The following is a 71,887-nucleotide window of genomic DNA, read 5'->3' on the forward strand; positions in this document are numbered from 1 at the left end:
GACCCATTCTTTGCACCGATCGGGACAATGCGCAGCAACACTTGGCACATGTTTTTCTTTTTCCCTAAGTGTCCTCGGGCGAGCTCGATCGTGATTGATGTCATCCAAATTTCTTGAAAATTGTGTAAATCCTTGATAATTATGACCGAGCACGCGACCATACCTTTTTAATTAAGCTCATTAAATGCTACTTGGTGATCGAAGGACACGTGTCCTTCACTGTCGTCGCACGCTCGACGTGACAGACAGATATTCTCTTGTAACTGTTAGAACCCTCAAGGTTGTTTCGATGTGATCAACAAGTTAAGTTAGGTTCTGTCGTGTTTTTAACCTTGTATCTAAGTGTGCAGGAGTTTAGGAGCACAGAGAGTTGAGCAAAAGACGCAGCTAGCGAGAAGGACGACACGGGAGGGAGCTGACGGGCTTGGTGCGTCTGAGGTACGAGGCGCTGCGGAAGAGTACGCGGGCGGATGAGACGGAGGCGTATGACGTTTTCCAGGGGCGAGAAGCTGGAGCGGAAGATTGTTCGAGAAGGCCGAAATTGGGTTCGGGTGAGCCTTATTTCGGTTGGTTGAAATCACCCAAGCGAGCGGAGCCGGAGCGGAAGACCCGGATCGAGGCGAGTAGCACCGGAGTAGAGGGCCTGGACCAAAAGTCAACTTGGTTGACTTAGTTGTCAGGGCGCCCGGAGTTGGATTTTGACCAAGATCGCGCCAAACGCGATCCGGTACGAAGGGAATAAAATTGTCTCCCCTCCCAGGCACCTGGAACCCTTCCAGGCACCCCAACCAAGGCTATAAATACAGCCTTGGTTCAGAAGCTTCAAATCATCTCAAGCAATTAGCATTCCAACACTTACACGCTTTCATTTGTAGTTGAGCTTCTATTTTTCTGTGCGTTATTGTTGTAAGAGGTTTCTCCGCCTGAAGGAGATATTAGTACGACACTTTCTTTGGATTAACAACCTCCCCCGTTATAACCAAGTAAACATCTTGTGCCTCTTCTTTTTTGTTTTAAGTTATTGCTTTTATAATTCATGCAAGTGTTCTGTTGAAAGTTCGAGAATGATTGTTTTATTTTTTACAGGGCTATTCAACCTCCCTTCTAGCCGACCACCGTGATCCAATAGTAACGAGGTATGCAACTTTTCAAAATCAACGATGGGATCTGCTTCTAGGTTTCCATGGCTTTGGATTGGACGGCTGAGGTCAATCGACCGCGAGGTTTATAAACCTCGCATGTGTCGTCATCTTCCTCACTTTGTGTTTTCGTCTCCCTCAATCTGCGTCTTCGTCTTCGAACTTTCTGGTGACACTTCATTCTTCTTCTTTTCCGGTAGCCGTAGCGATCTCTCTAGTAAGCTTTCTGTACCCTTTAATCGGCTCTGTTCGTTGTTCTTAGCGTCCTATCAATCAAAATTCTTCGTTGTTTCTTGTCGACGTTTATTTTCGATGGCAAGCTCCTCTCAACCTCCTATCTCCGTCCTTGGGCTCTGGTACACGTCCATCGAATCCAGGTTCGACGGAGGTGATGTTGAGAGCTTGAGAGCTGCCTTTGAAATTCCCTTCGATTATCAAATCGGTCTTCCATCGGCTTTTGACCGCCCGAATGAGCCGCCTCCGGGATTTGTATGCTTCTTTAGGGACCAATTTACCGCCGGTCTGCGGTTCCCGATCCACCCTTTCTTCTCTGTCGTTTGTAAATATTTTCGTATTTCTCTCTATCAACTAGTGTCGAACTCTTTTCGGTTGTTGTAATGGATCGTCGTTTTGTTCCGCTTGCACGACATTCCCCTTACTCCTCGGCTCTTCTACTATTTCTATTATCCCAAATTGTCTGAGTCGAGGACTTTTCTCTTCCAAGCCCAAGTGGGCCTAGTCTTTTTTTACAAGATGTCGTCCTTCAACAAGCATTGGAAGGACTACTATTTCTTTGTTCGCTTTCTCGAGCGGCCGGACTTCCCGACCAGGTGGCAATTAGAGGTGCTGAATCCTCCCGAGCTCAAGAAATACAAGAGTTGCTCGGACTACCTTCATGTAGCTTCCAACTTGGCCGGTCAAAAATACCATATACACAAGATGTTGCGGGAGGGTGTTCTCTACGTGTTCGGCCTGAGCCCGATCTTCACAAGGCTTCCATCTAGCCTAGGTATGCTCTTTCATAGTCTAACTTTTGAAGCTAACTGATTTTTCTCTTTTTGCTATAGCTCGAGTCATGTTGCACGCATGTCTGGCCGGCATGTCTAAACTCGTGGACACAGAGATCAATGTTGCGGCTGTGGTTGAGTTGGAGACCTGCGGCTTGCAGCCGATCGGCTCTCATGAGGATCCGCTCGGAGAGAGCACAGGAGCCCAACTCAAGGGAGTGAAAAAGTAGATAGTCGTATGGTTGGTGGTGAAGCAGTTGGCTCAACGAATCCTCCGCCTGAATGGCTTCCGATGATTCCGGTCGAGAGGCCTCGGAGTCGGCTTCTTCCGGGGAGCCGTTGATAAGCCGAAAGAGGCGTTATGCGGAGATCGCCGCCCGATCCACCACCTCCGCTACACAGACTCTAACTAGGGCTAGCTCGTGTCTTCCATCAGAGAAGGGTGAAACCTCCACACCTGCGCCTGAGCGATCGATGGTCGTCTAACATACTTCGTTTTCATCCGATTGGACGTCGTCTTTGTTTGGATTGCCCCAAGGAACCATCTGTGTGCCACCGGTTGCTTTCATACTACCTCCACCACCGAAGACTCAAAAATCTCGCATCCAGCCGACGTCAACCTCTTAATCGGCTGGCAGAGCAACTTCAGCCCTGTCCGCTCCGAGTGGTTAGTTCCACGTAACATTGATCATCCATCTACCTTCAGACGAGTGGCACGACTCTGATAGTGCTGAATCCTGAGCCTCGGAGCACTAGATAATTATCCAGGGGCCGCTCGCTCAGATATGAACCAACACCATGCGTTGGTTATGCCTCTAGGGGCGCTCGTCGATAGTCATACCCAGATGTCCACTAGGGTAAGTATTTTACATGTTACTATTTGTCGCCGCTTGGACCTAAAATTTTTTTACTTCCTTATAGTATTGGGTAGAAAACTTGGCTATGTGCCAAAGGCTTGCTTTTTTAGAGTAAGAAGTCAAACAGTCGCACCCCGAGCGGCCAAGCAACGGCTTCTCAGGTGTGGCTGGAGTAAATGAGCACCGAGATGGCTCAATTAAGGGTCAATTTGAGTAAGAGCTCTAAGCAACTAGAGGAAGAGAAGAGATAAGGTGCCGAGCTGGCTGTTCAATTGGCTCAGCTTGATAAGTACGTCAGCTCCTTTGAGTCCAAGTTCAATTTGGCCAACACCAGGAAGCTCCTGGCCATCGAGAACTTGGAGATAAAAAATAAGTTGTCTTGAGTGTTGGCCCAAAACCTAAAGGAGGTTGAGGTCATATTAAAGGTTGAGCGGGATGGATGATCGGTCGAGCATACCGCATCGCAGACTCAGCTTGACACCAAAGATGAAGAGCTGGCCAAGTTGAAGGAAGAACTGAAGGCCTCTTGTGCAACCTTAAAGACTTATCAGGGAGCTGAGTCGAGCAGACTCGATCTCATGAAGCAGGCCTACATCCGCTCGGACGCTTTTAACAACAAAGTCACCGATCAGGCACTCCATCAACTTGCTATCGACTGGACGCTCGCTCAACTGAAGGAAGGCGGCTACCTCCCCTCTTTGCTGACGAGCAAGGTCATCAGTTGGGGCAAGCTGACTGAGTCGCTGCCCGACGATGTTTTAGAGTTTTTTGGAGTGAGCCTGTTCGTATGAATTTTTGCTTCTGTAATTTTTTGAAGTATTAATAAATGCTCGTTCATCTGGCGAACCCTTATATCCCTTCTCGTCGTTCAGTATTTTTGGTTTTCGACTTGCATTTAGTTCACGCGTTATCACGCAGACTCGATCGAAACTGAGTTTCTTATTCCCCAAAGTGTGGCCTTGTGCTCTTCTGATCGACAATGGGCTATCTATTTTCTGGGTTTAAGGTCGCCGTTCAACCATTTAATGATTTAGACATGGATTTAAGATCGCTGCTCGACTGTTGACGAAGACAAGAGTTTAAGGTCACCGCTCGACTGTTGACGGAGACAAGGGTTTAAGGTCGTCGTTTGATCTTTTATGGAGGTTGGGGCTTAAGATCGTCTCTCGACCATTGATGGAGACTGGGGTTTAAGATCACTGCTCAACCGTTAACGGAGACAAGGGTTTAAGGTCACCGCTCGACCGTTGATGGAGACAAGGGTTTAAAGTCGCCGCTCGACGGTTGACGGAGACTGGGGTTTAAGGTCGCCACTCGACCATTGATAGAGACAAGGGTTTAAGGTCGTCGCTCGACCATTGATGGAGGCTAGGGCTTAAGGTCGCCCACTACAACAAAATCGCTCATAGACATCGGTTTTCCACCGGTGTCTATTTGATTTTCGACCGATGTCTATGAAGCCGATGTTAAAAGTCTGTCATTTTAGACATCGGGTTAAAACCGGTGTAGTATCACTTAACGACACCGGTCTTCGAATCGGTTATTAACCGGTGTAGTATCACTTAACGACACCGTTTCATCAACGGTGTAAAACCGATGTAATATTACTTTATAACACCGGTTTTACATCGGTGGAAAACCGATGTAATATGTATATATTTTAACAGCACAGATTTGATTTTAAAACCGACAATAACAAAAAAAAATACACAAATATTCACAAATTGTACAAATATTCTTCATTCAATAATATCCATAAAATACACAAATATTCACAAATTATATAAATAATCTTCTTACAACAATATCCATAAAATACTCAAACATTCTTTTTACATCAAAAGCGATACATGTGACAACACAAAGGACACCATTGACACAATACCTGAAGAACAAGTGATACACTGCATGCAAAATAGCCGAATAGCATAAGAGCAGAGCCTTTAAGCCAGGCATCGCCTTTCTCAGGACTTTCGAAATGAAGTTGGATCATAGGTGAAGTAACAAAGGCCCCCAACAAAATGACCTTTCCAAAATGTGAAGATTAGGGAACCAGTGATGCAGAAGATGACCCCTGCAAGCTTGGCCCTCCCTCTTACAGTCTTCAAGTTGAGCATTTCCATCCTGAGCAAAAAAAGACCAAATATAGAATGATATTTGAATGAACTAAATTCACTGTAAAATTACTTGGAATTAATATCTGAATCAACCTCAGTACAATTGCCAATAAGAAAGTAAAAGCAGGAATGACATTGCCCAAGGCACTGGCAACAGTTGGAGAAATGAGATGGAGTCCAACGTAGTATACATTTTGCTGAATTGTTATACCCAACATAGCAAGAATGAATATTTTTAGCATGACACCAAATGAGAAGCTGGGTCTTCGATTCCTACAACCATGAGATGAGTTTAAAAACATTCAATTTGTAGTCATATATCTTATTCTCAACAATTCTAATGAGACATGCTCCTTGAACCTTTCGAGCACATAAGCAAGAGGAGCCAAGATGAGCATGGCAATAAGGTGCCTGTACACTACGAAGACAAGTGCACTTAGTCCTTGTCCTAATGCAAGCTTGCCGAGGATGCTGGATCCAGCATACACGAACTGGGACACAATCATATAGAAGTATGGAGCACATGCTTTCACAGAGGCCATGATCTCCTCACCAAATTGTTTGTGACAATTTTTATTGTCCTTGGTTCTTTATAAAGGAAGAAAATCATATTGATTCTGTCAAACAAACAAGTCTAAGATAGACAAATGCTTTGAAAGCTAGGAATAGAAAAAAGATGAGAGAAAAGCAGGCAAACAAGTGCCAACAAGCTACATCAGACTCCTCTAACTGTTGTATCATTTTCTCCAGCAAACAGACAAATAAATCATCTTGTCGACAAGATGAAGACGACTAGGGAGAAAAGCAGGCAAACAAGTGCACTTTATTCTCGTCGACTAGGGTTTCTGGAATTGAACAAGAAGAAGAAACCAGGCATACCTTTGCTATCAATCTCGTCGACATGGCTCTCCTGACCTTTGATTTTGATGCTGAACCATTTTTTGATGAAGGCCTTAGACCATGATGAGATTATACTATGTATAGCCAGCCGTGGTTATATTTCTTCAAATTTATTAACATATAAAGCAGTGGTATTCAAATTGTTCACACATGATATCTTCTATCCAGCCCTGCTAGACACGCAAGTCATATATAAAAATTCAAAGAAGATAAAAATTGTTCACACACGCAAGTCATATCTCCTCATGAAGCTCTAATCTGGAAAGGTCTGGCTCCCTGGATTCAACTACCATTTTCCAGATTTTTCCACTTCGTGAAACCAGAGGGAACTTGGACAACAATATGCAAAAATTGAAAAGGAAGTTATGAAAAACAATATCAAGATATGTCTGCAGAGCCAGTTTAAGAATGTATACCTTGTGCAATAGGAACGATTGGCCATCCACATAAATAGTTACATCCCCAGCAACGTCCGAGAATATTGGCCACATAAATAGTTCCGATTAGGCATGGAATGCGGGCTGGCCACATCTCGCTCAGCCCATGCCCATTGCCACTTCTAGGGATTGGCACTTAAAACAATAATGACATTGAAGGTAATTTCTACCAATTAAAAGATTTATGCTAGTGGATTAATAAAAAAGTATGACAACAATCTCTACCCGTTATTTCAACAGAAATTTGTCATAATATTGGATGGATAAATGACTGCCTTCTACTACAAGTTGGCAAGCTAATGTTATGTTCACGTACGGAAGACATAGCATGTGGAAGAGTTTTTTTCAAAGTTGCCTCAACTACAGCTTGTTGAATGTTCTGTCTACCAATGTAGTTTAGAAGAATATTTTCTGGAACTTTCTTTCCCTGCCGAAAGCCAGGAACCTGTATGAATAAGGTTTTTTATCAGGAATTGCATGGCATCACAACATACTACTTCAATAATGAGTATTCAAGAAGAAAAGGTAGATAAAGGAATTAGAATCTAGTACTAGAGACAGAAGGTAGAAAAAGAGAAGAAGCTTCCAGTGACATTTAAAAGGCCATTTTTACTTAGCATGGTCTTCCCTCAACTTTAGTTCAGCATAGAAATGACTAAACCCCAGTACAAGCAATTCCAATCATGCTTTAAGTGGAAATAAGTAAATAACAGGTGCTGGAAAACATAACTGTCAACAAACTTGGATCGGATGAAAAGATAAAAGGGGAGAACAATATTGAATTCCTTGAGATTCCAAAGAAAGAAAGAAGAAATATAGATTAGTATATGTCAGAGCCCAGAGGGCTTAGTAAAAGTTAGGTAGCATATTCAAATTTTTCTGATTACTATAGAGTGATAATGATCAAAACAGAAAATGGAAAATAATTTAAGTACAAAATTATCCTACAGATGAATTCCTATTCATCCTGTAATAGTAATAGACCCCTTAAATGACTGCATACTGAAAATAATACCTTTGCCTTCTTAGAAAATTCATCTAAGACTTCTCTGTAACATTCTTGGCTTATTGTTGGAGGAACTTCTACATTTAACCTAATCTGCAAATAAGATGAGCTATCAGGGAATTGACATAACCATACTTCCTGGACAAATTGATTCTCGTGAACTTGTAGGACTAACAATCGATTGAATGCACTCAGGCAAGGGGAAGAGAGATAGCAAGAAAGCTATAGCCTTGAAGCAAGATTGCCTCTTCATTTCAATTGCCAGATGAACAAACAAACATATTTCCAAATTATACAAGAAGATAGGTAGAAAGTAAGAAAATTATAGCCTTGAAGCAAGACTACCACTTCCACTTGACTATCAGATCAATTAGAAGTAAAAACGATTTGGAAGGTAGAAAAAGGAAAGGTACAGACAGTGGAGTGAGGCCCTTTGGTCTCCGTCACAATGAGGTTGGCTGGCAACCTATCTTTCGTCTTCTGAGCAGCGGAGACACTAACTTGGGCACGGAAAGGCCCCGGGTTTCGCGAGGGAGGTGAGTGAAGGCGCGGGAGGGAAGAGGTGGCGAAAGACAAAGGTTTGGGGAGGGAGATGGGGATAGCAAAGGACAGATTGCAGGAGCGCGAGGAAGAGAGGATGGGCGGGGCGAAGATGCCAACTATCTCCATCTCCAGATGCTCCAGATCCTTCCACCGCCGCACCAGCTCCGGGATTCGAAGGTCGTCCTCCAGCATCAGGTTGTCCGGCAAAGCCAGCGCCTTCAATCTCAGGCATCTGCGCTAATAATCGATGAGCAAATTCGTCGAACAGGTAGTGAGCGATGAGGGCGACGAAACCAGAAGGAGGCGTAGACTCACTTGACAGAGGCATAGGCGAGGTCGTGGATGGAGACGGCAGAGGAAAGGGGGAAGGCGAGTTGGTCGACGACGCCGCGGGAGCAGTGGAGGGCGAAACGGAGGAAGGCGGAGAAGGAGAGGGGGGAGTGGAGGCAGTAGCGGAGCGCAAAGGCGCGGGAGAAAGGGCTCCAGGGCGTGAAATCGAGGGAGCGGAAGTTGAGGCGGCGCCAGCAGCTAGGGTCGAGGGAGGCGTGGTACCAGGACTTGTAGACGAAGGGGACGGCGACGGCGAGATCTCCGAGGGCGAGGCGGCGGAAGGGGAAGAGGGAGATGAGGCTGAGGTTTAGGTTTAGGCTGAGAGAAGGGGCACGATATTGGTTTAGGTTTGGAGGGAATTTTGTGAAGTGTTGTAAATTTTGGCCGGTGAAAAAATTAAATTATTTTTTTTGTTCATTAACACCGGGTTTTAAAAACCGCTGTTAAAACCGGTGTCTATTAACAAAAAAAAGGCGCTCATAGACACCAGCTAAAAAACCGATGTCTATGAGCGAAAATCTGCGCTCATAGACATCAGTTTTTAGAAAAATCGGTGTAAAATACTCAAAGACATCAGTTTTTGCTTAAAACCGTTGTTGTTCCACCGATGTCTATGAGGGTTTTTCTTGTAGTGGCCATTCGACCGTTGATGGAGATAAAGATTTAAAGTCGCCACTCGACCATTAACGGAGATAAGGGTTTAAGGTCGTCGCTCAACCGTTGATAGAGACTATGGTTTAAGGTTATCGCTTGACCATTGACGAAGACTGTGATTTAAGGTCACCGCTCAACCGTTGACGAAGACAAGGGTTTGAGGTCACCGCTCAACCGTTGATGGAGACTAGGGTTTAATGGCGTCGCTCGACTGTTGACGAAAACAAGGGTTTATGTTGGAACCCCAAGGTTGTTTTGAAGTGATTAAACAATTTAAGTTAGGTCATGTTTGGTTTAACCCCTATGTCTAAGTGTGCAGGAGCTTAGGAGCTTAGGAGCATAAGAAGAGAGAATGATGACACGGAAGAGAGCCGACGGGCTCAGTGCGTCCGAGAGACGAGGTGTCATGGAAGAGTACACTGGTGGACGAGAAGAACGTAAGCGGCGTTCGAGGGATGAGAAGCCGGGGAGGAAGGCTACTCGAGGAGAAGGCCAAAAATTGGGTTCGGGTGAGCCCTATTCTAGATGGCCGAGATCACCCAAGCGAGCGGAACTGGAGTGGAAGACCTGGACCGAGGCGAGCAAAATCGGTGCAGAGGGCCCGAACCGAAAAAGTTAACTTTGTTGACTTTTATGGGTCTGAGTGCTCGGAACCTCAATCTTATCAGATTCGACGTGTCCATTGATCAATGTGTCGGGGATAGAATTCCATCCCACTCCAGGCGCTCGAAACCCCTCCAGGCGCCTAGAATAGTGTTATAAATATAGCTCTGATTTCAGTAGTTTAGACAATTTGTAATTCCTTTATTTCTATTCTACTATTGTGTGTGAGCTGTTAACGTTGTAAGAGGCTACTCCTCCCGAAGGAGATCTTCATAAAGTGCGCTTCAATTTCCTTGGATTAGAAATATTCTAATTGCAAACCAAGTAATTCTCCTTGTGTCTTTGTCTTTCTAATTAGTCTCTTAGTTTTTTTATTACAGTTGTTCTTATATGCTATAAGTCGAGAAAGGGTTGAGTTTATTTTTGCAGGACAATTCATCCCTCCCATTTTGTCGACCACCAAGGGACTAACAAGTGGTATCAGAGCAATGAAGCTTTAGAATGACTAACCGCCGACCGAAGCAAAGGAGCCAATGGCCTGACCAAGCATCGTTCCACCAAAATTCGAGGGAGACTTGGCACATTGGAAACGTCGAATGGAGGTATTTCTAAAAATTAACTTTGAGATTCGTTTAATAATCGAATATGGCTTTGTAGCTCATACGAATCAAAACGGAGAGGAGAAGGAAGAGAGTCTTTGGACGAAGAAAGAACAAAATGATTCCGTAGCAAATAACTGAGTGGAATATCACTTGTTGAGCGTGCTACCGCCTCAAGAAGGCAACTGCATCGGGAGTTACTCGTCGGCCAAAGAACTCTAGGAAAAATTCCTGGAATTCCACGAAGGCACATCCGAAGCCAAGCTCACAAGACGAGACATACTTCGGAATAAGCTGACGAATATCCGTCTGGAAAGAGGTGAGAAGGTAGCCGATCTACACACGAAGGTCAAAGAACTAATCACCAGACTCAAAAATCTCGAGAAACGGTAACCAATCGAGACTTGATACACTATGCACTCAATGCCTTTCCCAGGACTCCAGAATGGTTCTCGATAATCGACGCCTACTACATCTCAAAAGACCTGGAGGTAAGTACCCTAGAGGAACTCTTTTCTACTCTAGAATTACATGAAACCATATGTGCAGGTACAACAAAAGAAACAAGCTAGATTATGACACTAAAAGTAACCAAGAAGGATGAACTCGAGTTAGACTCAGAAGAAGATCAAGAAGGTTACATGGTAAGGAATTTCAGAAAATTCTTTGGATCTAACAAATTTAAAGAAATGCATAACAGGAAAAATCAAAGAAATAGAAGAAGAGTTCGATGCTATCAGTGTCAAAAGGAAGGACACTTAAAAGAGAACTGCCTAGAACTCAAAAAGGAAAAAGGCAAGATGCCCAAGCAAACAAGCACAAGACTTTAACTGCTACTTGGGGTGACACCTCATCATCAGAATTAGAAATAAAAGAATATGTCGGACTAGCACTGATGGCAAACCATGAAGAGCAAAGCACCTCAAAAGGCAGTATGCCTCTTACCTCTTGATCAACTCTATTTTGGTATTAAGTGTATGACAAAATCTATGTATAAGTTAAAAAATAAAAATGATAAATTAAAAAATAAAAACATAGAAATAAAAAGAATTTTAGGAAAATCATGTCTGATAGAAAATTTTGAAAAAGTAAAACTTGAAAATGTTAAATTAAAAGAAGAAATAGAAAACTTGAAAAATTCTACATGTTCAATGTTTCTATTTTTAGAAACTATAGAGGATTAAACTGGTACTATAGATTTCACAAAGGTCATATCAGAAAAGTAACAAAATCATATATCCCTAGAAAATACCTGATTAACCCTGTAGGAAGGAACCTATATTGGGTTCCAAAAACTTGTTTAAATTAAAAAGTAAAATTAGACTTAGGGCTTTTAGGTAGAAAATTAAATATTTGAATTCATTAAAAGGCTTTGTCTAGAAGTGGTTGATGATCCAATAATCAAGAAGGTCTAGTGCCTTGCCACAGCCTGGAAGCTAATTTCTGAATTGAATATTTAATTGACAAACTGATAAGCATGAAATAGTTAATTAAATTAAATGATTTCAATATTTGTCAAAGGTTTAATATTTGTTAAAATTGCAAACTTCACTTAAAAACTTTTTCAAATTTCACTTAGAAATTTATCTTTAAATTGCAAAATTCATTTAAATTATTTTTGTTAAAATATTTTTTAATGTGTTTAACTTAAATTTTTTAAGTTATTAAACCTAAAAAAAATTTACTAAGAAATTTTTTCATATTTACTTTACCAAAATTTCTACAAAAAATTAATTCTTGAATGTTTTTTTGGAAATTTTTTTTTTACTTAGAAAATGTTTCTGAAATTATTACATTGGTAGTACTATCAAAATTATTTTCAATATTTCCAAAATCAGAGTTCACTTAGAATTTTTTTTACTTGAAAAAATCTTTCTAAAAATTCAGAATTTTATAAAAGTTACCCTTAGATTTTTATTATACCCTATTTTTTATGTGATCAAAGGGGGAGAAGAAAAAGATTAAGTCTAGGGGGAAGAAGCTTAAAATTAAATTTTCCTACTTTTTGTGTTTGATTGCAAAATTTATTTTTGCTTTAACTTTATTTGTTTACCCTATCTTAACTTGGATTGCTCACATCAAAAAGGAAGAGATTGTTGGAACCCCAAGGTTATTTTGATGTGATCAAACAAGTTAAGTTAGGTCATGTTTGGTTTAACCTCTGTGTCTAAGTGTGCAGGAGCTTAGGAGCACAGGAAGTCGAGCGGAAGACACGGTTAGCGAGAAGGACGACACGGAAGAGAGCCGACAAGCTCGGTCCGTTCGAGGGGTGAGGTGCCGCGGAAGAGTACACCGATGGACAAGAAGAATGTACGCTACATTCGAGGGACGAGAAGTCGGGGAGCAAGGCTACTCGAGGAGAAGGTTGGAAATTGGGTTCGGGTGAGCCCTATTCCGGATGGTCGAGATCACTCAAGTGAGCGAAACCGGAGTAGAAAACCAGTATCGGGACGAGCAGAACCAGAGCAGAGGGCCCAGATCGGAAAAATCAATCGTGTTGACTTTTATGGGTCCGGGTGCCCGGAACCATTCCGGGCGCCCTGAGTCCAGGCGTCCAGAACCTCAATCTTATCATATTCGACATGTCCGTTGACTGATGCGTTGGGGATAGAATTCTATCCCACTCTAGGCACCCGGAACCCTTCCAGGCGCATGGAACAGTGCTATAAATATAGCTCTGATTTCAGTAGTTCAGACAACAACTTGTAATTCCTTTCTTTCTGTTCTACTATTATGTGTGAGCTATTAACGTTGTAAGTGGCTACTCCGCCCAAAGGAGATTTTCATAAAGTGTGCTTCAATTTCCTTGGATTAACAATTTTCTGATTGCAAACCAAGTAACTCTCCTTGTGTCTTTGTCTTTCTAATTAGTCTCTTAGTTTTTTAATTACAGTTGTTCTTATAAGTTATAAGTCGAGAAAGGGTTGAGTTTATTTTTGCAAGGCAATTCATCCCTCCCCTCTTGCCGGCCACCAAGGGGCCAACAGTTTAAGGTTATCGCTCGACCGTTGATGGAGACAAGGGTTTAAGGTCGCCGCTCGATCGTTGACGGAGACTGGGTTTTAACGTCACTGGTCGACCGTTGACGGAGACAAAGGTTTAAGGTTACTGCTCGACCATTGACGGAGACAAGGGTTTATAGTCACCGCTCGATTTTTAACTTGGCTAATCAGCTCAAGAGTCTAGAAAACTTGTTTTTTTATTCATATATATCCTGCATCCAGAAGGCGTATGCACAAATACATCTATATTTACTTACGCACCTCTTATCCGACCCTATAGGGTTGGAAATGATTCGCGCTCCATGGTCACTCGAGCCGCCTTCCATCTTCGTCCTCTAAGTAGTAGACCCCTGAGTGTAGTTTCTGTACGACCTTGTAAGGTCCTCCCCATGACACCTCGAGTTTGGTGACATCGCCGACCGACTTGATTTTCTTCCACACTAGATCTCCGACCTAAAAAGACCTCGGGATCATCCTTCGGTTATAGTTCTGCCTCATCCACTGTCTGTATGCCATTAGTCAGACGACAGCTTTATCCCACGATTCATCCACCAAGTCAAGCTCAATTAACCTCCGCTCGGTATTTCCCTTATCTTATAGTTGCACCCGGTAGGATTCTACTCCAACTTCCACGGGGGCCACTACTTCCTCTCCATACACCAGCTGGAATGGTGTTACACCGGTCGCTTCTTTTGGAGTCGTGTGAAGTGCCCATAAGACACTTGGGAGCTCATCGACCCAGCTACCTCCTGCGTGGTCGAGCCGAGTTCATAAGCCTCTGAGGATCTCCCGGTTTGTTAGTTCCTCCTGGTCGTTGCTCTGGGGGTAGGCTACTGAGGTGAAGGTCTGCTGGATGCCATAGCCTGCACACCACTCCCTGAGCCTCGGACCCGCGAATTGCTTCCCGTTATCCAAGATGAGCCAGTGGGGGATACCGAACCGACACAAGATGTTTTGCCAGATGAATTTGATGACCATTTGCTCACTTATCCTTGCTAGTGGCTCGACCTCTACCCACTTTGAGAAGTAGTCCACCGCGACGAATAGGAACCTCCACTGACCGGTCACCATGGGAAATGGTCCTATAATGTTCATGCTCCATTAGTCGAACAGGCAAGACACTGTAGATGTCTTCATCTTCTCGGTTGGTCGATGCAAGATGTTGTGATACCTTTGGCAAGATAGGCAGGTGGCTGCTGTCCGAGCGACATCCTCTTGGAGAGTTGGCCAAAAGTATCCGGCTAAGAGAATCTTTCGAGTTAGGAAACGGCCGCCCGAATGGTTTCCACAGGAGCCTTGGTGCACTTCCTGTAAGATGTACTCTGAGTCCTCTGATCCAACGCACTTGAGCAAGGGCCTAGAGAAGGCTCTCTTATACAGCTGATCTCTGACCAATGTGAACCGTTCGACCCTCTTTCTTAGTAGTCGCGCTACCTCCTGGTCGGTCGGTGTGCTACCCGATCAGAGGAACTCAATCAAACCGTGTTCTCTAGTCGATCGAAAAGACCACTCCCTCTATCCAGTCAATGTGTGCCACCAATGAGACTTATTCGTTCAGCTGGCTGATAACAACTGGTGATAATGAACTAGCTAACTTAGTTAGTTCATCCGCTGCTTGATTGTCCGATCGGGGGATCTTCTGTATGGTGACCTCATGAAAATTTGCCTTCAGTTTCTCGGAGGCTTTTGCATATAACTTGAGTCGGGAGCTGCTAATCTCGAACATCCCTGATAGCTGTTGGGCGGCCAGCTAAGAGTCCAAGTGAATGAGGACTTTTGTTGTTCTGACATGTCGCGCTGCTTATAAGTCAGTTATCAAGGTTTCATACTCGGCTTCGTTGTTGGTGGCCCGATAATCCAACCGAAAGAAAAGTTACATCCGATCTTTCCATGGTGAAATTGTTGGAACTCCAGGTTGTTTTGATGTGATCAAACAAGTTAAGTTAGGTCCTATGGTGTTTTGACCTTGTGTCTAATTGTGCAGGAACTTAGGAGCACAGGAAGTCGAGCGGAAGATGCAGCTAGCGAGAAGGACAACACGGGAGAGAGTCGACGGGCTCGATGCGTCTGAGGGACGAGGCACTGCGGAAGAGTACACTGGCGGATGAGAAGGAAGCGTGCGATATTTCTGAGGGACGAGAAGCCGGAGCGGAAGATTGCTCGGGAGCAAGAGACGCAGCCAGCAAGAAGGTCGGCATGGGAGAGAGCCGACGGGCTTGGTGTGTACGAGGGACGAAGAGCTGCAGATGAGTACGCTGGCAGACGAGAAGGAAGCACGCGATGATTCCGAGGGATGAGAAGCCAGAGTGGAAGCCTGCTTGAGAAGGCCGGAAGTTGGGTTCGGGTGAGCCCTATTCCGGATGGCCGAGATCACCCAAGAAAACGGAGCCGAAGTGGAAGACCTGGACCGAGGCGAGCTAAACTGGAGCAGAGGGCCCGAACTGAAAAAGTCAACGATGTTGACTTTAAGGGTCCGAGCGCTCGGCGTGGATGTTGATCGTTGCGTCGGGGATAAGTTTTTATCCCACTCCAGGCGCCTAGAACCCTTCTAGGCGCCTCGACCAAGGCTATAAATATAACCTTGGTCCAAGAAACTAAACAGAGCAAGCAATTAGCATTTTAACACTTGTACACTTCTCTTGTTTAGTTTAGCTTCTCATTTTCTGTGCTTGAACGCTGTAAGAGGCTGCTCCGCCTGAAGGAGATCTTTATTGCGCTTCAACTTCCTTGGATTAACAACCTCCCTGGTTGTAACCAAGTCAAATCCGTGAGCCTCATCTTTTTAGTTTCTTTCTTTATTTAATTTACGCAAGTGTTCTTTTAAAAATCTAAGAAGGGTATTTTTGTTTAATTTGTGCAGGGTCATTCAACCCTCCGAAAGCCGGCCACCAACGGTCTCAACAAGTGGTATCAGAGCCAGAATGCCTCAGAAGGACTAACCGCTGACTGAAGTAACGAGATGGTCGAAGCTAACATCTATATATCCACCAACGTTCGAGGGGGAGTTCGCGTTTTGGAAGTGACGAATGGAGGTATTTCTTAAAATAGATTTTGGTATTTTACTAATAATGAAATATGGTATGAAGCACCAAAGAATGCGAACAGAGAAGAAATTGAAAAACACCTCTGGACCAAAAAGCAGCGCGACAATTTCATGTCAAACGGTAAGGCTGAATATCATCTCATAAGTGTACTACCGGTGGAGGATCTCGACAGAATCGACAACTACCAAAGTGAAAAAGAACTCTGGGAAAAGTTCTTGAAGCTCCATGAAGAACCGATTGAAGCTGAATCTGACTCCTCGATGGATACCGAGTCGTCATCAGAAGAATCTGAGACCGAAGAAATTACCGGGACAACCCTTATAGCTGAATTCCTTCCCGAGGACACAGAAAGCTCATCCCATATGAGCATCGATGAAGGAGGAGAGTCTTCGGAGGAAAGCAGCTCTATAGGGGGAGGATCAGAGATCGATAAGGTAAGTTAGGTACAGTCTCTATCACCTGACCAAATATTTAAATTATTAACTAAATATTGTTGTCTGCTAGAAAAAAAATAAAAAATTAACTTTAGATAAATCTTGTCTATCGGAAGATCTTAAAAGATTAGAAGCAAAAAATGATAAATTAAAATTAGAAAATGATAATTTGAAAATGCAAGTAGATATTTTGAAAAACCATGCATGTTCAAATGATCAATATATTAGAAAATTTTAGGGATTAAATTGGTACCTTAGATACCATAAGTGACAAATTAGAAATATTTCAAAGAAATATGTCCCTAAGAAATATCTAATTAATCCAGTTGGCTGGAACCTATATTGGGTTCCTGAGTCTTGTATTACTTGAACCTTAATTTAGACTTAGCGCTTTCAGCGAGAAAATTAAATATTTAATTTCCTTATGAGGCTTTGTTTAGAAGTGGTTGATGGTCCAATAATCAAAAGGTCTAGTGCCTCGCCACAGTCTGGAAGCCAAATATTGAAATAAAGTTTTAATTGACTAACTGATAAAGCATTAAATTGAAATTAGATAATGCTTTAAAGGGTTAATCAATTTTCTTTGAAAATTCTCAAAAATATTTTTGCTTGTAATTTTTTTTTTTGCAAAGTTCTCTAAACTTAGAAATTTCTTTTGCAAAGTTTTTAACTTATAAATTCTCTTTAAAATTTTTTACAAAAATATTTCTTGCTTTAAATAATTATTCAAACATTTTTTGAAAATTCTCAAATGTTTTCCAAAGTTGTCTAACTTAGAATTTTTTTGTTGCTTAAAATTCTTTTTAAAAAATGATTGCAATTTTTTAGTGATATCAAAAATAATCTTCGAATGTTTCAAAGTTTTCAAAGTTATTACCCTTAGACTTGTTGTGATACCCCAATTTTTATGTGATCAAAGGGGGAGAAGGGAAATATTAAGTCTAGGGGGTGGTAGATTAAATTTTTGCACTTTCATGCAAAATTTATTACTCTTGATTTATGTTAGTTTACCCTATCTTAACTTGGGTTGCTCATATCAAAAAGGGGGAGATTGTTGGAATCCCCAGTTGTTTTGATTTGATCAAACAAGTTAAGTTAGGTCATGTGGTGTTTTGACCCTGTGTCTAAGTGTGTAGGAACTTAGGAGCACAGGAAGTTGAGCGGAAGACACAGCTAGCGAGAAGGACGTCACGAGAGATAGCCGACAGGCTCAGTGCATCTGAGGGACGAGGCGTTGCGAAAGAGTACACTGGCGAACGAGAAGGAAGCGTGCGATGTTTTCCAGGGACGAGAACCCGAAGCGGAAGATTGCTCGGGGAGCAAGAAACACATCCAGTAAGAAGGTCGACATGGGAGAGAGCTAACGGGCTCGGTATGCCCAAGGGACAAAGAGCTGCGGATGAGTACACTGGCGGACGAGAAGGAAGCACGTGACGATTCCGAGGGACGAGAAGCCGGAGCGGAAGCCTACTCGAGAAGGCCGGAAGTTGGGTTCGGGTGAGCCTTATTCCGGATGGCTGAGATCACCCAAGCAAGCGGAGCCGAAGCGGAAGAGTCAGACCGAGGCGAGCTGAATCAAAGCAGAGGATCCGGACCGAAAAAGTCAATGAGGTTGACTGTTGGATCGTGAAACGTCGATAGAGGGGGGGGTGAATATCGATTCGAAAAATAACGAGTATAAACTCAACGGAATAAAAATTGGACACAATGAATTTTACTTCGTTCGGAGCCTGTGACGACTCCTACTCCAAGGCCCGTACTCCGTGAGTACTTTCGTTGGGCAATTACTAGCAGTTCGAAAATGATTACAATTTAAAGTACAGTAATGCTAGCAAAATAACGAAAATACCGACAAGAATTAAGAACAGAAAAGGAGTATATCGTCGGATCTTCATTAGCGTCGCAGGAGCGCAGAGCAGTAGAGCAGGCAGTCTGAGAGTTCTGAGTTGATTCTGATCTCTGCCTCTGCCCCATCTTTTATGTGAAGCTCGGGGCGCCCTGGATCCCTTCCAGGCGCCATGGTGAGACGTGACAAGTCCAACCAGTGAGCTCCAAGTGGTGACGCGCGGTCAGGATATTTTTTGCCTCCAGGGCGCCCGGATCCCCTCCGAGCGCCCGGACCACCTTTTTCCAGCGAACAACTTTCCTACAAAACAAGGTTAGTCCGAGACAAAATAGATCCTGCAAAACAAAGTGTTAGCATAATTAAAGTTCAACAAAGTAATAACAAAGAGTATGACTTAGATTTCGTCTTTCCGAGACCGGAATCTAGTAAGGATCTCGACTTAGATATCCGAAATGGATCTAAGCCGGATCGACGCCTAATGTTCCCTTCCCGGGAACGCGTCCTCGCAGTCACTCCCCTCCAGTGACTTACCTCACTTACCTGCCAGACGTCCGGTCAGCCCTTCGACCCGTCTGGACTTCTCGCCAGCTATCCGGTCAGCCCATCGACCTAGCTGGACTTCTCGCCAAGCGTCCGGTCAGCCCGTCGACCCGCTTGGACTTCTCGCCAGCTATTCGGTCAGCCCGTCGACCTAGCTGGGCTTCGTGCCAAATATCCGGTCAGTCCGTCGACCTGTCTGGACTTCTCCTGCACACTCGATCAGAGTGTTAGACAACAATATACTAACTTAACCTGATTTATCATTCATCAAAACCTGGGTTAAATCGTTAGTGCTAACCGCACCAACAATCTCCCCCTTTTTGATGGAATGACAACCTGGTTAAGTTAGTGAAAACATATATATTTATGTGATTTTTAAAGTTAGTTTGTATTTTCAGTTTGGTTTAGCTAACTTAACCACCTAACCCTCCCCCTTTGGCATTCATCAAAAAATAAGATGGATTAAGTAAACATAGACTTCAGACAAAGTAAGAAATAATGTCAAGTTAATCTGGGGGAGTTTAAACTTTTGAAAAACTTGTTTAAAGCATTAGCTTTTAGATTTTAGAAAAATAGCTAAGTCTAAATAGACAAAATCTCAAACACAAGAGTATAAGTTCTAAATTTCAAGATCAAATTTTAAATTTTCAAAACTATTTTCAATTTTGAAATGCTTTTCAAATAAGTTTTTGAAACTCAATTTTGAAACTTAATTTGAAATGCTAAGAAATTTATTTTTCAACACTAAGTTTGTAAAAGATTCAATTAAGAAAAATAATTTTGAGAAACTTAGGTTTTGAAAAACTCTAATTTCCATAATTTTCAAAGCAATTTTGAAAACTAAAATTTAACTTTCAAATTATCAAAATTAAGTAAAATCAAATTTTGAGAACTAGATTTTTGAATTTATTTTTCAAAACTAAGTTAAATCTAATATTCAAAATCAATTTTCAATAAAAAGTGAAACCCAAAACAACTTGATTGTATAAGAGTTAGTTTGCAAATATAGTTTTAAAATATTCAAAGTAGACAAAGGAGTTTTCAAAATAATTTTGTAAAATTCTTTTTCAGAATCAACTTTTCAAAAAAAATTGCACATTTTTAATCAAGTTGAGTCAAAAATAATTTTAAAGTTTAATTTGAAAAACTGAAGTAGTTTTATTTCTCCCCCTGAACCTTACATTAAATGTTGAAAATATTTGCTAAAAATATTCAAACTAGAATTTTTTTTTTTAAATGAGGTAGAATTTTCTAGAGAGATTTTAAAGAGAAGATTAAACAATAACACTTAAGGAGATAATTAAAAAATAAACCTCCCCCTGAATTTGATACTCCTTTAATTTATTAATCCTCCTTATTTATTACTCCCCCTTAATATAAAATTTTACAACCGTAACATATTTTCGTACCTAAGTGTTTTAGGCGATTGTATAGTTATCTTTATAAAATTGTTCATTTAAATTTGACTAACCGTAATTAATGTTAGATTCAGTTGAAATAAATTAATCTTTAGTGTAATGTTAAGTAAGATAAGTTGTTATTAATTCAATAATTGATCAATATTAATCATTTATTGATTAAATTTTGCTATAATCTAAATTTTGTATTAATTGATGAAGGTGTTAGTTATAATTTAACTTTTCATTTACTTCCTTTTAAGTTAGATTAACTTAGTTTAAAGTTGGTGGTAATTTGAAGTTAAACTCGTTATTAAACAAGGTTAAGTAAGGTTCAATTTAAATCAAACTTTAATTATGTTTTAATAAAAATAATTAATATTTTAAAGGTTGATTAAAAAAAAATGACTTAGAGTAATTTTAATATTTTTAATAAGGTTAAACTTAGGTTCTAATAAAATCAAGCTTAGTTCTCAAATAATGTTAGATTTAAAGAATTAGTTATTTACTTATTAATTACTTGATTAAGTTTAAAGTCAAAATTTTTAGTTTTAAGTTTTATCTTAGGTATGAATTTAAAGTTTTAATTCTAAGTTATATTAAGTCTTAAATTTAAGTTTTAAATTTAAGTTTTAAGTAATTTAAGTGCGTTAGTAGTAAAATAATTTTTACCTAGATTTTTTTTAAAAATAATTTAGAAATAATTTTTAAAATAATTTTTAAAAGAATTTTTAAAATAGTTTTAAAAAAATAGTTTTTAAAGGATTTTTAAAATAGCTTTGAAAGAATTTTGAAAATAATTTTTAAGTTTAGAATAAAATTTTTAAAGTTAAATTTTTAAGTTAAATATAAAATTTTTAAAATAGTTTTAAGTTTAAAGTAAAATTTTTAAAGTTAATTTAATTTTAAAATAATTTTTTTTAAAAAAAATAATTTAATTTTAAAAAATAATTTAGTTTTAATTCGAAATTTAATTTTTAATTAATTCAAAATTTAATTTGAAATTCAAAATTTAATTTTAATTAATTTTACTTTAATTTGAAAATTAATTAATTTAATCCTTATTCATCTCACCCGATCTTAGATTATCAATCAGGGAATCCTATAATTTTGTGAGATGAATTAGATTTAATTACAGAGTTTGGTTTAACTTGTGTTAGATTCAGGTTTAGCTTTGGTGTCAACAAATAGGCATTCTTCGGATAAACTTCTAAGCTTGGTGAGTCACCTGGACATCATTAGAAGTAATCAACCTTTCGAGGTTTTCCGAATAGTCCTATCCACGGAGCTTAGTACTAAACCTTGGTCTAACTAGTTAGGATCCGTAAGGGGTAGCTTCGGTCAGTTCCACTTGGCCAAATGCACCAGATCGAAGTCATATCTTTCTAGACATGCGATGCCCAAGCTTCCCCAACGTACTATCATCCAAAACTTCACCAGTACTACTTTGTCAAGTTAAACTTTTGTCCCTATTTATTCTATTCCTAACTACCCTGCCAGGTAGTCTACTCTTATTTTACCCTTGTCGGGTAGATTAATTTTGGAGGTGCCAGCTACTCTGGAGCCTCCCCTGAATTATTGGTCTTTACTTTAAGTTTTTTGTATAATTAGAGTTGGTTTTAGTTAAGTTTTAATGTTTAATTTGTAATTTAAATTTAAGTTTTTAATTTTGAATAATTAAATTGGTCAAATGATCTTTCTTTAAGAGAGTGTATTTAATATTTGAGTGTTCTTTCAATTTCAATTTTATTGGGTTAATTGAATTATCTTTCTTTAATAGCTTTTTATTAATTGTTAATTTTGAAATTTCTAGATTATTTTTGTTTAATATGTTATCTTTAACATTTAATTTTAAGTTTGTTAAATTTTGTTTTGATTTTATCAAAGTGTTTGATTTTATCCTTACATTATCTTTGCCTTTTAAATTGATATGGTTAATTGAATTTATTAGATTGGTTTTATCTTTAAAGTTTAATTTTTTTATTAATTAAATTATCTTGGTTTTGGATAGCATTTCCTAGACTGATTTTATCTTGATTACTAAATATTTTATCAAGGTATTTATTGATTTTATCCATTTTCTCATTTTTAGCATTTAAATTCAAATTTATTTTAATGTTTGACTTATTTATGTCTAAATGCTCACCTAGTTTTAAATTTTCTGAATTGATTAAATTATTTGAATTGATTTGGTCATTGTTCTGTTTGACCAAGTCAAGACTGATGCCAAATTGATCAGAGTCTTGATTGACTTGATCAGAGTCTAGATTATTTTGTGATTTTGAATCTAAATCATTTAAATCTAGATTATCATGCACCATACTTGGACTAATTTCATACCTATCATCATGCTGATTATTTAAACTACTATTAGCAGGGGTATTTTGGTAAATATTACTAACCTTGAGCGTAACCCCTAATTCAGTAGGTTTCTCCGTTGGATTTGACTCGAGTCCATATTTGACTTTAACTTGATCTTCTAGCTCCATCGGCGTCTCGTGAAGCTTGATCAACTGGGTCCACAGCTCATATGCATTCTTGTACTTTTCTAATCTGCATAAAATATTGATAGGTAAAACATTACAAATAATGTTACTTACCTTTTTGTTCAGTTTCGAGTTTTGAGAAGGTTTCCTCAAAATTAGCATATAATCGATGTCTACGCTTCCTAAGAAGCATTCCATTAATCGCTTCCAGTAGTTGAAGTCTTCATGATCGTATAGTGGAGGTTCGTGAGGGTTCCGTCCTTCTAGAAGAGTCATTATTCTTGCACACAGAGAAACAAACAAAAAAAATCCTAAGACTTGGTCTTGGATTAGCAGTGCTGGAAAAAAAATAATATTTCACTATTTTCAAAAAAAGTAATAAAATATTATTAAAATATTAATAAAAAATATTATTTTGAATTTTTGAAAGTGTAATATTTTGTTAATACTAAGCAATGGTGAAGAGATGGCGATGTATTTTTCAAAAATAGTTTTGGAAGGAAAAACGAAAGGCGTAAGGTTTTATTTTAAAGACAAACGATATCTAATTTTTCTTTCAAAAAGGTCCCCCCTTTGCCTGATTGGTGGTTGCACCAAATCAGAGCGGTACCTGCTCTGATACCACTTGTTGGATCGTGAAACGTCGATAGAGGGAGGGGGGTGAATATCGATTCGAAAAATAAAGAGTATAAACACAGCGGAATAAAAATTGGACATAATGAATTTTACTTCGTTCGGAGCCTGTGACGACTCCTACTCGAAGGCCCGTACTCCGTGAGTACTTTCGTTGGGCAATTACTAGCAGTTCGAAAATGATTACAATTTAAGGTACAGTAATGCTAGCAAAATAACGAAAATACCGACAAGAATTAAGAACAGAAAAGGAGTATATCGTCGGATCTTCGTTAGCGTCGCAGGAGCGCAGAGCAGTAGAGCAGGCAGTCTGAGAGTTCTGAGTTGATTCTGATCTCTGCCTCCGCCCCATCTTTTATGTGAAGCTCGGGGCGCCCTGGATCCCTTTCAGGCGCCATGGTGAGACGTGGCAAGTCCAACCAGTGAGCTCCAAGTGGTGACGCGCGGTCAGGATATTTTTTGCCTCCAGGGCGCCCGGATCCCCTCCGAGCGCCCGGACTACCTTTTTCCAGCGAACAACTTTCCTACAAAACAAGGTTAGTCCGAGACAAAATAGATCCTGCAAAACAAAGTGTTAGCATAATTAAAGTTCAACAAAGTAATAACAAAGAGTATGACTTAGATTCCGTCTTTCCGAGACCGGAATCTAGTCACGATCTCGACTTAGATATCCGAAATGGATCTAAGCCGGATCGACGCCTAATGTTCCCTTCCCGGGAACGCGTCCTCGCAGTCACTCCCCTCCAGTGACTTACCTCACTTACCTGCCAGACGTCCGGTCAGCCCTTCGACCCGTCTGGACTTCTCGCCAGCTATCCGGTCAGTCCATCGACCTAGCTGGACTTCTCGCCAAGCGTCCGGTCAGCCCGTCGACCCGCTTGGACTTCTCGCCAGCTATCCGGTCAGCCCGTCGACCTAGCTGAGCTTCGTGCCAGACATCCGGTCAGCCCGTCGACCTGTCTGGACTTCTCCTGCACACTCGATCAGAGTGTTAGACAACAACATACTAACTTAACCTAATTTGTCATTCATCAAAACCTGGGTTAAATCGTTAGTGCTAACCGCACCAACATTGACTTTAAGGGTCCGGGCGCCCAGACGCATTCCGAGCGCCTAGAGTCCTGGTGCCCGGAACCGAGTTTCTATCCACTCGACGTGGATGTTGACCATTGCGTCGGGGATAAGTTTTTATCCCGCTCCAGGCACCTGGAACTCTTCCAGGTGCCCCGACCAAGGCTATAATTATAGCCTTGGTCCAAGAAGCTAAATAGAACAAGCAATTAGCATTTTAACACTTGTACGCTTCTCTTGTTTAGTTTAGCTTCTCATTTTCAATGCTTGAATGATGTAAGAGGCTTCTCTGCCTGAAGGAGATCTTTATTGTGCTTCAACTTCCTTGAATTAACAACCTCTCTGGTTGTAACCAAGCCAAATCTGTGAGCCTCATCTTTTTAGTTTCTTTCTTTATTTAATTTACGCAAGTGTTCTTTTAAAAGTCCGAAAAGGGTATTTTGGCTTAATTTGTGCAGGGTCATTCAACCCTCCGATAGCCGGCCACCAACGGTCCCAACAGAAATGAGCAGAATGCCAATCCTGCTACATTGTTGAGTGGATGAACTATTGACATATATTTCCAAGTTGCTACTGGCTCGACGTTCTGGACCTCTGTGACGAAATCGGCCAAAGGCTGAGCTTTGATCTAGATGCTTCTGGGTTGAGGAGGACTCTTCCCAGGGTATTGATGGTCATGACGATGATCGGATGAGCTAGGAAGTATGGGTGGAGTCTCCGAGCAATAAGCACCAAAGTATAGGCTAATTTTCCAAGACCAGTGTAGCAGGATTCAACGTCTTTCAATATATGGCTTAAAAACTACATGGGTTGTTGCTTATAGTCGTTCTTCTTGACTAATGCCGAGCCGACCGCATAGTTGGTGGACGACAAATAGATCCAAAGTGGCTCCCCGGTACTCGCCTTAGCTAACACTGGTAAGCAGCACCTTGTAGAATGGTAGACTCCGATCGGATGATCTGGATATGAATCTAGACAATGCTGTGATCTGTCCGGTCAGCCATTGAGCATCCTTCAAGCTACGAGGCGGGGGCATGTCTTGCAATACTTTTACCTTGCTCAGATTCTCCTCGATACCCCATTCAGTAACGATATATCTGCAGAAGCATCCACTCTTAGCTTGGGTTAAGCTTCATCCCATATGTCCTCAAGGTTCGGCATGTTTCTTCAATATCTGCACACAGATCAGTAGCTCAGGCTGACTTTATTAATATGTCATCAACGTATACCTCCAAGTTATGGTCGGTCTGTTTCTGAAACACCTTGTTCATGAGCCTTTGATAGGCAGCGTTGGCGTTCTTCAGTCCTAACGACATGACGTTGTAGCAGAACGTTCCATTGTCTGTGATAAAGCTAACCTTCTCATAATCTTCTTTGGCGAACAGCACTTGGTGGTAACCTTGATACGCATCAAGCATGTAGATCAGCTCGCAGCCCACCGTAGAGTCTACCATATGGTATATCAGGGGAAACGGATAGAAGTCCTTTGGGCACGCCTTATTTAAGTCGCAGAAGTCAATACATACTCACCATTTGTTGCTCGACTTCGAGACCAGTACAACATTAGCGAGCCAGCTTGGGAATTAGACTTCCTAGAAATGGTCGGCCTCCAGTAATTTCTCTATTTCCACCCGGATGATCCAGTTCTACTTCGCGCTGAAGTCCCTTTTCCTCTACTTTACAGGCCGAGCATCCAGTCAGATATGAAGTGTTGGACCTCGTGGTTGTTTTGATGTGATCAACCAAACTAGGTTAGGTCCTGTTTGGTTTTGATCCCTGTGTCTAAGTGTGCAGGAACTTAGGAGTATAGGAAGTCGAGCGGAAGACACAGCTAGCGAGAAGGACGGCACGGGAAGGGAGCTGACGGGCTCGGTGCGTCTGAAGGACAAAAGAGCTGCGGAAGAGTACTCCGGTGGATGAGAAGAACGTGTGCGACGTTCGAGGGACAAGAAGCCGGGACGGAAGCCTGCTCGAGGAGAAGGTCAGAAATTGGGTTCGAGTGAGTCCTATTTCGGTTGGCCGCAATCACCCAAGTAATTGAAACTTCGGAAGCTGAAAAGAAGAAGAAAGAAGCTGGAAAGATAGCTGGAGGCACCCTCAACAGTCGTTGGAGGCGCCTCCAACATCAAGCTGATGAAGGCGCCCTCAATGGTAGTTTGTAATCGGATAAAGTTTTATCAACATATCCTCTTGGAGGCTCCCTCAACCTCATTAGAGGCGCCTTTAAGATTCGAGATAGAATTTTCAGGAGCTATATAAAGGCCCCTGGAGCTAAGAATTATTCATTCAACTCTGTAATCAATTCCTAGCAACTCTTGAGCTCTCTATGTGTATAAAAGGCTTCTACGTCTTCATAAAAGGAGACTTTTAGTGCGTCGTTCAACCGCCTTGGATTAACAATCTTCTTGGTTGTAACCAAGTCAATTGTTGAGTTCCTTTTCCTTCTTTTCTATTATTTTTTATTTTATTGTTGCTAATTTTTGATTTGAAAGTACGAGGAAGGTAGTTATTATTTTGCAGGCAATTTACCCCTCCCCTCTTGCTAGTCCCCACTGCACCAACATGAAGCTCGTGTTGGGTGATGCTCGGCGAGATTCCGAGGAGCTCGTGAGTCGACCAGGAGAACACGTCATGATTCTGCTTGAGGCAAGCGAACAACTCCACCTTTTTCTCCCCTTGAGCATCATTACTCCGGTTCTCTTCCTCCCGTGCCGACGATTCATTCCGCTCGGCGAAGCCTCGAGCGGGACTTGGATTGTTCCCACGCTGAGGCCGATGGTGGTGTGGTTCGGGCGTTGTCCTTTCTCCCTCCCTTTGGACAGTTGATCAATGCCTTTGTCGCTCGATCAGGTGACCATGATTGACAGCAATATCCCCGTTGGGTTGGCCTGCTAGCTGCCAGGTTATGACAGTCTCGAGTGTTGTACGTTGTCTACTGGTGGAAGGAGCAAAATATCGGTGTCCACACTTTGCCTTTTACAACCTTTGGACGAGAGACCGCCACATGTTGTACGACATGTGTCCTGGGCTGGTGTGGCGGGGCTCCTCCTGATCGAGGTCCCTTGGGAGGTTGATGGTTGCTCGACTACAGCCATTTAGATACTCTGTGGGCTCGGCATGCATCTCCTTCTTCCTTGCCACCTGAGCTTCTTCTACGTTGATGTATTCGTTGGCCTTTTTCTGTAGGTGGTCAAAGTCCTTCGACGGTCTCTAGATGAGCGAATGGAAGAATTCTCCTTCGGCGAGCCCTTGGGTGAAAGTGTTTACCAACACGTCCAAGGAGACTGTCGGGATGCCCATCACCGTCTGATTGAAGCGTTGGATATGGGCCCTTAATGGTTCTCGGGGCCCCTGCTTCAACGAGAATAGATTCACACTCGTCTTTTGGTGGCGGCAACGGCTAGCGAAGTGGTGCAAGAAGACCGCTTGGAAATCCTTGAAGCTGTGGATCGAGTTGCTCGACAACCGCTTGAACTAGCGTTGTGCCGATCCAGATAACGTGGTGAGGAAGACTCGGCATTTCACCCCATTCGTATACTGGTGAAGTGTGGCCGCATTATCAAACTTGGCCAAGTGGTCATCGGGGTCGGCCGCTGAATTATATTTCCCGATCGTCAGTGGGGTTTAATGTTTCGGCAGAGAGTCATTTAGAATGTCCTCCAAAAACTGTTGATTGACCCGCTCAGGCAAATTATCTTCTTTGGGTGCCTTCCTTTTCCTTGTATCTCGAGCAGGTACCTCATCCGAGGAAGATTCCTAGTCTCTGTCCGGTTGGGCACTCTCTTCTGTTGGAATCCATAACGGCGCTCAGTGTAAGGGGACTGACGCATGAGGTGCTTCCCCATAGGTGTCGATCGACCTCTTGTTTGGGTCCCGAATGGAAAGCTATTTCGTTCGGTCCCCTCGCTCAGTCCGGCGACCTGTCGCAGAAGCTGCAGGCTCCTGCGCTTGTCGATCGGCCAGCGCCTGTTATTACTGTTGCTCCAATATCTTCGTCACTTGAACATGTATTAGTACGTCGAGATCCTCTTGTGTCAGCATCACTGTTGTGAGTCGTCCAACGTCTTCTATTTTCTCGTTCGAAGGCAGGCTACGTTCCCACAGACGGTACCAAATGATTCTGTTCGAAGGGTGTGAAACTGGAAAGCTGGGGAGGTGGCAGTTCCACTGACTAGATGAAGACCTCGCTCCTCTTTGCAAATACAAAACCAAAACCAGAGAAGGAGTTCCTGACGTTGGCCCTCCGACGCTCAAGCTAGAAATAGAAGAAGAAGAGAGTGAAAGTACTAGAGATCGAGATTCATCTTGCCTTTCTTCATACCTGACATACTCTTTTATACTTTTCTCAGTGATCCTCCATCTTCCCCTGTTTACTGATGATATTAATTACCGACGAAAGATATCTTTATTTTGACTTCTTCTCATTTAATGATAGATGGAGCACTCTCTTTTGTTTTCTCTTTCTCATATTAATTATATGTTTCCTCTTTTATTATTTTATCAGTTCATTATGTGTACAATGTCAACACCATACCTTGAGCCGGACGGGTGACCCGCTTGGCTCTGGCTCCTAGCCCGCTCAGTTTGATCTTCTGTTGACCGGGTTGATCAGTCATTAGTTTACTCAGATGATCGACCGAATAATGATCTATCCAATCAACCGATGAACCGCTTCTCACTTGGGTACGATCGAACCTTACTTAAGTCCTAATATTGACCATCTTAATTTTAACTTACACCGTCACAATTGATTCTTGCCAGATTTCTTCTTATCACCACATCAGTGACTAATATAGGAGAAATTTATTGTACGATTTTTTCGTTTACAAATTCATCTTTCAACTAAGATATCACTATATTATACATAATTCAATTAATATATTTTGAAAAATATGATTAAGTGAAATAATTACCTTATTTTTAAAAATAAAGTCAATATATAAATCTGTTTAAATATTTACACATTTTATAAAAATATTTATTCACGTCAATTCTTCTCATAGATAAAAATCTCTCACTATTCTATTAATAATATGGACCCTTTATTAACTAAATTTAGTCAAATCCAAAATAAAATTACTTTAATATTATTTTTTCATATTAAAAATAATTTTAAAATTTATTACTAATTATTTATTTATTTTTATATAGAAAGTATATATTATTATAATTTTTTTTAATCCTATATTTTAAAATTGGTAACACGGGAGAGTCCATTACTATGATACTATCTGACGGACCTTATCCAGCCCAATTTATATAGGTCCCATTCAGACTACTTCGAGGATTGATTCTCGAGGATTGATTCAAGATTAATTGAATGGTACTAAGACCAACTTCAATCGATGTCCTTTTACATTAAAATTGTGTAAAAAGGACACCAAACTTATTCCAACGGAGACCCCAAATCTTACATCAAAATGGTGCAAGTGCAGATTTTTTTTAAATATAATATATTATATTATTAAAATTATATTTAAAATATTTTTAAATATTATAAATTAATATTATTTAATTTAATTAAATTTATTAGGTAAATTTTATATATTATAAATTTATATTAGTTATTAACTTAAATAATTAATATTTAAAATATTTGTTATATTACTAAGATTATAAATATATTAAAATTTATAATATTAGTAATTGCATAACAAACACACAATTAAATATTTAAAATTTCAAAATACATAACATATAGTACATTATACAATTTAAAGATGCCACAAACACTAAAGTAAACATACATTTAAATAACCACAATAACATTGCAATACTAAACAAATCAATGTTTAATATTCTGGAAAATCACCTCCTAATAAACCACGGAAATAATCATAAAATTTACCGGAACCATTCAAAGGATCTTGAGATCCTTGTCCTTCTTCTTGAGACGAATTTATCCTAGATCCTTCTCCTTGATGTGGAATTGATTGAGATTTTTGATTTTCAGTCATCTTTTACATAATTCTGACTTGTTCACAGCGAATAAATTCACGCATTATCGGATCAGCAATGGTATTCAGGTCTTTGAATAAAATTTTATTCTCTTCCTTGAACATAGCAACATTGGTACTTCGATCTAACGCTGCAACAAGTTCGTCATTCTGTGAAACCATTTTACTGAATTGTTATTCATTCATTCTCTTCAGTTTTGCTTTCTTCACCCCAATAGGTCGTTTAGTTGAAGTACCACCACTGTCTGAATCAGTGATGTTAAGATTAAACGAAGAGACATGTGGAGATGAAGGTGAAGAAATATCTTTCTCGAGATTATATGATGGAGAATAATCAGCTTGAGCAATTTGTCATTGCACTCTTGTAGATGGAGTTTTGACGTTGTCACTGTTGAATTTCTCAATACCTTGAACAATGCTCCACACATGTCCAAATTTGAAACCCTTTGAGTAATTAGGGTCTTGTACTAATAACATTTGAGCACAATTTATCTGTAAAAAAAATAATACAATTATGAAATAAAATTAATAACTAAATTAGATATTGAAAACAACTTGGATAATCTACAAAAGAAATAATGAAAACAACTTACAATATCTTCCTCTGATGCTCCACTTGGATTCAATTCTTCGATTTGTCGTATGCAACCCTTCAATTTGGAAACAGCAGCAATGATAATATTCATTCTTTTTTGTAATGATCTTCTCAGTCGCTCTAAATTTTTGAAATTTGGATCTTGATTATACTCTATCTCAACTCTTGCCCAAAATTGATCCTTTTTTTGGTTGATTCCTATGATTGGATTTTGAGAAATATGAAGATAAACATGACATAAATGTTTATCTTCTTCAACTAAGTAGGATGATGAACGAGAATTCGAACTCATTTTTTTCAAGAGTAAAGGTGAATTGTGATGGCCATGTCTAGTATGCCATTATATAGGAAAAAATTATGTGTAATGTATAAGATTTGTGTGTGCATTGTGATGTCCCGTCACCTGTAAAAATAATAGTGTTGTGTGTGCATTGTGATGTCCCGTCACCTGCAAAAATAATAGTGTTGTGTGTGCATTGTGATGTCCCATCTTTTGAAATAATTATAATAGTGTGTGCATTGTGATGTCCCGTCACCTGTAAAAATAATAGTGTTGTGTGTTCATTGTAATGTCTCATCTCCTAAAATAATTATCATGGTGTGTGCATTGTGATGTCCCGTCGCCTGCAAAAATAATAATGTTGTATGTGCATTGTGATGTCCCATCTCCTGAAATAATAATAATGGTGTGTGCATTGTGATGTTCCTTCATCTACAAAAAATAATAATGTTGTGTGTGCATTGTGATGTCTCATCACCTGCAAAAAAAAGTGTTGTGTGTTCATTGTAATGTCCCATCTCCTGAAATAATTATCATGGTGTATGCATTGTCAAGTCCCGTCACCTGCAAAAATAATAATGTTATGTGTGCATTGTAATGTCCCATCACCTGTAAAAATAATAGTGTTGTGTGTTCATTGTAGTGTCCCATCTCCTGAAATAGTTATCATGGTGTATGAATTGTCATGTCCTGTTGCCTGCAAAAATAATAATGTTGTGTGTGCATTGTGATGTCCCATCTCTTAAAATAATAATAATGATATGTGCATTGTGATGTCCCTTCATCTGCAAAAATAATAATGTTGTGTGTGTATTGTGATGTCCCATCTCCTAAAATAATAATAATGGTGTGTGCATTGTGATGTCTCTTCATTTGCAGAAATAATAATGTGTGTGCATGGTGATGTCCCGTCACCTGCAAAAATAATAGTGTTGTGTATATATTATAAATACACACCATAACTGAAAACAATTCAATCAAATTCTTCATCTCCAAAAATGAGTGCTAGATATGAAGGTACATCAAATTTATCATCCTCAAGCTCTGAAAATGATGATATATTTGAAGCACACAGAAGGCTTATCACTCAAGCGATCTACCAAAACAATTAGGTCATTTTGAAACATCTGAGTGAAGAAAGCAACAAAGACAAACATCAAGGATCTATTCCTGGTCACATAGTGATCAATCGTAATAGAGAAGCTGCTGATCGTAATCTATTCAATGATTACTTTGCTGAAAATCCTACATATAATGCTGCAATGTTTCGAAGAAGATTCCGAATGGGAAGAAACTTATATATGCGTATTTTTAACGAGGTTAGTAATCATGATAATTATTTTGTGCAGAAAAGAGACGGAGTTGGAAAACTTGGTTTGTCAGGTTTACAAAAAATGACAGCTGCATTTCGAATATTGGCATATGGTGTACCAGCAGACGCTACTGATGAGTACATCAAAATAGGAGAATCAACTGCCATAGAAAGTGTGAAAAAATTTGGCCGTGCTGTTGTTGAAGTATTTGGAGGGCAGTACCTGCGATCGCCCAATGCTAATGATGTTGCCAGACTTCTTCATATTGGTGAGCAGCGTGGTTTTCCTGGTATGTTGGGTAGTCTAGATTGCATGCATTGGAGGTGGAAAAATTGCCCAACAGCATGGGCTGGGCAATATTCTGGTCGTAGTGGAAAGCCAACAATTATTCTAGAAGTTGTAGCTGATTATGATCTTTGGATATGACATGCATATTTTGGTTTACCTGAATCTAACAATGACATTAATGTATTGGAGTCTTCTCATCTTTTTTCTAACCTTGCTCAAGGTATTGCTCCCCCTGCTCGTTATGTCATTCAAGGAAAAGAGTACAACATGAGTTACTATTTAGCTGATGGTATATACCCAAAATGGTCTACACTTGTTCAAACAATTCAAGATCCACGAGGTACAAAGAATAAGTTGTTTGCAATGAAACAAGAGGCATGTAGAAAAGATGTTGAGCGAGCATTTGGAGTGCTCCAATCACGCTTTGCAATTGTTGCAGGACCTTCACGTTTTTGGCAGAAAAATATCTTACATGATATAATTACTTCATGTATTATTATGCATAATATGATAATTGAAGATGAACGTGATATGAATGCCTCAATTGTTGATCAAGGTGAAGTCTCGTCGACTGCAGATGTTGATACAGCAGTAGATGACAATACCCGATTTCAAGAGTTTCTTGCTAGATACGAAGGAATCAAAAATAAAAATGCTCACTTTGCTCTTAGAAATGCATTAATTGAGCATTTGTGGGAACAATTTGGTAATTCTGATAATTAATGTGCATTGTGATGTATTATTAATGAAGTGTTATTTGTTTTGTGAAAATATTTAAAAAAATTATCTAAATTGTTTATGATTGTGTATTATCTTTAAATATTAAATATTAGTATGTTTATTAAATTATTTCTAACAAAATTATAAAATACTAATTTTAATTTTCTTATAACCAAAAACATAATATCATAAAAATTAGTTATCATGTATAATAAAATTTTTAATTTTAATAGTAATTATTATCATAATAAAAATATTTAATAAATTAATATGTATGTTAAATAATAAATTATAAGATGGAAAAATAGAATATTCTAAAGAATATTCTCTTTGGTGTAGGAAATGGTGTGTATTGATTGGAGTTGGAAAAATTTTTGGTGCTCCAATGACATTAAATTGATGTTAAAAATGCACCAAAATGATGTTTGTGGTTGGAGTTGGTCTAAGAGCTGATACGGGATTAAAAACATAATAAATAAATAAAATTAATATATAATTCTATTTAAATATTTACATAAATATGTATATATTTATTTAATTTCTTCTGAGTTACGCTACCTCGCTGCTTAGACCCTCTCCGGAGACCGCCTCGCAGTTTCTCGACCCATCGGCACCTTCGCCGGACACGAGCCATGAGGTTAGCGCCGTCGGTGATCGTTCTAATACCGGACGTCGACGGCTTCGGTCATGCCATCGCCGATGGCTTCCGTTCCGATCCGAAATCCAACCTCTCGAGGTCTTCCCTTTCCTTCCAAAGCGAAAACCCTAAGGTTGCAATTTTCTTGTCGAGTAACGATCTTTCGTAAGAAATGTCAATTTTTACAGGGAAAGCTCCTCCTTTGAACTCTCGTTGGAGAAATATGGCTTTAAGGACCGTAAAGCCTCCGGCGATCTTATCCAGTTTGTCGACCCGCTTGGATCCCCTAAGGCGAGTCGACTTGTATTGAAAATTGCAAACTTCATTCTTGTGTTGGGTCTTTGAAATATATATAGTAATGTTCTTTGTATGACTTACATGTATAACATTGACGAAAACATATGCTGCACTCTCATACGATTTGCTTCTATTCTCCCTACGCATGCATTTTGATGAAATATCAGAAATCTAGTGCTACTTTTTTTTTTTTTTTTTGCATTTCTTTTAATGGCTGAAGACAATACCTGCATTGTGGTTATTCTGAGCTTTCACATAATACTTTTTACATCCCATTGACAACTTATTCAATAGATCATGAATCTACTTTAGAGAAAATAGTTTTAGATTCATTATTATGCCACCTAAATATTCTTTGAATGTGAATTTTTTTACTTTTAGAGAGTTTATTTTAATGGAGATTGATTCTCATTATCAGAAACTTCAGCTATCCTTATTCTATATCATGCTTCTAAATTTGCTCCATAACATTCCTAACTAAGCTACCGATGAACGTTGAACACTAGTTGAACGTTGAACACTAGTGTATTCAACATCAGAAGTGGGAGGTTAATAGTGCTAGCTCAAGGTAGCTCTATTGGATTTACTACTAATAGCTTATCCTTAAATATGTTTGATGCAATTGGAAGCTTATCAACTCAATAGGTACTCTTTTCACAATTGAAAAATCACTTAGTGATGATGATGATGGATAGGATTCATATAGCCAAAATCAATTAGTTGGAACGAACATGACTTAGTGATGATGATGGCTACAATGTTGTCACATGATATTATGCATGATTATGGTCTACAAAAGATATGTAATCACATTGGTCCATCATTAGTTCATGCCTAACATGCCCTTGATTTGGGAATATGAATTGCATGGAATCAAAAGGAAATAAAAGAAATTAAAATATTTTAGTTCCACTTTATTCCATTTTTTTGTTTACTTGGATGCAATCAGAAGGAAAGAATTAATTCATTATTTGCGTTTGTTAAATGCTAAAATTTCATTTCCCTTCCATTATACTTGATTCAAGTATAAACTAAATATTTCCTGCCTCCCTATTATTTCCTTTCAAGTAAATAAGAGAAATTGACAGTTTTACTTATTTTTCTATCTTTTATTTTTTTATGCCATCCAAGTAAGACAACATGGATAAAATTACTTATTTGGTAATGTTATTTTAAATATATGGAGGAACTCCATGACTAAATGTACCTTCTATCCACATTCATTAGTTTAATGTGGGTGAAATTATCCACTGATAGAGTGAACGTTGGATGTGCTAGACTTATGCACGACAAGGCTCAACTAGTGTCAACATTAGGCAATCTATGAAAGCTAAGTTAGTCTATGCAGGAGCTAGCATGTGTCCACTGTGGTGATAAATAGTGTTAGAATTATCAATGTGTGCCCGATGTGCAAATAATTGCACACTCATCTTGAGACCGATATAAGATGGCCATGGGCAAAGTTAGAGTACGCAGGGTGGGGTTAGCTATAGTGTCCCCATTGTGATAGAGACTTCGAAGTGAATCTCAAGGCAACAATTAATCACCTTCCATGAATTTGGATCTAAATTGTTGCGTAGCTTATTCTTCTCTCACTTTGCCCCTTTACCAATAGTTATCCACCTCTTCCCTTTACCAGGAGTTATCCACTTCGTCCTTTTACCAGGAGTTATCCACCTCTTCCCTTTACTAGCAATTATCCACTTTCTCTTATTATCAAGAGTTATTTGCGTCTTCCTTTACTAGGAGTTATTCACTACCTCTTTCCTATTAGGAATCCTTTACTTCCTCAAACACTGAGTAGTTTTATTTATTTAATTTACACAAAAGACTTTAGTGACTTGGTAAGGTCTCTCTTTCTTATCCAACAAGCAATCTGACCTTACCTCAAACACCAGTGTGTGGTTATTTTAATTTACAATAGAGAATATTGCCTTCTGAACAGTGATGCTATTATAAACACTTCCTATGCTTCTAACTTGGGAGGGAATCTAACATCATCCCTATTATGTCAATATCATCATCTATTTGATGCTGTTTCTTAACTGCTACTTCCTTTCCTAGTCACCTGTAGCTTTGTGAATGCAATTATTCACCCAGGGAGATTACAATTCAACTATTCGAGAATAAAATGATCTACAGAAATATGGGCAATTTCTTTTCAGTGTTTCCATCGCTTACAATTAAATATTTGCATGGACCACCATACCAGCATTCTAGTGTTTTCCCTCCCCCCATTGGTACGATAGACAATTGAACTGAATATCTGTGATTCATTCAGGTGTCAATCTTCCTTCTGCAAAATTACAGTCCACCTGTTGTTGCATATGCTATCAAGGAACTATTAGCATCACTTCCTAGTCAGACTACATTGGTACTTCCTTTTGTGATGAAAGCCCTCAAGGTTAACAGGGGAGCAATGAACAAACCATCCGCTAATGAGGACTTTGTGATCTACACAACTGAAATTGGTGGTACATCTGAACTCACTAAGGCCATGATTGATGACACAATCAGTGTGCCTCCATCCTTGCAAATTCATTGCGAATCTCTGGCTTGCTTGTTGCTGATGGCGCGAATTCTAAATCTGCCAACAGTTCTCCTCCTTGCATCTGGTCCTAGGCACCGTAATGGACAATCTAGCTATCCTGGGCTCGAGGTATGCAAAAATTTTCCTCTGATTTTGAAACTTCTTTAAATTATTTGTGTTTTATTAGACATTTATGGCGATTTGGATGGAAAACAACCAAACGGTCTTGCTGCTAAATTAGGCTAAACTTTAACAGCTAAAGGAAGTGAGGTATCTGCAGTGGTTGGCTTTTGTTTCAATGGTCCAGATTTATTTTGTCATGTCAAGAGTCAAGTTTGGAGGACTAATCTACAATTAAGCGGTCAGACTATGTTTCTGGCAGGAAAACTCTAGCAAGAGTGCAAGATATGATTGCAAGTCCTAGTAAATGACTCTGTATCTTTATTATTCTTTCATAAATAAGCCTTTTTCTATAGGCATACTGTTATAGAACTAAATTCCTTCCAAGAGATGATAAATGAATATGTAAAAATACCGAATGGTGTAGAGGAAGGATGATAAGAAGATTATCGTTTGAGCAGTCTCCATGTAACAAGTAACAAATGTTAGTTTTCGGTCCGATTTTGAGCCAATAAGTGATAAAGGTTAAATTTATCTCTTTAAATATTATGTTTTCCTTGTTTATTGACAGACGAAATAAAAGGGAAGAGGATTCATCCTCGACTAACCTGTTCAAACAATATGTCTAAACTATTAGTTTTAATTTCAGGTTCTGGAGAAGTTGGGAGGAACAGTAGCCAGGCATTTGGGTCTTGTCTTCTCCAAGGACTTGATTCCACAGAAGAACATTGAGAAGTCAACTAGCGTTGGAGAGCCATGGCGTGCATTGTATGGATGAACGCTTGGCTAGTAGTGTTCCCTTAAAACCAGACGCTGTTCTTGTTGTATGTTGAAAGATCTTGAGGCAGTTCAGAAGATCTATTACTTTTGCCACACGTATTTTTATTTTGCACGGAAATTGATATTCGATCTGGAAGGTTATCGATTTGGATTCAGTTGTAATATCGAATTTTATACTTTATACGAATTCAATTCATGTTTAGTTTAAGTAATTTTGATAAAGGGTAGACTCATCGATTTTTCTTATTAGGTATATTCGACGCCCTCTTATTTTATATTTTATAAGATATCACTTTACAATAAATTTTTATCATGTTAATAATATTTTTTAATATAAAAATACTCATATACTATTTTGATTAAATTGAATTAAAAAAAATATTTTTTTAACACCTTGTTAAGAATTAGAAGTCTTAAAAAAAACTCTGTGATCTAGTTTAGGGCGGTAAATGAATTGAGTTTTAGGATGTTTAAATTTGTTTAATAAGATAGTTGAGTTGAGCTTAACATGAACTAAACTTTTAAAATTATTGTTCAAGTTTGACTTAGTTTATTTTTTATGGGCTTGAGTTTGTTTGAAATTTGATTTAAGTTTGGTTTGTTTAGATATTATCGAGTTCTCAATTCAAAAAATATGGAATCGCCATATCAGCGACTTCCCTAGAGCCGGTCCCACGGATATGGAGAGAGGTAAATATAGGTACACAGCTAAAAGCGCATAGCCGGGACGCTAACCCCAGGCAATGACACCCCGAGGATCAAACCCTGAACCTTTTGGCCATGAAACCATGCACCCAGCTGTGCTACGCCCTGGGGACTATCGAGTTTTCAATTAAAAAAAAAAAAAAAAAAGATAGATCCGCTACTTTAGCGGCCCCCCTAGTGTCGACCCCACGGATATGGAGGGAGGTTCATGCAGGTACATAGGCTATAGGCGCATGGCGGGGTAAACCCCAGGTCGTCAGTTCCTGAGAATCGACCCCTGACCATTACGCCAGAGATACCATGCGCCCACCGTCTGCGCTACGCCCTGAGGGCCGTGGTAGTTTTGATGTGATCAACCAAGTTGGTTAGGTCCTGCTGTGTTTGATCCCTGTGTCTGAGTGTGCAGGAGCTTAGGAGCACAGGAAGTCGAGCGGAAGACACAGCTAGTGAGAAGGACGGCACGGGAAGGGAGCCGACGGGCTCGGTGCGTCCGAAGGACGAGAGAGCTGCGGAAGAGTACTCCGGTGGGCGTGAAGAGCGTGCGCGACGTTCGAGGGACGTTAAGCCGGACGGAAGGCTGCTCGAGGAGTAGGCCGGGAATTGGGTTCGGGTGAGCCCTATTCCGGTTGGCCGCAATCACCCAAAAGAACGGAGCTTCGGAAGCCAAAGCGAAAAAGAAAAGGAGTCAAAAGAGGCTGAAGATATCAAGCTGAAAAGTAGGTTGCCAGCTTGAAGGCGCCTTAAACAAGCTTGAAGGCGCCTTCAAGCCTGTTGAAGGCGCCTTCAACAGGTCTGTTTTGACCGTTTGCGCTGCGGATAAAGTTTTATCCGCTGACCGAGCTGGAGGCGCCTTGGACCCTCGAGATAGACTTTCCAGGAGCTATAAAAAGGCCCCTGGAGCTAGGAATTAAACAACAACTCAAGCAATCAATCTGTAATCAATTCCTAGCAACTAAGTGAGCGTTCTAAGTGTAAAAAGTTTCTCCGCCTACAGTAAAGGAGATTCTGATAGTAGAGCTTTTCATCGCCCTAAATTAACAACCTCCTTGGTTGTAACCAGGTTAAATCCCTGAGTCTTTTCTGTTCCTATTTCTTTTTCTGTTTCATTAATTTAGTTGCTATTATTTTATTGCTGATTTAAATTCTGAGTTGAAATCCAAAGAGGGTATAGTTTGTTTTTGTTTTCAGCAATTCACCCCCCTCTTGCCGGTCTCCGCTGCACCAACAAGTGGTATCAGAGCCTGATCGGCTCAGAAGGACTAACCGCCAACTGAAGCACTACGATCAAGACGATGGCCGGAGCGAACATCCATCCCCCAAAGTTCGACGGAGATTTCGCTACATGGAAGCGAAAAATGGAGGTATTCTTCAAAATCGAGTTCGATATCTTACTAACAATGAAATACAATTTTACAGCTCCTAAAGACAAAGAAGAGTTCCAATGGACGAAGAAGGAGCAGGCGGATTTCATGGCGAACGGAAAAGCTGAGTTTCACTTGCTCAGCGTTCTTCCGCCTCAAGAGGTAAGTCGGATCGGAAGCTACGACTCCGCAAAAGACCTCTGGGAGAAATTCCTAGAGCTCCACGAAGGCACCTCGGAAGTAAAGCTAGCGAGGCGCGACATTCTTCGAACACAACTAATGAATCTCCGAATGAACACCGACGAGAAGGTAGCGCAACTCCAAGCACGGATCAAGGAGCTGATAACGCAACTGACGAATCTCGGCGAAACAGTAACGAACCGAGACTCCATCCGATACGCGCTCAACGCCTTCCCGAGGACTCCGAAATGGGCGTCCTTAGTAGATGCTTACTATATCTCTAAGGACCTTGAGGTAAGTATCTTAGAAAGTTTGTTTTCTACCTTTGAACTTCACGAGTCTCGGATTGCAGAGCCTAAAGAAGTAGTGAAGTCAAACCTCGACATTGCCCTACAAGCAAGGAGGGACGATCCCGATTCCGAAGCTTCGATCGACGAATCCGAGGCGGCACTACTGGTAAGACGGTTTAATAAATTTTTAAATTCTAACAAATTTAGATTACAGTCGAAAAAGCTCCAGCGAAAGAAAAGGGTGGTTTGTTGCTACAATTGCAACGAAGAAGGACATATCAAAGATGACTGTCCAAAACTGAAAAGCAAAAGCAAGGAAAGGAGCAAGAAGCCCACTCGACCCAAACACAATCTAAAGGCCACGTGGGATGATTCGTCGTTCTCCGACTCCGAAGTCGAAGAATTCTCGGGACTAGCACTGATGGCCAACCATCAGAAAGAAGAAACGTCTAGCTCAGAAATGAGTATAGATGAAGGGGGAGGAACATCAGAAGGAGAAAGCAATGATAAAGGGGGAGCATCGCAAGATGAGGTAAGTAAGGTACGTTCCCTAAACTCTAAACAGTCTTTTGAGTTTATTAAAGCTCTGTCTAAAGAATTAGATCAATTAGAAAAAGAAAATGAAAATTTAAAGTCTGAAAATAAAAATCTAAAATTAGAAATTGAGAAATTAAGAAATAATACATGTTTAAATAGATTTCCAAATTCAAAAATTAAATTTTATAGAAAATTGAATTGGTACATTAGAAACCATCAGGGTCAACTTAGAAGAATACCAAAAAATTATGTACCCCCTAAGTATCTGAATAACCCTATAGGTAGGAACCTCTATTGGGTTCCAAAATCTATGCTTAATTAATTTTTTTTAAAAAAAATTAAAAGCTTATAGTAAGAAAATTAAACATTGAAATTATTTATGGAAGCTTTGTCTAAGGAAGTGGTTGTTGCTCCAATAACCAAGAAGGCCTAGTGCCTCGCCACGACTTGGAAGCTAAAATATTGAAAGAAAATGTTTAATTAACTTTCTGAAAAAGCATTAAACAAAAATTAAATAATGCTTTGAAAATTTATCAAATGTTTGTTAAAATAAACAAAAATTCCTTAGAAATTTGTTAAAAAAAAATTCTAACTTAATTTTTTTGGGTTAGAATTTTTTTTTGGAAAATTCTAAAAAATCATTCACTTGACTTAGAAATTTTTTTTTTGGAACATTTGAACATTTACTTAGTTTTTTATTATTATTATTTTTAAAAAAAAATTGATTTTAACTTAGCAATTTTTTTCAAAAATTCATTTTTAACTTGGAAAAATTTCAAAAACTTCAATCTTGCTTGAAAATTCTTAAGACCCCATTTTTGCTGTGATCAAAGGGGGAGAGAAAAGTACAGGTTTAGGGGGAGTTAGAGAAAAAAAAAATTTAAAATTTAAAATTCTTTTTCTTGCAATTTTACTAATTGCAAAAACTATACTTAACTTGTTAGTTCAGTAATTTTTTCTTTAAAATTACTGTTTATGTCTATTTTTAACCCTAACTTGAACTTGGGTTGATGCACATCAAAAATGGGGAGATTGTTGGACCCCGTGGTAGTTTTGATATGATCAACCAAGTTGGTTAGGTCCTGCTGTGTTTGATCCCTGTGTCTGAGTGTGTAGGAGCTTAGGAGCACAGGAAGTCTAGCGGAAGACGCAGCTAGCGAGAAGGACGACACGGGAAGGGAGCCGACGGGCTCGGTGCGTCCGAAGGACGAGAGAGCTGCGGAAGAGTACTCCGATGGGCGTGAAGAGCGTGCGCGACGTTCGAGGGACGTTAAGCCGGACGGAAGGCTGCTCGAGGAGAAGACCGGGAATTGGGTTCGGGTGAGCCCTATTCCAGTTGGCCGCAATCACCCAAAAGAACGGAGCTTCGGAAGCCAAAGCGATGAAGAAAAGGAGTCAAAAGAGGCGGGAAATTACTGTAGCAGGATGTTACTGTAGCAGAAGTTACTGTAGTTTGAAGGCGCCTTCAACAGGTCTGTTTTGACCGTTTGCGCTGCGGATAAAGTTTTATCCGCTGACCGAGCTGAAAGCGCCTTAAATCTTGTTGGAGGCACCTTGGACCCTCGGGATAGACTTTCCAGGAGCTATAAAAAGGCCCCTGGAGCTAGGAATTAAACAACAACTCAAGCAATCAATATATAATCAATTCCTAGCAACTAAGTGAGCGTTCTAAGTGTAAAAAGGCTTCTCCGCCTACAGTAAAGGAGATTCTGATAGTAGAGCTTTTCATCGCCCTGGATTAACAACCTCCTTGGTTGTAACCAAGTTAAATCCCTAAGTCTTTTCTGTTCCTATTTCTTTTTCTGTTTCATTAATTTAGTTGCTGATTTAAATTCTGAGTTGAAATCCGAGGAGGGTATAGTTTGTTTTTGTTTTCAGCAATTCACCCCCTCTTGCCGGTCTCCGCTGCACCAACAGTTCTCAATTCAAGATTGGGTTAAGCTTGGTTCAAACTTGATTTATTTAGGTATCATCGAGTTCACAATAGAAGCTTGTTTGATTGTTTGAAACTTTTAGTTGTTTGATTGATTATTGAACTTGATAATTTAAATTTATTATTTTATTTTGTTTTATTATTTATTTAACCTATTAGTTTTATTAATGAATATGATTTTTGAATATTGTTTATGAATATTGTTCATGAATATTATTTATGAATATTATTTACGAACGTTGTTCACAAATGTTAACGAACGAAATACATATGTATTCAAATTTATTTGTTTAGCTTAACGAGTTGTTCAGGTTTATTTATTTAATTAATTATATATATATTAAATAAATATAAATAAATTTTTATTAAGTCAAATATCAAATGTTCACGATCGTTTGATTTATCTAATGTTCTAATCTAGTTAACTAAATACTAGAAGTATTGTTTTGGAAAAATTTGCATGCAGTCCTTATTGGTAAATAAATCTTTGCATGCAGTCCCCATCCATAAAATTATTTGTTTTCACTTCCTAGTCAAACATATTTACCTAATTGCCCATAATACTTTTAGGTATAAAAAATCCAAAAATCAGTATAATTTCTTTTAAATCCAGTACATTAAATTAAAATCTAGTATATTTTTTATTAAATGAAGTGCGATTTTTTTTCACCTCAATTGGATGTAAAATATACTAGATTTCCTTTAAATAGTATTTAATTGGATGAAAAATATACTAGATTTTCTTTAAATAGTAAATGATGTTGAATTTATAAGGAAGTATATTAAGCAGGAAAAAAGTTGTGCTCAATTTAATAGAAAATATACTCAATTCTAGTTTAATGTACTGAATTTAATAAGAATTATACTTATTTTTAGACTATTTGTAATGAGGATTAATTTTGATAGAAAATATACACAATTCTAGCATAAAGTATTGGATTTTAGTGTAAAATACTGAATTTAATCGGAAATATACTCGTTTTTAGACTATTTATATCTAAAAAAAATCTGAGGGACAATTTAAATAATAATATTTATATGAGTGAGTTGAAACAAGTAATATTTTACATACAGATAATGGAAATAAAATTTTTAATGATTGAAAATTGTATGTAAAATTATGATTATGATTTGTATTTTTTTCTACTTTACCGCCGTATTGTTTTTGTTATTAATTAAAAATATGTTTTATTGTCAGAAATAATAAATTAACTCGACAGAGATTTGCATTTACTCGTTAAGAAATGTACCTAGCTAGTAATTGGACGGATCAATTGTTCCCACAATTCGAAGGTCTCATATTCTCGTGTTTTAGGTTCGGGTTTGTCGCCGTTACTGAAATGTTCTGATGTGCTCCCCGAGGCCCAGACAAACTAAACCCAGAGTGAAGGCACGTGACTCTGCCGCCCCAAATCGCGTGCTCCACCCATGTGATCGTCACGTGGAGGTAACTCATCGTCCTGCAGCTGCGCCGGCTGTCGCCGTCGCTGGTGCAATGCATCTCATCCTCAATTTTTATTTATATTTTAATTGATATTAATTATTTAATTTATACCGATTAATTTTAACTATAACTTATAAATAAAATTTCACCGATCATCAAAATAAATAGCGTTCCCAACGGATTTAACAATCCAACGTTCCTTATTTATATAGAATTGAATTGACTATTTCAAAATTAGTCGAGCCAAAAATGTGAATAATCGGAGCACAGTTCATCTGGATCATTTTTTTATGATTCAAGGATATGTCATTTGTATTTATGGTTGGATCATGATCATAATCCGGTTACAAATGGTTACGATCTTGTCTTGGGTTCATCATCCCCATCAAATTATAGTTTTTATTCAGAGCGAGTGGTCGAAGGCCGTCCGAAGACCTTCGGTAGTGGATAAGTGATCAGGTTATTGGGCGTCGAGTGACGGTGTCTTTTGGACGGTCTCCGGCCGTCCGCTCCGAATAAAAATTATAATCTGATGGGGACGATGAACTCACGGTCTCCGACCGTCTGCTCCGAACAAAAACTATAACATGATAGGGACGATGAACCCAAAAAAAGATCGTAACCATTTGCGACCGGATTACGATCGTAATCCGATCGTAAATACGAATAATATATCTCTTGCACCACAAAAAGTGATCCAAAATAATCGATACAATTTTTTTTTTTAACAAATATACTCCTTATTTGATTGTGGTGGTTAAGTTCTCCAGGATTAAGGTTTTTATGCTGACTTGATTTTTTTTTTAAATAAAACTCCATGTTTACATTTAATTAGAATATTTAGATTATTTACTGTCTTTGTGGTAAAAAAGAAGAATACGTTCGATCTCAACGCCTCTACCAGTCCGTCCTAAGACTAATATGGAGAAGGTAAATTACGAACGGTTACTAACTTTTTGAATAGTGATTAACACATAAGAGAGATATTTATCTCGACTCTCATAAAATTCAGATTTCAAATTTTATTATGATAATAAATCATGTATTAGTCACTAGACTCATCCGAGGGACGGATTATCTACTGTCTTTAACGGATTACCTACTGTCTTTGACAGGTGAGATGGTGATTTTTTTTTTTTCAATTGTCATACTACATTTAACCGTTAGTGCCACGTGGAAGAAACCCTTTTGTTTTTTTACTCGCTAAAGAACAACGGGTTAATGTTGGAGAAAGGAGGTGAGAGTAAGAAGTAACTGACGCGAATGGCGGTAAGTACCGCAACTATCTTCTATATAAATAAACCCTAGTTCTTGTGGTTCTCCGCCGGCTCCCCCCTCTCAGTTCTCACTTGCTTGCCCTAATTCGTCTCGAGCAGGAGTCTGCCTGCGGAAAGGATAACAGAGCAACAGATTTCCAACGTAAGTGCTTCAGATCTCTTCTTTTTTTGTTGTTTTGTTTCTTTTTTTTCAGATAGCATACAGAAAATTCCGTGTTTCTTGTTGTTCATCTATTTGGTTTTTCGAAATTCCGTGTTTCTTTTCTGTGAAATTTTTGTGATATTGTTCTCTTGTTCATTTCCAAACGCTCCAAGTGTTTCAAGTATTCTTTTCTGTGAAATTCCGTGTTTCGCTTGTTCATTTAACAGTTCGCACATTGAATCTCTTGTTCTCTTAGAGATTCTGATTCTAATTCTTTGAGTAGCTTGCTATCGATCGATCGGTGTAATTCTAAATCTGTATAATTCCCAAATTCGAGCTAAAATCTCAATTCGTAGATCTGGTGAAATTTGCTTACAGTTATCGGCTCCTGGCGCATCCAAAGCTTTGATCTGAAAGCTCCCGAGGCAGAATCACAACCTGTCCGACAGCCATGGGGATTTCGAGCCTGCCGACCCCATCGGAGAGCGTGCTCAGTCTCGTACTCGTCAACACCGTCCTCACCATCTCCATCCTAAAGCAGCTCCTCCGCTCCCTCCTCCACCTCCTCCGCCTCCGCGCGTCGCCTCTTCTTCCGCCGGAGCACGCCGCCGGAGAGGGTTGCGAGCCGCACAGCCTGACGGACCGGTTCCGCAGCCACTGCAGGCCTATCCGCTTCGGCTCGGCCCTGGGCCGACGGAGGGCGGCAGCCGAGCGGACATCCGACTGCCGAGTCTGTCTCGCCCGGTTCGAACCGGACTCGATGGTGAACACGCTTCCCTGCGGCCATTTCTTCCACAAAGCCTGCCTGGAAACGTGGCTCGACTACCAGCACGCAACGTGCCCACTCTGCCGGACCCACGTCCTCCCCGGCGAGGACACTACCGCCGCCGCTGTCTTCGTCTCGAGTTCTTCGCGGCCGTGGTTTTAGGACATGCCACGGACGGTGCGCGTGATCACATTTTCCATTTTTGGGTTCTTGTAGGCAGAAAACACCCGAGTTTTTAATTATCTTGATTCCAATTTCTGGAAGAAAAAAAAATCATTTTAAAATTAATTTTAAAATCACTGATTTTCAAAAAATAGCACACGGTAAATTTTCATTCTCTAAATGTTAGGATGCTAATGTGATCTTGTGCACCGGAGCAGTAATATTAAATTTAATTTTTTATTTGATGGTTATCCTTTTTTATTTTCAGTCAGCTTGGTTTTAATCGAATGTCCTGACAGTAGGCTTCTTGATAGTAGATTATTTTGAAGTATCAATCCAATACAAAGATAAAAGTAATATATATCTTGGTCTCTGTGGCTATTTGGTTTCTTAAACGTATCAAATTTGTTTACTAAAATGTCATCTTTTGCATCATTCGACCGCCACATGTTAGTTTATCTGAGCTTTAGCTTCGAGAGCTGTCGTTCGGATTTACGGTGAGAGAAGTAAAAAACATGTGAGGATGTGAGGATTGAGGAGCTGCATTTTCAGTGGGCAAAATGGGGAACACGTAGGTAAGAGAGGCAGGTAAATGAGATTTTTTTTTAAGTCTTTAATATGTCACATCAATATCATTGGATGCGACAATAAAGAGCAATTTATTTTGTATGAATCAATTGTCATGATATAGGTCAAAGTTAAAATGGTTAATATCATGATTTAATCTAAGCCGACCTGAGCGGCAAATGACTATAGTAGTCGATCGGAGGAATTATTATCCGGTCGATCATCTAGATTAATCGATGTCCAATCAACCCGATCAATAGGAGAGTGGTCGAGCGGGCCACGTGCTCGGCTTGGGATATGACATTGACATTTTACATATTAATAATGAACCGATAAAATAATAAAAGAGGAAAAGATAGATACTTAATAAAGGGAAGAGAAAACAAAGAAAAACACTCCATCTATCATTAAATACGAAGAAGTGAAGATAAAGATGTCTTATGTCGATAATTAATATCATTAAACAGGAGAAAATGAAAGGTCACTGAGAAAGGTATAAAAGAATATGTTAGGTATGAAGAAAGACAAGATTGATCTTTAACTATATTATTTTCGATTTTTCTTCCTACTATTGTTTTTAACTTGAGCGTCGGAGGGTGAACACCAGAGACTCCTTCCCTGTTTTGTTTGTTTTGCAGAGAGGAGAGAGGTCTTCATCCAGTCAGCAGAGCCACCACATCCTCGGCTTTCTAGCTTCACTCTTTCGGATAGGATCATTTTGGCGTCGTCTATGGGAATCGTAACCTGCATCCGAATGAAAAGATGGAAAATGTTGGACGATTCACAATAGTGACGCTGATGCAAGAGGAGCTCGACACACTTATATAGGACCGAGAGTGAAGATAGTGGAGCAACATCAACAACAAGCACTGGTCGAGTGCCAACAGACACTGTCCAAATGCTAAGCACAGAAGCCTGCAGCCTCAGCGACAGGTCGTTAGGCTAAGCGAGGAGACCAAGCGAAATAAATTTCCACTCAGAAGTCGAACAAAAAGTCGATCGACACATATGGGGAAGTCCCTAATGCGTCAATCCCATACCACCGAACATTGTTATGGACTTCAGCAGAAGAAAGGGGCCGAGCAGATGGAGATAGGAGATCTTCCTCGAATGAGGCACCCACTCGAGACACAAGAAAAAGGAAGGCACCCAAAGAGGATGATTCGTCCGAGCAGGTCAATCAGCATTTTTCGGAGGGGATTCTAAATGACCCTCTACCGAAGCATTACACCCCACTAACGATCGGAGAATATAATGGAGCAACCGACCCTGACAACCACTTGGCTAAGTTTGATAACGTGGCCACACTTCACCAATACACGGATGGGGTGAAATGCTGAGTCTTCCTCACCATGCTAGCTGGATCAGCACAACGTTGGTTCAAGCGATTGCCGAGTAGCTCGATCTACAATTTCAAAGATTTCTGAGTGGCCTTCCTGCATCACTTCGCTAGCAGTCGCCACCACCAGAAGACGAGTGTGAATCTATTCTTGCTGAAGTAAGGGCCCCGAGAGGCATTGAGGGCCTATATCCAGCACTTCAATCAAGTGACGATGGACATCCCGGCGATCTCCTTGGACGTGTTGGTGAACGCCTTCACTCAAGGGCTCACGGAAGGAGAGTTCTTCCGGTCGCTCATTCGGAGGCCGCCGAGGGACTTCGTCCACCTACAAAAGAAGGCCAACGAATACATCAACGTGAAAGAATTCCAAGCGGCAAGGAAGAAGGAGACGCCCGCCAAGCTTACAGGATTGTCTGAACGGTGGAAGCTGAGCAATCATCAACCCCCCAAGGGGCCTCGATCAGGAGGAACCCCACCACACGAGCCCAGGGCACATTCCGTGCAGCATGTGGCGGCTGCTCGTCCAAAGGTTACAAAAGGCAAAATGTGGACGCCGATGTTCTGCTCCTTTCACTAGTCGGTGACGCACAACACCCGGGATTGCTACGGCCTGACAGCTAGCAGGCAGGCCCCGCGAGGATATCGTCGTCGATCCCCATTACCTGATAGGCGACAAAGGCGCTGATCAACCGTCCAAAAAGGGAAGAAAGGACAACATCTGAACCACGCCACCATCAGCCTTAGCATGGGAGCAGTCAAAGTCCCGCCCGAGCCTTTGCCGAGCAGAACAAACGGTCAGCAATGGAGGAAGAGAATTGGAGTAACACAGCTCGGGGAGAGATAGGAATGATCGTCGGCGGGCCAACCGATGACTCGAGATCCATACTGTTAGCTACAGCAAGGAGAAAGTTGAAGGACTCGAGATCAGTTTCGACCTTAGAGATTTTGAGGGAGTGGAAATTCCTCACGACGATGTACTGATCATCTAAGCAGCAATCCATCGAACTTTTGTTGATACAGGGAGCTCGGTGAACATCATATATAAGAAGATATTCGATTAGTTGCAAATCGATCGGAGCAAACTGCTGCCAATGACGACCTCACTCTACAGTTTCACAACCAACAAAGTGTTACTGATCAGCCAGACCAAGTTGGTCATCTCACTCGGCGAGGAGACCCTAAAGAGCACAAGGACCACAAACTTTATTGTGGTAGACACACCGTCGACCTACAATGTTATATTAGGCTGACCGACCCTCAATGAATTCCGAGCAGTAGTGTCCATCTACTGTTAGAAGATTAAATTCCCGGTGGGCAACAAGGTGAGAGAAATCAAAGGTGATCAACTGGCTACTTGGCAATGCTACATCGAGATGGTTAGATCAGAAGCAAGGACCGCTCGGAAAAACCCGCGCTTGGAGGTGAACGTCATCATTGAGAAGCCCCTCTCAATGGTTTATGAAGAAAAGGAAGATGTCCATATTCACCCGAGCCGGTTGAAAGCGACCACCTTTATTGTAGTCGATCTAGAGAGTGAGAGAAAGGCAGAGCTGTCCGCCTGCCTTAGGCGAAATCATGATGTGTTCGCTTGGCCAACCCATGAACTCCCCGAAATCTCGCCGAGAGTCACCCAACAAGACTTGATATCTAATCGGACGCCCGACCTGTGAAACAGAGGAAAAGGGACTTCAACGCGGAGCAGAACCTTATCATCCAGGCAGAAATAGAGAAATTATTGGAGGTCGACCACATCCGGGAAGTCCAGTTTGTTGGGATGTATACTATAAGCCTAGCTTTTGTATGAACATCTGTTTTGAAATATTTTGAAATGAGAATCACTTTAGTCAAATGTCTGCATTTTATATTTATATATATGTCAATGCAGTTATCCATTTAATTTATATTGTAGATAACATGGTGTGTGGTATCACATAGAAGATCATGTTGTTGGCTCCTTATAAATTATAAATAGTAGCTCACAATCAAGATGGATTGGGGCAAACCATTGGAACAGTTGTAATGTAATTTGGTATTAGTTTATCTTGACTATAAAATTATACTAGTACACTATGTGTGTATTGAGCTGGACCATTTGAGGTTATTCGATTTATACTAACTATATAAAAGAATATAACCTCTGTTATTATGGATGTGCGTCTTCTTAATCCTTATATAATAACAAGCATGTATACTTAGTATTTATTTCTTTAACTTATCAATAAGTGAGAATTATTTGTTAAATCAATAGGCCTGATGAGTTGGGAGATAGTATTATTTATATGGTGTGTTGTTGATTATAGAAAGAATCTGTGTCCTAATTATTTAGGTTGATGATGTCTCCTTGAGGAGCTCATAAGGATTATCATGTAAACCCTACAGGTGGACTTAGTCCGACATGATAATAAAGTTGAGTGGTACTACTCTTGGAATCAGATGTTAATTAATTGGGTTGTTAGTAACTCAATTAATTAATGGACATATGATATCTTAAACACGGGGAGATTAACATACTCATGATAAGAAGGATCCCATATTGTAATATGAAATTGGTGTGGTAGTTCAATAATAATCCTTTAGTAGTATGTGTTATTATTGATGAACTTGGGTTGGGTGTTCGGGCCGAACACAGGAAGCCCAAGTTCATCAGGAGGCTTAAACCAATTCCACCTCTAGGTCTCTGTTGTAGCTTCTATATAAAGCCTCGCATCCACCCATCCATAACTTGGTTTGGTTTAACTTGGTTTAGTTTAACTTAACTTGATTTGGTTTAACTTAACTTGGTTTGATTTAATTTGGTTTGATTTAACTTGGTTATAGAAAGAGAGATTTTTTCTAAACAAAATTCGGTTATACAAAGAGAGATTTTTTCTAAACAAAATTTTATTATTTTCCTTTCTTTGTAACCGACGACAAGCTTATAAAAAGGAGTAGGTGGTGGCTCCTAAAACCTAATTTTCTAATTCTCCACAATCCTCTTCTCTCCTTGTGGCCGACGCCCCCTCTTCCCTTGCTAGGGCCGCCCCTCCTCACTTTGCTAGGGCTGCCCCTTCCTCACCTTGCAAGGGCTGCCCCCTCCTCTCCTTTCTTAGGGTTGGCACCCCCTTCCAATCCTAGCTAGGGCCGGTGCCCCTTCCTAGCAATCCATTGGTGGCCGACGGCTTGAAGAAGAGAAAGAAGAGGAAGAAGATTAGAAGGTGCCCCATCCTAGAGTCTCCTTTTGTAGCCGACGGTTTGGAAACCGAGAAGAGAAGGAGGGTGGTGTTGTCTTGGTAGATCATCGCCGACACGACATCCAAGAAAAAGAGAGGAATACGACAGAAGATCAAGAGGTCTTTAGATACAAAGAAAATGTACAACTAGTTCTTAATTCCGCTGCGTAATTAGTTAGTTTTCTTTGTATCATTTTTGGAATACCAACACAAGAGGCCAGTGATCTTGTACTTTGATCAAGGTGTGTTTTGATCATTCAAGAACTTGCTTGATTGATCAAACACATGATTGATCGAACATACGGGTTGCTAGGAAAAGTTCTGTTCTTGTACAATTTTTTTGTACAGGGAAATTGAAACAGAACGGAATTCTAGCACATTCAAGTGGTATCAGAGCGAGTTTTCTGGTTCTGTGTGATTGAATTTCAGTTAAATTATGCACTACTCATATATAAGTTTAGGCCGGATAATAGTAGGATGTGCAAGAACGATTAACTCTGTGGTTGCGGGTGTCCTAAGTCCAACTATTATGGCTTTGTGTGTTGTGTATGATTTGAACCCTCAGGCATGTCGAGATTGTTTGTGTGTGCATGATTGTAATAATTAAATAAGGCCGGTTGTCGTATTTTTTTTTTACATTTTGTTCAATCTAGATTACATGTAAATTCTTTTGTGGAATATAGAATCGATAAATGTAAATTTTATTTCTTTTTGTTGTGGCTTGTATCCTTGCTATGCATGATGCTATTTTGAGGACCGGAGGCGCGGTGGAGAAGGGAGCGAGATAGACGTGATGACTTGATCCATTGGCGGCATATTGGACAACAACGTTGGATGATGCCATAATAGTTGGAAATTTTATTTTCATATTTATTGCCTTTATATGCTGTTTTATGTGCTGTGATGTGTGTTCCGTGATGTGTGTGCATGTTAAAATTCCTCGATTTAAATAACTAAGTAAGAGAGGGATTATTTAAATAAATTTCACGATCTCCATTATTGGTTTGTAAGTGATGCATTCAAACTTACGCGTTGGTTTTAAGTGTCTTCCTCCATATCGGATGAGTTTGTTTGTGAATCACTAGATCAAACTTCCTCTATGGATGATTATAGGAAATTATTTAGGTATTTGTGATCTTCTCCATCTGAAGGGGCACAGTCCTAATTAATGGACTAAGTATCAAGTAATGGTATATACTTAAGCGTATTTAATAGTATCCTCCCCATCAGAGTCACTGCTATTTTTTGTATGAGCGAAGATGAACCAACTATTAATTTTATTTGTTATAAAGTTAGGTTGACAAGATAATAAAATTAATGGATAAAACCTCCTCTTACAAATGTTTGAATCAGTATACATCCACACTATCGTGGCATACGAAATTCACGGTGTTTTGAGGTGTTGGTGAATTTAAATTATATTATTTGAGGAATCAATATTATTTTAAATTCTAAAGTTTTGACCAAATACTTTATTTTGTGATTCTAAGGATTTTAAAATGTCTTTCAATTCTCTTGCTATTATTTTAAAAGAAAACAAACTTACTGGTCCAAATTATATTGATTGGAAATGAAACTTGGACATTGTATTAACTATTGAAGAATACAAGTTCGTACTTCTTGAAGTCTGCCCTAGCGTGCCTGATAAGGATTCTAATGAAGAGGAGATAGAGAGACATAGGAAATGAGTCAAGGTAGATGAGATGACGCGGTGTTACATTTTGGCTTCTAAGTCAAAAGTGCTGCAACATCAGCATCAGGCCCTACCCACTGCCTATGACATGATGCTCAATCTTAAGGAACTCTTCGGACACCAGAATCGGGCTGCCAGGCAGGAGAACAATAAAGGTGTATCTTATTCATTAGTTGTTGAAACATGTTTAGCGGTGTTATCTACTGGTACCTGGTGTGTAGATACGGGAGCCACTGATCATGTCTGCAATTCATTGCAGGGGTTCCAGGAAACCCGACAACTACATGAAGGGGAAATCACCGTCTACATGGACAATGCTACGAGAGTGACGGCTGTTGCAGTGGGAGATGTTTATTTATCTTTTGATAGGAATAAAAATTTGATTATGAAAAATTGTCTTTACGTACCATGTTTTAGAAAGAACTTGGTTTCAGTTTCTAAATTATTTATGGATGGATATTCTGTTTCTTTTGATGATAAAGTGGTTGTCAAGAAAAATAGGATGATTATCTGTTCTGGTGCGTTGGTTGACAATTTGTATACTCTTAATCCAATAACTCCCACGATACAACAAATGGAAATTAATAACACATCTTCTAATTCTAATAAGAGAAAACAACATTCAAAAATGAACCAAACATATCTTTGACATCTAAGGTTGGGTCATATTAACTTGAGTAGGATTCAAAGGTTAATAGCCGATGAACCTTTGGGTTCATTGGTAGTGAAAAACTTTCCAACCTGCGAGTTTTGCTTGGAAGGAAAAATGACCAAAAGACCTTTTAAGGCAAAGGGGTATAGAGCCAAAGAAGTGTTGGAATTGGTTCATCTGATTTGTGTGGGCCTATGACTATCCAGGTAAGAGGTGATTTCGAATATTTTGTCTATTTTATAGACGACTATTCGAGATATGAGTACATTTACTTGATGTGCCATAAGTCTGAGTGCTTTGATAAGTTCAAAGAGTACAAGGCTGATGTGGAGAAACGTCATGGTAAAAGTATCAAGATACTACGACCTGATCGTGGTGGAGAGTACCTCTTAGGAGAGTTTAGGAGTTACTTATTTAGAGGTCGGGATTTAATCCCAATTGTCTGCACCTGGTACACCCCAATAAAATGATGTGACGGAACGAAGGAATAGGACTCTTATGGAAATGGTTAGATCAATGATGAGTTATTCAGAATTACCAAATTCGTTTTGGGGATATGCTTTGGAAATGACGGTGTACATTCTGAACTTGGTACCTTTTAAGTCAGTACCCTCTACTCCCACAGAATTATGGAATGGGTGTAAGCCTAGTTTGAAACACATTCGAATTTGGGGTAGTCCAGCACATGTGCTGAAAGGAGATGCTAATAAATTAGAATCACATACAGAAGTTCGCTTGTTCGTGGGATATCCTAAAGGAACGAAATGTGGTTTGTTTTATAGTCATAAAGATCATAAGGTCATTGCTAGCACCAATGCCCAATTTTTAGAAGAGGACTATGTAATGAACCACAAGCCCATGAGTAAAATTGTTCTTGAGAAAATAAGAGAGGACACTTCTACTTTAGTACCAACGGTACAAGATGAGATACCACAAGTAACTGCAACACGTGTCACAAATGATGCACAATTACAAATAGTGCCTCGTCGTAGTGGGAGGGTTGTTAAACAACCTGAAAGATTCATGTTTTTGGGAGAGTCTTCGGACTTGATTCCTGGTGAACATGAAGCTGATCCCTGGACATATGATGAAGCACTCTAAGATAAAGATGCAATATCTTGACAAAGTGCAATGAACTCTGAAATAGAATCTATGCATTCTAATCAGATCTGGAGCTTGTAGAACCACCAAATGGTATAAAAGTCATTGGATATAAATGGGTCTACAAAAGGAAAAGAGGAATAGACGGGAAGGTGTAAACCTTTAAAGTGAGGCTTGTTACGAATGAGTATACTCAGAAAGAGGGAATCAATTATGAGGAAACTTTTTTGTCGATAGCCATGCTTAAGTCTATTTGGATTCTTTTATCTATTGCTGCTCATATGGATTATGAGGTTTGACAAATGGATGTCAAGACAGCTTTTCTTAACGGAAGTCTTGAAGAAAACATCTATATAAAGCAACTAGAGGGATTCATTGCGAAGGGCAAAGAGCATCTTGTATGTAAGCTCAATCGGTCCATTTATGGACTGAAGCAAGCTTTGTGATTTTGGAACATCCGGTTTGATGAAGTGATCCAGTCTCATGGATTTATTCAGTGTCTGGATGAGTCTTGTGTATACAAGAAAAGTGACGGAAACGTGGTGGTATTTCTTGTACTATACGTAGATGACATTTTACTCATTGACAACAATGTCAAAGTGTTGTCAGACGTAAAGGTATGAATGTCCAAGCAGTTTGATATGAAGGACTTGGGAGAATGTGGACTTATTCTTGGGATCAAAGTAATAAGGGATCGCAAGAAAAGGATGTTATGCTTATCCCAAGCTTCATACATCGATACTATCCTATCTCGTTTTAGCATGCAAAACTCCAAGAAAGGTTTTCTACCTTTTCGACATGGAGTAACTTTATCTAAAGAGATGTGTCCTAAGACATCAAAGGAGATAGAGGAGATGAAGGCAGTTCCTTATGCTTCGGCTGTAGGAAGCCTAATGTATGTGATGCTATGTACGAGACTGGATATCTGTTTTGCCGTGGGCATGATTAGCAGATATCAAAGTAACTCAGGACCGGGACATTGGACTGCCGTAAAGCATATATTAAAGTACCTGAAAAGGACTAGAGATTATTGTTGGAACCCCAAGGTGTTTTGATGTGATCAGACAAGCTAAGTTAGGTCCTGCGTTTGTTTAACCCTTGTGTCTAAGTGTGCAGGAGCTTAGGAACACAGGAAGTCGAGCGGAAGACGTGGCTAGCGAGAAGGACAGCACGGGAGAGAGCCGACGGGCTCGGTGCGTCCGAGGGACGAGGTGTCCGCGGAAGAGTACACTGGTGGACGAGAAGAGCGTGCGCGACGCTCGAGGGACAAGAAACCGGGAAGGAAGGCTGCTCGAGGAGAAGGCCGGAACATGGGTTCGGGTGAGCCCTATTTCGGAAGGCCAAGATCACCCAAACTAGCGGAGCCGGAGCGAACAGACCCGGACCAAGATGAGCCGAACTGAGACGAGCTGAACCGGAGCAGAGAGCCTGGACGAGAGTCAACTTTGTTGACTTGACAGGTCCGGGCGCCCGGGGGTTCATATTTGACCAGATCGAAGCTGATCGCGAGCTGACCGTTGAGGGATAAAATTTATTCCCCCGGGGGCGCCCGGAACCCCTTCCAGGCGCCCGGACCAGTACTATAAATAAAGTACTGATCTGTACATTCAAAACAACGAACTTGTAATCAATTCCTTCAGTGCTTTCAATTCTGTTCTTTTCATTTGTGCTGTCAACGTTGTAAAGAGGCTACTCCGCCCAGAGGAGAATCAGATCGTGCGCTTACATTCCTTGGATTAGCAATCCCCTGATTGCAAACCAAGTAAAACTCTGGTGTCTACTTTTCTTTACTTAGTCTCTTTTATTTATTTATTACAAGTGTTCATTATATAGTTGAAATCCGAGAAAGGTTCGAGTTTTATTTTGTAGGGCAATCCTCTTCTTGGCCTCCAAAGGGACCAACAAGTGGTATCAGAGCTAGGTGCTTCAGGAGGACTAACCGCCGATCGAAGCAACAAAGATGGCCGAACCAAGCATTGTTCCACCAAAATTCGAGGGGAACTTCGCAGACTGGAAGCGTCGTATGGAGGTATTCTTAAAAACAGATTTTGAAATTCGGTTTATTATGAAATATGGTTTTGTAGCTCCAATAGATAAAGATGGAAAAGAAAAAGAAGAGAGCGATTGGACAAAGAAGGAGCAGAATGAGTCGGTAGCAAACAGTCGTGCGGAACATCACCTGCTGAGCGTGTTACCGCCTCAAGAGGTCAACCGCATCGGAAACTATTTATCTACTAAAGAACTTTGGGAGAAGTTCTTGGAACTCCACGAAGGCACGTCCGAAGCGAAGCTCGCTAGAAGGGACATCCTCCGCAACAAACTGATGAACATCCGTCTGGAGAAAGGTGAGAAAGTAGCCGGTTTACATGCAAAGGTAAAAGAACTAATTACTGGTCTCGAAAACCTTGGTGAAACGGTAACAAACCGGGATACTATACGCTACGCGCTCAACGCGTTTCCAAGAACTCCGGAGTGGACATCAATCGTCGATGCTTACTACATCTCAAAAGACCTGGAGGTAAGTACTTTAGAAGAGTTGTTTTCTACCATTGAATTACACGAAACTAGATATGCAGAGATATCAAAGGACACAACCCAGACTATGGCGCTGAACGCAACCAACAAGGATGAACCTGAGTCAGACTCCGAAGACGATCAAGAAGCGTACATGGTAAGAAACTTTAAAAAGTTTTTTAGATCTAATAAATTTAAAATGCAGAATAAAAAGAATCAAAAAGGTAGAAGAAAGGTACGGTGCTATCAGTGTCAGAAGGAGGGACACCTAAGGGAAGACTGCCCAGAACTCAAGAAGGTCAAAATGAAGACACCCAAGAAACACAACCTAAAAGCAACTTGGGATGACACTTCTTCATCTGAATCAGAAGCTCAAGAATATGCGGGGATTGCACTGATGGCAAGCCACGAAGGACAAAGTACATCAGAACCCAGCATCGATGAAGGGGGAGCGACCTCAGATGGAAGTAGCGAAGCAGGGGGAGATTCAGGCTTCAAGTCTGATATGGTAAGTGAGGTATGCCTCTTACCCCCTGATGAACTTTACTTTGGTATCAAAGCTATGACTAAATCCATGTATAAATTAGAAAATAAAAATGCCAAATTAGAAAATGAAATTTTAGAAACAAAGAGAATTTTGGCAAAATCATGTCTTATAGAGGATTTTGAAAAACTGAAAATTGAAAATGAAAAACTAAAAGAAGAAATAGAAAGATTGAAAAAATCTAATGGTTCAAATCTTTCTACTTTTAGATATTATAGAGGTTTAAATTGGTATTATAGATTTCATCAAAGTCAAATAAGAAATATATAAAAAATCTATATACCTAGGAAATACTTGGTTAATCCTGTAGGTAGAAACCTCTATTGGGTTCCAAAAACCTATTTAATCTAAAATTAAAATTAGACTTAGCATTTTCAGCAAGGAAATTAAACAACTAATTTCTTTATGAGGCTTTGTCTAAGGAAGTGGTTGTTGCTCCAATAACTAAGAAAACCTAGTGCCTCGCCATGACCTGGAAGCCAAGTATCGAAATGAAAAGTTTAATTGACTAACTGAAAAAGCATTAATTCAAATTACTTAATGGTTTAAAAGAGTTATTCAATTTGTGTTAGAAAATATTTTTAACTTAACTTAGAAATTTTTTTCTTAGAAATTTTTATGAAAATTGACTTAGATTTTTTTTATATAAAAGTTAACTTAGAGTTTTTTTTTATAATATTGCCTTATCATTTTTTAAATTTTTTTTAGGGGATCAAAAATTTAAGTCAGTTTTAAATTAAAAAAAAAATCTGTTTTTTAAAAAAAAATTTTAAACTTTAAAAATTTAGCAGAAATTTTAAATTCTATTTTTAACCCGGAGCTTCAGTTTTAACTTAAAATTTTTTTTATGACTGTTTTATCTGAAAAATATTTTACTTAATTTTTTTTTTCGAAAGAAAAATTCTGAAGAGTGTCTTTAAATTGAATTTTACTTAGACATTATTAAATATTTTACACTTAAAGTTTTTGTTTGAATTTATCTTAGACTTATTTATAACCCCAATTTTTATGTGATCAAAGGGGGAGAAGTATGTTAAGTCTAGGGGGAGGTACTATAATTTTTCAATTGAAAAATATTTGGACTTATTGGAATATAAATCATTTTTATTGCATATGGTTACCCTAACTTAACTTGGGTTGCTCACATCAAAAAGGGGGAGATTGTTGGAACCCCAAGGTGTTTTGATGTGATCAAACAAGCTAAGTTAGGTCTTGCGTTTGTTTAACTCTTGTGTCTAAGTGTGCAGGAACTTAGGAACACAGGAAGTCGAGCGGAAGACGTGGCTAGCGAGAAGGACGGCACGGGAGAGAGCCGACGGGCTCGGTGCGTCCGAGGGACGAGGTGTCTGCGGAAGAGTACACCGGTGGACGAGAAGAGCGTACGCGACGCTCGAGGGACGAGAAACCGGGAAGGAAGGCTGCTCGAGGAGAAGGCCGGAACATGGGTTCGGGTGAACCCTATTCCGGAAGGCCGAGATCGCCCAAACTAGCGGAGTCGGAGCGAACAGACCTGGACCAAGACGAGCCGAACTGAGACGAGCTGAACCGGAGCAGAGAGCCTGGACCAGAGTCAACTTTGTTGACTTGACAGGTCCGGGCACCCGGGGGTTCATATTTGACCAGATCGAAGCTGATCGCGAGCTGACCGTTGGGGGATAAAATTTATCCCCACGGGGGCGCCTGGAACCCCTTCCAGGCGCCCGGACCAGTACTATAAATAAAGTACTGATCCGTACATTCAAAACAACGAACTTGTAATCAATTCCTTCTGTGCTTTCAATTCTGTTCTTTTCATTTGTGCTGTCAACGTTGTAAAGAGGCTACTCCGCCCAGAGGAGAATTAGATAGTGCGCTTACATTCCTTGGATTAGCAATCCCCTGATTGCAAACCAAGTAAAACTCTGGTGTCTGCTTTTCTTTACTTAGTCTCTTTTATTTATTTATTACAAGTGTTCATTATATAGTTGAAATCCGAGAAAGGTTCGAGTTTTATTTTGTAGGGCAATTCACCTCTCCCCTCTTGCCGGCCTCCAAAGGGACCAACAATTATATGCTAGTTTATCAGACAGATGATTTGCTCCTTGTGAGTTACACGGATTCAGACTTCCAATCAGATAGAGACAGTAGTAAGTCAACCTCGAGGTATGTGTTTACTTTGGGAGGTGGAATCATAGCATGGAAGAGTGTTAAGCAGAAATGCGTTTCAGACTCCATCTTGGAAGCTGAGTATGTGACAGCCTCTGAGGCAGCCAAAGAAGTTGTATGACTCAGAAACTTCTTGATGGACTTAGATGTGATTCCTGGTTTGCCTAAAGTTATCGTAATTTATTGTGACAACAGTGGTGCAGTAGCAAACTCGAACGAACCACGAGCTCATAAGGCAAGTAAACACATTGAGCGCAAGTACCACCTGATACGAGATATTGTAAAACGAGGAGAGGTTGTTGTCGCCAAGATTATATCAGCAGATAACCTGGCAGATTCTTTCACTAAAGCCCTTCTGGTGAGAGCTTTTGATAGGCATATTGAGGGGATGAGAATCAAATGTATGACAACATTTATGGCAGCATAGTCTTTTAGTATAAGTGAGAGATTGTTGGGATGTATACTATAAGCCTCGTTTTTGTATAAACATTTATTTTGAAATATTTTGAAATGAGAATCACTTTGGTCAAATGTCTGCATTTTATATTTATATATATGTCAATGCAGTTGTCTATTTAATTTATATTGTAGATAACATGGTGTGGTGTCACATAGAAGATCATATTGTCGATTCCTTATAAATTATAAATAGTAGCTCACAACCAAGATGGATTGGGACAAACCATTGGAACGGTTGTAGTGTAAGTTGGTATTAGTTTGTCTTGACTATAAAATTACACTAGTACACTATGTGTGTATTGAGCAGCACCATTTGAGGTTGTTCGATTTATACTAACTATATAAAAGAACAGAACCTTTGTTATTATAGATGTGCGTCCTCTTAATTCCTATATAATAATAAGCACGTATACTTAGTATTTATTTCTTTAACTTATCAATGGGTAAGATTTATTTGTTAAATTAATAGGCCCGATAAGTTAGGAGATAATATTATTTATATGGTATGTTGTTGATTACAGAAGGAATCTGTATCCTAATTATTTAGGTTGATGATGTCCCCTTGAGGAACTCATAAGGATTATCATGTAAACTCTACAGGTGGACTTAGTCCGACATGATAATAAAGTTGAGTGGTACTACTCTTGGAATCAGATGTTAATTAATTGGGTTGTTAGTAAGTCAATTAATTAACGGACATACGATATCTTAAACACAAGGAGATTAACATACTCATGTTAAGAAGGAGCCCATATTGTAATATGAGATTGGTGCGGTAGTTCAATAATAATCCTTTAGTGGTATGAGTTATTATTGATGGACTTGGGTTGGGTGTTTGGGCTGAACACAGGAAGCCCAAGCCCATCAGGAGGCCTAAACCAATTCATCCTCTAGGTCCCTATTGTAGCCTCTATATAAAGCCTCACATCCATCCATCCATAACTTGGTTTGGTTTAACTTGCTTTAGTTTAACTTAACTTGGTTTGGTTTAACTTAATTTGGTTTGGTTTAACTTAACTTGGTTTGGCTTAATTTGATTTGGTTTAACTTGGTTATAGAAAGAGAGATTTTTTCTAAACAGAATTCGGTTATAGAAAGAGAGATTTTTTCTAAACAGAATTTTGTTATTTTTCTTTCTTTGTAACCGACGGCAAGCATATAAAAAGGAGTAGGTGATGACTCATAAAACCTAATTTTCTAATTCTCCACAATCCTTTTCTCTCCTTATGGTCGGCGCCCCTCTTCCCTTACTAGGGCCACCCCTCCTCACCTTGCTAGAGCCGCCCCCTTCCTCACCTTGCAAGGGTCGTCCCCTTCCTCTCCTTGCTTAGAACCGGCATCCCCTTCCTCTCCTAGTTAGGGTCGGCGCCCCTTCCTACCAATCCATTGGTGGCCGGTGACTTGAAGAAGAGGAAGAAGATTAGAAGGTACCCCATCCTAGAGTCTCCTTTAATAGCCGACGGTTTGGAAATCGAGAAGAGGAGGGTGGTGTTGTCTTGATAGATCGTCGCCCACACAACATCCAAGAAGAGGAGAGGAATACGACAGAAGATTAAGAGGTCTTTAGCTACAAATAAAAGGTATAACTAGTTCTTAATTCCGCTGCGTAATTAGTTAGTTTTCTTTGTATCGTTTTTGGAATACCAACACAAGAGGTCAGCGATCTTGTACTTCGATCAAGGTGTGTTTTGATCATTCAAGAACTTGCTTGATTGATCAAACACATGATTGATTGAACATGCGGGTTGCTAGGAAAAGTTTTGTTCTTGTACCATTTTTTTGTACAGGGAAATTGAAATAGAACGGAATTCCAACGCCTTTATAATTCATGAGCTATCTCACTAATGTCGTGCTGGTCTCCAAGCCGGGTAACAAATGGCGAGTGTGCATTGACTTCTGCGACTTGAATAAGGCGTGCCCGAAGGATTTCTATTCGCTGTTCAGGATAGACTAGATGGTGGACTCTACGGTGGGCTGCGAGCTAATCTGCATGCTCAATGTGTATCAAGGCTGCCACCAAGTGTCGCTCGCCAAAGAAGATCAGGAAAAAGTTAGCTTTATCACAGCCGATGGAACGTTCTACTACAACGTCATGCTGTTCAGACTGAAGAATGCTAGTGCCACCTACTAGAGGCTAATGAATAAAGTGTTTCGGAAGCAGATCATTCGCAACTTGGAGGTATACGTCGATGACATATTAATAAAGTAAGTCCGAGCTGCTGATTTGTGTGCAGATATAGAAGAAACATGTCGAACCTTGAGGACATATGGGATGAACCTGAACCCGAGCAAGTGTTTGCTCAGCACTAAGAGTGGACGCTTACTCAGATATATCATCACCAAACGGGGTATCGAGGCGAATCCGAGCAAACTGAAGGAGCTACAAGATATGCCCCCACCCCGCAGCTTGAAGGAGGTCCAACGGTTGACTGGATGGATCACCGCACTATCCAGATTCATATTCAAGTCATCCGACCGGAGTCTGCCGTTCTTCAAGGTGCTACGCCGAGCGATAAAATTTCAGTGGGACGTGGAGTGCGACCAGGCGTTGGAGGAGCTCAAGGAGTATCTTAACTCCTTGACTGTTTTAGTTAAGCCAAGAGCTGGGGAGCCGCTCTAGATCTATCTGTCGGCCACCGAGTATGCGGTCGGCTCGGCATTAGTTAAGTAGAATGGTCTTGAATAGCAACCAGTGTATTTTCTAAGTCATATATTGAAAGATGCAGAGTTCCGCTACATCCGTCTTAAAAATTTAGCTTATGGACTAGTGTTAGCCGCTTGAAGACTCTGCCCATACTTCCTCACCCATCCGATCATCATCATGACCAATAGTACCTTGGGAAGAGTCCTCCTCAACCCAGAAGCGGCTGGGTGGCTAATCAAATGGACAACCGAACTAAGCAAATTTGATATTCAATATCAATCCCGAACGGCGATCAAAGCTCAGGCCTTGGCTGATTTCATTAAGGAGGTCCAGAACATCGAACTAGCGGCAACCTGGAGAATATATGTCGATGGTTCGTCCACTCGACAAGGAAGCGGGGTCGACATTCTGCTCATTTCACCACGTGAAGACTGGATCAACTTTCCGTTCAGCTGGATTATCAGGCCACCAACAACGAAGCCGAGTATGAAGTCTTGATAGTCAGCTTACAAGTAGCTCGACATGTCGGAGCCGCAAAAGTCCTCATTCACTTAGACTCTTAATTGGCCACCCAACAGCTATCTGGGACATTCGAGATTAGTAGCTCCCGACTCAAGTTATATGCAGAAGCTTTCGAGAGGTTGAAGGAAAATTTTCAAGAGGTCACTGTACAGAAGGTTCCCTGATCGGACAATCAAGTAGTGAATGAACTAGCTAAATTAGCCAGTTCATTATCATCGGTCATGATTAGCCAGTCGATCGAACATGTTTCATTGGTGACACACATCGACCAGATGGAAGGAGTGGTCTTTCCAAGCAACTAGAGAACACCTCTGATTGAATTTCTCCAATCGGATAGCACGCCAACCGACCAGGAGACAACTCGACTACTAAAGAAGAGGGTTGGGCGATTCACCTTGATCGGACACGAGCTTTATAAGAGGTCTTTCTCAAGGTTGCTACTCAAATGTGTGGGCCCTGAGGACATAAAGTACATACTCTAAGAAGTACATCTTCGCTCCTGTGGGAGCCACCCGGGTGATCGTTTGCTCGCTCGAAAGATTCTCCTAGACGGATATTTTTAACTAACTCTCCAAGAGGATGTCGCTCGGACAACAGCCACATACATGTTCTGCCAAAAGTATCACAACATCCTCCATCGATCGGTCGAGGAGATGAAGGCATCCACGATGTCTTGCCCTTTCGACTAATGGGGCATAGACATCGTGGGATCGTTTCCCATGGCAACTGGTCAGCGAGGTTCCTGCTCGTCATGGTGGACTACTTCTTAAAGTGGGTGGAGGCCGATCTATTAGCAAAGATAAGTGAACAAATGGTCATCAAATTCATCTAACAGAACATCTTATGTCGGTTCGGCATCCCCCATCGGCTTGTCTCAGATAATGAGAAGTAGTTTGCGGGTCAGAGGCTCAGGGAGTGGTGCAAAGGCTATGACATCCAGCAGGCCTTCACCTTAGTAGCCTACCCCAAAGCAATGGCCAGGCGGAAGTTACAAATCGGGAGATCCTTAGAGGCTTACGAGCTTGGCTCGACCATGTCGGGGGGGCTGCTAGGTCGATGAGCTCTCGAGCATCTTGTGGGCACTTTGTGTCTTTGCACGACTCTAAAAGAGGTGAACGACGCAACACCATTCCAGCTAGTGTATGGAGGAGAAGCGATGACCCCTGTGGAGGTGGGAGTAGAGTCTAACCGAGTGCGACTCTACGACGAGGGAAATGTCGAGCGAAGGTTAATGGAGCTCGACTTGGTGGATGAAGTACGGGATAAAGCTGTCATTCGGCTAATGGCATACCGACAGCGAATGAGGCAAAACTACAACCGAAGGGTGATCCCGATGTCTTTCCAGGTCGACAATCTGGTCTGGAAGAGAATCAAGCCGGTCAGGAACGTGACCAAGCTCGAGCGCCATGAGTGGGACCTTACAAGGTTATACAGAAACTTCGCTCGAGGGCCTACTACTTGGAGGATGAAGACGGAAAACAGCTCGAGCGGCCATGGAGTGCTAATCATCTCCAATCCTACAAGCCCGGGTGAGAGGTGTGTGAGCAAATATAGACGTACTTGTGTATATGCCTTAAACTCTTGTCGTCATTAATGGTCGAACGACGACCTTAAACTCTTGTCGTCATCAATGGTCGAGCGGTGACTTTAAACCCTAGTTTTTTTCAATAGTCGAGTGGTGACCTTAAACCTCAGTTTTCATCAACGGTCGAGCGACGACCTTAAACCCATGTCTCCGCCAATCAACGGTCGAGCAGCGACCTTAAAACCCTATCTATGCCTATCAACGGTTGAGCGACGACCATAAACCCCTGTCTACGCCTATCAACAGTTGAGCGATGACCTTAAACCCTCATCTACATCAACAGCCGAGTGACGACTATAAACCCGAGATCGACGAAAAAAGGCTTGTCTTTGCAGACTTGCTTAATGTTAAGCGATGACACAGTGAAACAAAGCAAAAAATATGAAAAGGAAAAGCCGAATGGCGCAGAACAAAGGATCGATATTAAGGTACGCCGAACAGGTGACCATTCATTGATACTCGCATAAAACTTACAAGCGCAGGAAGGGCAATACAAAATAACTCGGCATTCAAGCAAGCTAACTCTAGATTATCCAAAGCATCATCGGGTAGCGACTTAGTCATCTTGTCCCAGTTGATGACTTTGCTTGTTAGAACGGTTGGGATGTAGCCTCCTTCCTTCAGTTGGTCGAGCATCCTGTCGATAGCAAGGTTGAATATACGGAGTGCCCAATCGGCGACCTTGTCATTAAAGGCATCCAAGCGGACGTAGTCCCGCTTTATGAGCTCAAACCTACTAGACTCGACCCCTTGATACGTCGCTAGGGCCGATCGGGAGGCTTCCAGCTCTGCCTTCATCGCCGCCAGCTCCTCATCTTTCGAGGCGAGCTCTCTATCTTTCACCGCGATCTAGGTCTTTGTGGCGGTCTGATCGACCTTCAGTGCGGCCTCAGCCTTTTTCAGATTTTGAGCCAACACCCGAAACTCCTTATTTTTTATCTCCAAGTCCTCAATGGCCCAGAGCTTTCGGGTGTTGGCCAAGTTGAGCTTGGACTCGAAGGAGCTGACTTGTTTATCAAGCTGAGCCAATTGTATAGCCTGCTCGGCGCCTCTACTCTTCTCCGCCTCCAGCTGCTCAGAGATCTTATTCAGATCGGCTCTTAATTGAGCCATCTTAACGCTCATTTGCTCATCTGCGCTTGAGAAATTGCTTCATGGTCGCTCGGGGTACGCAACTATTTAACTTCTTGATTAAAAAATGCGAGCTTTTGGCACATGGCCAGACTCTCTACCCAATACTGCGAGGAAGCAGAAATTTATTAGGGCTGAGCAATGATAAATAGGAACATACAAGTAAAATACTTACCCTAGTGGACATCTGGGTACGACTGTCAACGAGTGCCCCTGAAGGCATGACCCCCGTATGAGCCCAGATGTCAACCCATATCTGTACGAGTGACCCTTGGATAATTATTTGGTGCTCCGGGGCTGAGGATTTAGCGCTGTTGGAGTTGCGCCACTTGCCTGTAGGCAGATGAATGATCGCCGTTATGTGACATCGGCCATTCAGAGCAAATGGGGATGAGGTTGCTCTGCCAACCGACTGGGATGCCGATGCCGGTAGGATTCAAGACTTCTGAGCCTTCGGCAGAGGTGGAGGTGGTATGAAAGTGACCGACGGTGCGCAGATTATTCCTTGGGGCAACCCGAACAAAGATGACGTCCGATCAAATGAAAGCAAAGTATACAGGATGATCGTCGCTTGTTCGGGCATAGGTGTCGAGGTTTCACCTCGCTTAGATGGGGACCGCATCACAGAGGAAGCGGATAGGGAGGCAGCCTCTGTGCGGCTCCTCTTTCGGCTTATCAGCATCTCTTTGGAAGAAGCCGATTCTGAGGCCCCATCGACCAGAATCACTAAAAGCCATTCTGGTGGAGGATTCCTTGTGCCAATCGCTTCACCGGTAGGCGTTCGGCTGGTTACCCCTTCGCTCCCTTGGGCTGGCACTCCCGCGCTTTCTCCTAATGGATCTTCTTGCGAACCGACCGGTTGTAAGCCGCGGCTCTCCAGCTCAGCTACGGCCGTAGCATTGATATCTACATCGCAAGTTTGCTCTTGCTAGCCAAATGCGCCCTTAGCATGATGTGAGCTGCAAAAAAGGAGAAAAAAATTAGCTAGATTCAACGAAGGAGTAGAAGGAGAGCGTACCTAGGCTGGACGAGACCTTCGTACGGATCAGGCTCAAGATGAGCATGTAGAGGACTCCCTCATATAGCAACTTGTGGATATGGTACTTCTGACCATCCAAGTGTGAAGTCGTATAGAGGTAGTCCGATCGGCTCTTATACTTCTTGAGTTCTGACGGGTTCGCCACTTCAAGCTACCAGTCGGTCGGGAAATCGAGCTGCTCGGGGAATTTAACAAAACAATAGTAGTCCTTCCAATGCTTATTGGAGGACTATATCTTATCGAAGAAGACCAAGCCCACTCGGGCTTGAAATAAGAAGGTCCTAGGCTCGGACAATTTAGGATAGTAGAAGTAGTGGAAGAGCCAATGGGTCAAACGAATGTCGTGCAGGCAGAGAAGGACGACGACCCACCATAGCAGCCTAAATGAGTTCAGAACTAATTGGTGGAGAGAAATACGAAAATATTTACAGATTGCGAAGAAGAAGGGGTAGATAGGGAACCGCAGACCGGCAATAAATTGGTTCCTAAAGAACCATACAAACCCAGAGGCGGCTAGTTTGAGTAGTCGAAAGCTGAAGGAAGGCCGATTTGATAATCAAGTGGAATTTCAAAAGTAGCTTTCAAACTCTCAACGTCGCCTCCGTCAAACCTAGACTCAATGGACGTGTACCAGAGCCCAGGGACAGAGACGGGAGGTTGCGAGGAGCTTGCCATAGGAAACACAGGTCGACAGGAAACAACCAGAAAGTTCGATTGAAAGAGAGGGCACTAAGAACAACGAAAAAAGTCGAGTGAGGAAATGGAAGCTTGCAAAAAAGGTCGTCGGAGAGGAAGAGGAAGCAAGGTGTCGACAGGAAGCTTGAAGATGAAGGCACACGAAATGAACACGACGGCGACACACACGAGGCTTATAAACCTCGCGACCGATCGACCTCAGCTGTCCGATCCAGAATTACGAAAACCTAGAAGTAGATCCAACCGTTGAATTTGAAAAAGTGCACGTCGCATCGCAAGCGGATATCCGCCTGTCACATCTTGAGTGCGGCGGCAGAATGGGACACATGTCCTTCAATCATCGGACAGCATTTAAGGCACTTAATTAAAAGGTATGACCATGTGCTCGGCTATAATTATCAGAGATTTGCACGGTCTTCGAGAAAGTTGGATGACGTCAGTTGAGACTGCGCTCACCCAAGGAAGTGCAAGGAAAGGATGAAAAGTTGCTGCTCATCGCCCCGATCGGTGCAAAGAATGGGTCACAAGGCTGAACCTAGCAATGGCAAAATGAGACCGAGCAATGTTAGCTTATGGGTTGATCGACAATTTAGGACCGAGCTCATCACCTAAGGCACCACCTGTCCAGTCAGTCGGACTTGCAGTCTCCTTTGACTAGATTTGAGGGGGAGGCTTGTGATGCGGCGATAAGGAGGAGTCTGCCTAGCACAGGTCAATTACCACGGTGTAGGTCAAAGTCAAGACGATCAACACCATGCCTTAAGCTAAGTTGACCCGAGCGGGAAGTGGCGATAGCAGTTGATTGGAGGAACCACTATTTGGTCGGTCGTCTGGATGAACCAGTGTTCGATCAGCCTGGTCAGTAGGAGAGTATGCCGAGCGAACCACCCGCCCCGCTCAGGGTATGACATTGACATTGTACATATTAATAATGAACTGATAAAATAATAAAAGAGGGGAAAAGATAGATACTTAATAAGGGGAAGAGAAAATAAAGGAGAACACTTCATCTATCATTAAATACGAAGAAGCCAAGACAAAGATGCTTTCTGTTGATAATTAATATCATTAAATAGAGGAATATAAAAGGTCATTGAGAAAGATATAAAAGAGTATGCTAGATATGAAGAAAGACAAGATTGATCTATATTTCTATTATTTTCAATTTCTCTTCCTACTATTGTTTCTAAGTTCTAACTTGAGCGTCGGAGGACCAATGCCATGAACCCTTTCCTTGGTTTGATTTGTTTTGTAGAGAGGAGCGAAGTCTTCATCCAGTGAGTAGAACCACCACATCCCTGACTTTCCAGCTTCACACTTTCAGATAGTATCACCATATAAAAATAAAAAAAATCTAATATTCTCTTTATAATTAAAAAACTCCTTTATAATTTTTTTATGGTTCCTAGGAAAATGCAACATTACTCTATCATGAATTAAGAGCTCCATCATAAAAAACAAATACGTTTAAGTTTTTATTAATGTTTTTTTAATTACAAACTTTAAATTTTACATTTAGAATGATTCAAACTTTTTTATAAATATTTTTTAATTTTATAAACTTTTGCATTGTAGATGTCCTGCCAATGGTCAATAATATATTGTTGAAAAAGGGAAAAACTTAATCATGTTAATTGGTCCCTTTTTTTTTTTCATCAGCTCAGGATCAACCGGGTAGATTATAATATACAGCTCCTGCCATCGGTGATGATCATCGGCACGACCGCACGAGATAGTGGCCCTCCTCGCACACACTCTAGCCTCGTGGATCCCCCTCCCCATGGGTGCACTCAACCATGGCCAGTCAGACAGACCGTCAGTCAGTGGAAGTAATGACTGCCACCACTTTGCTTTTCTTCGTGCCCTTTCTCCTTCAACCGATCCCCCAATCGATGCCACCTCCACGACGACGACCAGTCTTTATCCCTTGTCTGAACCCTATTTAACGCTCCCATGCACTTGGCCCTGCATGGCTAGCTATTCTGGGCAGAATCTCCACGCCAGTTATCCTCTGCACCACCTTCACGCAGATGCATTTGCATGGCTATACCTCTTTAATTAATTAATTAACTCCTTCCTCCTCCTCTTCCCCTTTCTCTGATCTTTATAACCGGAGCAATGCCTTCGTTCACCTTTCACTGATCTCCACTGAAAACTAACTCTGATATATATCCTAGCTCCCTCAATTTCACAGCTAGCTCCTTTGAATTAAGTTGGTAAGTGCAGGTAAAAAGGAAGGAAGCCCTGCGATGGAAATGGGCATGACAGAAGAGAGAGAGCACAGCCCTACAATGGCGAAACTGATTACCTAGCTATCTGGATGGCCATGGTGGTGCGTGCGTGCTCGCTGTTGCTGGGAGTGTGCTCTCTCCTCTCTCTGTCATCGCCATGTTTGTAGCTAGGCTAGCTAGGTTTTCCTATTGCAGGGTTTCTGAGCTCTTCCTCGTAATATTTATTTTTAATTATTAATTTCTCATTCACCATATTTTATCTATTTGTCTATCTATCTATCTTCCTTAATGTGTTTGGTTGGTAGTAATTATGAACTTAGAGAGCTCGGAAAAAAACTAAATGGGAAGCGGAACAAACAACTCTAAAGTGCTTACCGAACCGATTACAAGATGATTAATTACATCATATATAGATCTAGTGAAGTACAAAGAGAGTTAACTTTTGTTCTTGAACAAAAATGGATGATATGTATTAAGACTACTATTATAGAACCATTAATTTGATGATGTTGACCTTACCAATCAAGTTCAATATCGAAATAAATACTTGAGTTAGTTACGCGGCAGCGGTTTATTAGAGGTGTTATCGAGTCCGACATAGACCGAACTTGATCGGTTCATTTCATTGTGGTACTAGGCTAGATATGGCCAAAGTAATCGTGAGTTAGATTGCACCCACAAGTGCCTTGTCTGGCTAGCCCAATCAACATATTTTTCTAAAAAATAAAAAAAAATAATTTGAAGATTGTGCCAACTTGAGTCAGTGTCGTACCGGACCGAACCCACGAGTTGATCGACCACACTTGGCCTGACTCGTGGACTAGGCCAACCGCGAGCAACCGACCCGACTCAAA

At 40.5% G+C, this 71,887-nt stretch overlaps 3 protein-coding genes and 1 pseudogene across 4 annotated transcripts; 3 read left to right on the forward strand and 1 right to left on the reverse strand.

The window, feature by feature from the left end:
* Positions 1–4,967: 4,967 nt before the first annotated feature.
* LOC122031236 (WAT1-related protein At5g07050-like) lies at positions 4,968–5,662 on the reverse strand. The gene is made up of 3 exons (XM_042590375.1): positions 5,481–5,662; positions 5,214–5,393; positions 4,968–5,127 (listed from the first exon to the last, which is right to left on the reverse strand). The coding sequence occupies exons 1-3, from the start codon at positions 5,660–5,662 to the stop codon at positions 4,968–4,970; spliced, it is 522 nt and encodes a 173-aa protein (XP_042446309.1).
* A 26,813-nt stretch (positions 5,663–32,475) lies between these two features.
* Positions 32,476–33,801, forward strand: LOC122031238 (annotated as a pseudogene).
* A 535-nt stretch (positions 33,802–34,336) lies between these two features.
* On the forward strand, positions 34,337–38,374 carry LOC122032589. 2 transcript variants are annotated; one of them, XM_042591895.1, is made up of 4 exons: positions 34,337–34,534; positions 34,624–34,726; positions 37,014–37,391; positions 37,519–38,374. In XM_042591895.1, exons 1-4 carry the CDS (start codon positions 34,431–34,433, stop codon positions 37,618–37,620), a joined length of 687 nt encoding a protein of 228 aa, XP_042447829.1. In that variant the 5' UTR covers positions 34,337–34,430; the 3' UTR covers positions 37,621–38,374. The 2 variants fall into 2 exon arrangements, with proteins under 2 accessions (XP_042447829.1, XP_042447828.1); XM_042591894.1 differs by having other exon boundaries at positions 34,339–34,534; positions 38,032–38,374.
* A 7,503-nt stretch (positions 38,375–45,877) lies between these two features.
* On the forward strand, positions 45,878–47,202 carry LOC122032031 (probable E3 ubiquitin-protein ligase XERICO). The gene is made up of 2 exons (XM_042591275.1): positions 45,878–46,031; positions 46,410–47,202. Exon 2 carries the CDS (start codon positions 46,483–46,485, stop codon positions 46,957–46,959), a length of 477 nt encoding a protein of 158 aa, XP_042447209.1. The 5' UTR covers positions 45,878–46,031; positions 46,410–46,482; the 3' UTR covers positions 46,960–47,202.
* Positions 47,203–71,887: the final 24,685 nt, after the last annotated feature.

Source organism: Zingiber officinale, chromosome 11A (assembly GCF_018446385.1).
Source record: "Zingiber officinale cultivar Zhangliang chromosome 11A, Zo_v1.1, whole genome shotgun sequence".
NCBI classification, from domain to species: Eukaryota; Viridiplantae; Streptophyta; class Magnoliopsida; order Zingiberales; family Zingiberaceae; genus Zingiber; species Zingiber officinale.

What these genes read in the sequence shown, in the direction of transcription:
- LOC122031236 (XM_042590375.1), bottom strand. Translation starts at nt 5,662, where the DNA reads ATGGCCTCTGTGAAAGCATGTGCTCCATACTTCTATATGATTGTGTCC. An exon ending in CTTGCTTATGTGCTCGAAAG is followed by an intron (nt 5,394 to 5,480) that starts GTTCAAGGAGCA and finishes TCATGGTTGTAG; the next exon opens with GAATCGAAGACCCAGCTTCT. An exon ending in TTATTGGCAATTGTACTGAG is followed by an intron (nt 5,128 to 5,213) that starts GTTGATTCAGAT and finishes TTTTTTGCTCAG; the next exon opens with GATGGAAATGCTCAACTTGA.
- LOC122032589 (XM_042591894.1), top strand. Translation starts at nt 34,431, where the DNA reads ATGAGGTTAGCGCCGTCGGTGATCGTTCTAATACCGGACGTCGACGGC. An exon ending in CCGAAATCCAACCTCTCGAG is followed by an intron (nt 34,535 to 34,623) that starts GTCTTCCCTTTC and finishes CAATTTTTACAG; the next exon opens with GGAAAGCTCCTCCTTTGAAC. An exon ending in ACCCGCTTGGATCCCCTAAG is followed by an intron (nt 34,727 to 37,013) that starts GCGAGTCGACTT and finishes TGATTCATTCAG; the next exon opens with GTGTCAATCTTCCTTCTGCA.
- LOC122032031 (XM_042591275.1), top strand. Translation starts at nt 46,483, where the DNA reads ATGGGGATTTCGAGCCTGCCGACCCCATCGGAGAGCGTGCTCAGTCTC.